This window comes from Salmo salar, chromosome ssa11, assembly GCF_905237065.1.
Source record: "Salmo salar chromosome ssa11, Ssal_v3.1, whole genome shotgun sequence".
Lineage (NCBI taxonomy): Eukaryota > Metazoa > Chordata > Actinopteri > Salmoniformes > Salmonidae > Salmo > Salmo salar.
In genome coordinates this window covers 23445368-23517456 of record NC_059452.1, presented here as the reverse complement: position 1 = coordinate 23517456, position 72089 = coordinate 23445368, and the positions used below count along the sequence as shown (strand labels likewise).

Here is a 72089-nt window from a genome sequence, read left to right as displayed (position 1 = left end):
GCCAGCCACATGCTGGAGGCAGCTTTGGAGCAAATGGAGGCAGCCTTGGAGTAAATGGATGTCATTATCGCTGGTAAGTTTCCATTTTATTAAGACCTCCTCAAAGACAACCCGGCTTGCAATTACTGCTCTCTTTAGACTGGTATTTGATATTGTTTTGAGGGTTTAATTGAGATTTAAATAGATTAACTTAGAGTAGGAATGTTACAATGTATTCAGTTCTTTCTAAGCATAATCAAAAAAATTGTGTACTTTAGATTTTACATGAAATGAGGAAAGGAAAGTTCCTCTTGTGATTTTGAAGTTTGAGATACTGGGATTGAGTTTGTTCCAACTACAGCATATTTACTGGGGGGAACTCTGCAGGTTTTGATTAGATGGTCCTTGTCAGTAGGCTACTGTACATCAACCTTTCTGCTTGTCTTTGAAGCTGCCTCTCTTCTTCCCCCACCTGATCTATTCCATTCATACTCTATAATTTTTATTACATTTACATTTTGGTCATTTAGCAGACACGCTTATCCAGAGCAACTTACAGTCAGTGCATTCAACTAAGGTCCATAAAACCACATATCACAGTAATAGAATGTAAAAACGCTCCTCAATAAAGCAGCTGTCAGCAAAATCGGTGCTAGCAAGAAAGACAAATACAACAGTAAGGTTTGGTTTATATTTTCTTCATCCTTGTCTGTAGTTGTCCTCCTCACTCTTTAACTAGCTCTCTCTCCATGTTGTTACAGGGTGATACATTTCAGTCACCACTGTTTGTCACAATCACAGCAGTATATCAGATGACTCTGTTGGGGTTCCTGTAAGGAGCACAGGACTCACGGCTCTAATAATGGAGATAGCATAGTATTAATGACGCCCAGCACACTGCTCTAAGACTGAGAAAACAGTGACATCACCCATAGAGATGGTAATACAGGCTAGCATAATGCTAATAATGCTAATTCTATCAATTCCTGGAATAGGGCTACAACTAAGGTGACATGAGATCATGAATATATATCTGTGCAGACTAGTGCAATATTTAAAAGACCATCAGAGCACAGCACTTTGACACACTGCCTTTACTCATAGAGGTGGTCAATACAACATACAATGTTCTTACAATATCTCTACAGAGAACACTTTCAAAGCTGACAGCATTCAGGCACTGTAGAAGCTAGTGTTCTAGTGGGAGTGTGCCCTCCAGTGGTCTGGATAGGTAGCAGTTGGATGTTTTCAATTATTTCACACAGTATGTTGATGTATTCAGTGACTCGCATTGGAAATTCAAACCTACATGTGACATTCATCAGCACATAATACTTTCACTCAGCAATCCTGACAGCCTGTTTGTGGAGCGGTCACATACAATATTTTCAACACCGAACAGTTTATAGTAATCCGATTTCAGAAAATCAAATAGTCTAAATGGATTGCTTGACTCTGGGATAGCTAGCGTTAAGGCTCTGATGGCTGTATCACCACTAAGATCTTTGCCCTAACCATAACCATAACTCTAACCTAAATGATTTAATTTTATTGGGAGGAGGGTTCTGCGAAACCTTCTTGAAGTTTGGGGCCCAGGGTTACCCTTCCCAGGGATAGGACGCTGCCCTCATTCCTGCCCTGACCCCAGCCATTATCCCTGACATCAAGGTGCTGCAGCTGGTAGAGGATCTCAGGGTAGCCCGTTCTGCGAGACCTTCTTGAAGTTTGGGGCCCAGGGTTACCCTTCCCAGGGATAGGACGCTGCCCTCATTCCTGCCCTGACCCCAGCCATTATCCCCGACATCAAGGTGCTGCAGCTGGTAGAGGATCTCAGGGTAGCCCTGGAGGGCCAGGTGGACCAGGAGTCCATGAGGAGACAGGTCCCCATAGACACAGCACACACCCTATTAGAGTGGCTGGAGAAGGGGGGGGGTGAGTACCTTCAACACAGCTTAAACTCACTTTACACACTAAACTGGCCAGTGTGGTGTATTTTTTTCAGGAAACCTTGTTTCTGGGTTCCATTGTACAACACATGGCTACAATGATTAAATCCGTTCTGCAGTAACGGCAGCTATTGAATCAAGCTCATTTCCACCAGCCAGGAGGGTGGCAGGTAGCCTAGCATTGGGCCAGTAACTGAAAGGAGGCTTGAGCAAGGCAGATAACAACCGTTCCTGGGTGCTGCTGTCATGGACGTTAATTAAGGCAGCCCCCCACGCCTCTCTGATTCAGAGGGGTTGGGTTAAATGCGGAAGACACATTTCAGTTAAATACATTCAGTTGTACAACTGACTAGGTATCCCCCTTTCCCACATAGAGAGCCTATGATTTCTGAGAACTCTACCTGCAAATAATGTAATGCACTGTAGGAGGCCAGACAAAATTTCTGTGTGAACAACTATAGATCATGTACAGTATTTAAAGGGTACATGAAGGCATAAGGTCTGTTTTGTGGTGGTCTTTATTCAGGGGGGGATGCCCCCTCCCATCCCCTCTCCACCCAGGAGTAGGAGCCAGAACAGTGGTCTCTGATCTGCCACTGGTAATGAAATCCAGAGGTAGCTGCTGCTGCTCAGACTGGGAGCAGTTAGTTCCCCTCCTCCATCCCTTCCTCCTCTTTCTTCTCCTTATCCACTCCTTCCTGCTTGCATTTTGATGTTGATTTTATTTGCACATAAACTTTATCACATACTTACTATGTACATTCAGGGTAAGGAAAGGAACATCTAATACTCTCCCCACCTAACTCCACTTCAACTCCTCTATCCCCCTCCCTCCCTCCCATTCCTATTCCCCCCTTCTTCAAATCAAATCAAATGTATTTATATTGCCCTTCTTACATCAGCTGATATCTCAAAGTGCTGTACAGAAACCCAGCCTAAAACCCCAATCAGCAAGCAATGCAGGTGTAGAAGCACGGTGGCTAGGAAAAACTCCATAGAAAAGCTAGAACCTAGGAAGAAACCTAGAGAGGAACCAGGCTATGAGGGGTGACCAGTCCTCTTCTGGCTGTGCCAGGTGGAGATTATAACAGAACATAGCCAAGATGTTCAAATGTTCATAGATGACAGTTGAAACTGGAGCAGCAACACGGCCAGGTGGACTGGGGACAGCAAGGAGTCATCATGTCAGGTAGTCCTGAGGCATGGTCCTAGGGCTCAGGTCCTCCGAGAGAGAGAAAGAAAGAAAGAAAGAGAGAAAGAGAGAATTAGAGAGAGCATACTTAAATTCACACAGGACACCGGATAAGACAGGAGAAATACTCCAGATATAACCTGTTGAGGACTTGATCCCGGTATTGGGATTTATTGTCAAGAGACCATGGCGGGAAATTCAAAACTGCATGAATCTAATAATTTCAATTTCTCAAACAATCAACTATTTTTCACCATTTGAAAGATAAACATCTCCTAAATCCAACCACATTGTCCGATTTCAAAGAGGCTTTACGGCGAAAGCATAAAGTTAGGTTATGTTAGGAGAGTACATTGAAAATAGCTGTGTGTAATGTTTTGTCAATTCAAAGACAGGCGTCACCAAAAGCAGATAACCAACTAAAATTATGCACTAACCTTTGACAATCTTCATCAGATGACACTCCTAGGACATTATGTTATACAATACATGCATTTTTTGTTCCATCAAGTTCATATTTATATCCAAAAATAGCATTTTACAGTTGCGGTGAAATTCAGAATTTTTTTCTCCCTCAAATGTAAATTACAATTTACAAAATTACTATTCGAAAACATTGGTATATTATAATATTGTCATTCAAAGAATTATAGATTAACATCTCGTAAATGCTACCGCATTGCCAGATTTCAAAATAACTTTACTGGGAAATCACACTTTGCAATAAAGGGGGTGCTATGCTAAGAACATGCTAAGAACAATAGGCTAGGATAAACAGGTTAGCACCATCTAATATCAATAATACTATTGTAAATAAAACCTTACCTTTGATTAGCTTCATCAGAAGGCACTTACAGGAATCCCAGGTCCACAACAAATGTGGTTTCTTTCAACAAAGTTCATAATTTATGTCCAAATAACTCCAAGTTGTTCCATGTTGTTAGGCTCCTCAAAATGTAGGGCGGGGGGGGGGAGTCACGACGAAAAGTAAAGAAAAAATCTATTTACGTTCGTTCAAACATGTCAAACGTTGTTTAGCATCAATCTTTAGGGCCATTTTTAACGTGAAACATCAGTAATATTTCAACCCGACCTCTCCTGTGTCTTGAAAAACGTTTCTGAAAAATGTCTCGCCTCACATGCACAATAATGAAGTGAAGATATCCCAGGGACGTCAACTTCCCTGCATTCTAATTCGGTCTCTGTTCATCATAGACAAGATCGTTGACATCTAGTGGAAGCCGTAGGAAGTGCAAAATGAATCCTTTGTCACTGTGTGATCTATTAGCAATGACTCGAAAATAGTACAGCCACAAAATTCTCATTTCCTGGTTGTATTTTTCTCAGGTTTTTGCCTGCCATATGAGTTTTTTTATACTTACAGACACCATTCAAACTGTTTTAGAAAATTCAGAGTGTTTTCTATCCAAATCTGTTAATAATATGCATATCCTAGCTTCTGAGTTGGTGTAGGAGGCAGTTAAAAATGGGCACATATTTTTTTCAAAATTCTCAATACTGCCCCCTAGCCCAGACTGACCCTAGCCCCCCGACACATAAACTACTGCAGCATAAATACTGGAGGCTGAGACAGGAGGGGTCAGGAGACACTGTGGCCCCATCCGACGATTCCCCCGGACAGGGCCAAACAGGAAGGTTATAACCCCACCCACTTTGCCAAAGCACAGCCCCCACACCACTAGAGGGATATCTTCAACCACCAACTTACCATCCTGAGACAAGGCCGAGTATAGCCCACAAAGATCTCCCCCACGGCACAACCCAAGGGGGGCGCCAACCCAGACAGGAAGACCACGTCAGTGACTCAACCCACTCAAGTGACGCACCCCTCCTAGGGACGGCATGGAAGAACACCAATAAGCCAGTGACCCAGCCCCTGTAATAGGGTTAGAGCAGAGAATCCCAGTGGACAGAGGGGAACCGGCCAGGCAGAGACAGCAAGGGCGGTTCGTTGCTCCAGAGCCTTTCCGTTCACCTTCACACTCCTGGGCCAGACTACACTCAATCATAGGACCCACTGAAGAGATGAGTCTTCAGTAAAGACTTAAAGGTTGAGACCGAGTCTGCATCTCTCACATGGGTAGGCAGACCATTCCATAAAAATGGAGCTCCATAGGAGAAAGCCCTGCCTCCACCTGTTTGCTTAGAAATTCTAGGGACAATTAGGAGGCCTGCGTCTTGTGACCGTAGCGTACGTATAGGTATGTACGGCAGGACCAAATCAGAAAGATAGGTAGGAGCAAGCCCATGTAATGCTTTGTAGGTTAGAAGTAAAATCTTGAAATCAGCCCTTGCCTTAACAGGAAGCCAGTGTAGGGAGGCTAGCACTGGAGTAATATGATCAAATTTTGGGGTTCTAGTCAGGATTCTAGCAGCCGTATTTAGCACTAACTGAAGTTTATTTAGTGCTTTATCCGGGTAGCCGGAAAGTAGAGCATTGCAGTAGTCCAACCTAGAAGTAACAAAAGCATGGATTAATTTTTCTGCATCATTTGTGGACAGAAAGTTTCAGATTTTTGCAATGTTACGTAGATGGAAAAAAAGCTGCCCTTGAAACAGTCTTGATATGTTCTTCAAAAGAGAGATCAGGGTCCAGAGTAACGCAGAGGTCCTTCACAGTTTTATTTGAGACGACTGTACAACCATCAAGATTAATTGTCAGATATAACAGAAGATCTCTTTGTTTCTTGGGACCTAGAACAAGCATCTCTGTTTTGTCCGAGTTTAAAAGTAGAAAGTTTGCAGCCATCCACTTCCTTATGTCTGAAACACAGGTTTCTCGAGGGCAATTTTGGGGCTTCACCATGTTTCATTGAAATGTACAGCTGTGTGTCATCCGCATAGCAGTGAAATTTAACATTATGTTTTCGAATGACATCCCCAAGAGGTAAAATATATAGTGAAAACAATAGTGGTCCTAAAACGGAACCTTGAGGAACACCGAAATATACAGTTGATTTTTCAGAGGACAGACCATTCACAGAGACAAACTGATATCTTTCCGACAGATAAGATCTAAACCAGGCCAGAACTTGTCCGTGTAGACCCATTTGGGTTTCCAATTTCTCCAAAAGATTGTGGTGATCGATGGTATCAAATGCAGCACTAAGATCTAGGAGCACGAGGACAGATGCAGAGCCTCGGTTTGACATCATTAAAAGGTAATTTACCACCTTCACAAGTGCAGTTTCAGTGCTATGATGGGGTCTAAAACCAGACTGAAGCATTTCGTATACATTGTTTGTCTTCAGGAAGGCAGTAAGTTGCTGCGCAACAGCTTTTCTAACATTTTTGAGAGGAATGGAAGATTCGATATAGGCTGATAGTTTTTTATATTTTCTGGGTCAAGGTTTGGCTTTTTCAAGAGAGGCTTTATTACTGCCACTTTTAGTGAGTTTGGTACACATCCGGTGGATAGAGAGATGTTTATTATGTTCAACATAGGAGGGCCAAGCACAGGAAGCAGCTCTTTCAGTAGTTTAGTTGGAATAGGGTCCAGTATGCAGCTTGAAGGTTTAGAGGCCATGATTATTTTCATCAGTGTGTCAAGAGATATAGTACTAAAACATTTTAGTGTCTCCCTTGATCCTAGATCCTGGCAGAGTTGTGAAGACTCAGGACAACGGAGCTTTGGAGGAATACGCAGATTTAAAGAGGAGTCCGTAATTTGCTTTCTAATGATCATGATCTTTTCCTCAAAGAAGTTCATGAATTTATTACCGCTGAAGTGAAAGCCATCCTCTCTTGGGGAATGCTGCTTTTTAGTTAGCTTTGCGACAGTATCAATAATACATTTCGGATTGTTCTTATTTTCCTCAATTAAGTTGGAAAAATAGGATGATCGAGCAGCAGTGAGGGCTCTTCGATACTGCACGGTACTGTCTTTCCAAGCTAGTCGGAAGATTTCTAGTTTGGTGTGGCGCCATTTCCGTTCCAATTTTCTGGATGCTTGCTTCAGAGCTTGTGTATTTTCTGTATACCAGGGAGCTAGTTTCTTATGAGAAATGTTTTTAGTTTTTAGGGGTGCAACTGCATCTAGGGTATTGCGCAAAGTTAAATTGAGTTCCTCAGTTAGGTGGTTAACCTCTTACATCTAGACGTTCCGCTAGCGGAACACCTGCTCCAATATCCAATGATAGGCGTGGCGCGAATTACAAATTCCTCAAAAATACAAAAACTTCAATTTTTCAAACATATGACTATTTCACAGCATTTTAAAGACAAGACTCTCCTTTATCTAACCACACTGTCCGATTTCAAAAAGGCTTTACAGCGAAAGCAAAACATTACATTATGTCAGCAGAGTACCAAGCCAGAAATAATCAGACACCCATTTTTCAAGCTAGCATATGTCACATAAACCCAGAAGACAGCTAAATGCAGCACTAACCTTTGATGATCTTCATCAGATGACACACCTAGGACATTATGTTATACAATACATGCATGTTTTGTTCCATCAAGTTCATATTTATATCAAAAAACAGCTTTTTACATTAGCATGTGACGTTCAGAACTAGCATACCCCCCGCAAACTTCCGGAGGAATTTGCTAACAATTTACTAAATTACTCACGATAAACGTTCACAAAAAGCATAACAATTATTTAAAGAATTATAGATACAGAACTCCTCTATGCACTCGATATGTCCGATTTTAAAATAGCTTTTTGGTGAAAGCACATTTTGCAATATTCTAAGTACATAGCCCGGCATCACAGGGCTAGCTATTTAGACACCCGGCAAGTTTAGCACTCACCAATATCAGATTTACTATTATAAAAGTTTGATTACCTTTTGTTGTCTTCGTCAGAATGCACTCCCAGGACTGCTACTTCAATAACAAATGTTGGTTTGGTCCAAGATAATCCATCGTTATATCCAAATTGTGGCGTTTTGTTCGTGCGTTCCAGACACTATCTGAAAGGGTAAATAAGGGTCGCGCGCATGGCGCAATTCGTGACAAAAAAAATCTAAATATTCCATTACCGTACTTCGAAGCATGTCAACCGCTGTTTAAAATCCATTTTTATGCCATTTTTCTCGTAAAAAAGCGATAATATTCCGACCGGGAATGTCCATTTAGCTAAACAGAGGAATTTAAACAAAGCTTTCGGTCGACGCGGGCACGAGCCTGAGTCTCACAGTACTGTAACCAGCCACTACCCAAACGCGTTACTTTTTTTCAGCCAGAGCCTGCAAAGCCACGATTCAGCTTTTTACCCCCTTCTGAGACCCTATGGCAGCCGTAGGAAGTGTCACGGGACAGCTAAGATCCTCACTCTTCAATAAACAGAGACAAGAAGAACGACACCTTGTCAGACAGGCCACTTCCTGCATGAAACCTTGTCAGGTTTTTGCCTGCCAAATGAGTTCTGTTATACTCACAGACACCATTCAAACAGTTTTAGAAACATTAGGGTGTTTTCTATCCATATGTAATAAGTATATGCATATTCTAGTTACTGGGTAGGAGTGGAAACCAGATTAAATCGGGTACATTTTTTATCCAGCCGTGAAAATACTGCCCCCTAGCCATAACAGGTTAACTGATTTTTGTCCTCTGATGTCCTTGGGTAAGCAGAGGGAGTCTGGAAGGGCATCAAGGAATCTTTGGGTTGTCTGAGAATTTATAGCACGACTTTTGATGGTCCTTGTTTGATGGTCCTTTGGGGTCTGAGCAGATTATTTGTTGCGATTGCAAACGTAATAAAATGGTGGTCCGATAGTCCAGGATTATGAGGAACAACATTAAGATCCACAACATTTATTCCACGGGACAAAACTAGGTCCAGAGTATGACTGTGGCAGTGAGTAGGTCCAGAGACATGTTGGACAAAACCCACTGAGTCGATGATGGCTCCGAAAGCCTTTTGGAGTGGGTCTGTGGACTTTTCCATGTGAATATTAAAGTCACCAAAAATTTGAATATTATCTGCTGTGACTACAATGTCCGATAGGAATTCAGGGAACTTAGTGAGGAACGCTGTATATGGCCCAGGAGGCCTGTAAACAGTAGCTATAAAAAGTGATTGAGTAGGCTGCATAGACTTCATGACTAGAAGCTCAAAAGACGAAAACGTCGTTGTTGTTTTTTTTTGTAAATTGAAATTTGCTATCGTAAATGTTAGCAACACCTCCGCCTTTGCGGGATGCACGGGGGATATGGTCACTAGTGTAACCAGGAGGTGAGGCCTCATTTAACACAGTAAATTCATCAGGCTTAAGCCATGTTTCAGTCAGGCCAATCACATCAAGATTATGATCAGTGATTAGTTCATTGACTATAACTGCCTTTGAAGTGAGGGATCTAACATTAAGTAGCCCTATTTTGAGATGTGAGGTATCACGATCTCTTTCAATAATGGCAGGAATGGAGGAGGTCTTTATTCTAGTGAGATTGCTAAGGCGAACACCGCCATGTTTAGTTTTGCCCAACCTAGGTCGAGGCACAGACACGGTCTCAATGGGGATAGCTGAGCTGACTACACTGACTGTGCTAGTGGCAGACTCCACTAAGCTGGCAGGCTGGCTAACAGCCTGCTGCCTGGCCTGCACCCTATTTCATTGTGGAGCTAGAGGAGTTAGAGCCCTGTCTATGTTCGTAGATAAGATGAGAGCACCCCTCCAGCTAGGATGGAGTCCGTCACTCCTCAACAGGCCAGGCTTGGTCCTGTTTGTGGGTGAGTCCCAGAAAGAGGGACAATTATCTACAAATTCTATCTTTTGGGAGGGGCAGAAAACAGTTTTCAACCAGCGATTGAGTTGTGAGACTCTGCTGTAGAGCTCATCACTCCCCCTAACTGGGAGGGGGACAGAGACAATTACTCGATGCCGACACATCTTTCTAGCTGATTTACACGCTGAAGCTATGTTGCGCTTGGTGACTTTCATCCTAACATCGTTGGTGCCGACGTGGATAACAATATCTCTATACTCTCTACACTCGCCAATTTTAGCTTTAGCCAGCACCATCTTCAGATTAGCCTTAACGTTGGTAGCCCTGCCCCCTGGTAAACAGTGTATGATCACTGGATGATTCGTTTTAAGTCTAATACTGCGGGTAATGGAGTCGCCAATGACTAGGGTTTTCAATTTGTCAGAGCTAACGGTGGGAAAATTCGGCATCTCAGACCCCGGAACGGGAGGAGTAGAGACCAGAGAAGGCTCGGTCTCTGACTCCGACTCGCTGCTTAATGGGGAGAACCGGTTGAAAGTTTCTGTCGGCTGAATGAGCGACACCGGTTGAGCATTCCGTCAGCATTTCCCTCCAGAAGCCATGAGAAAGTTGTGCGGCTGCGGGGACCGTGCGAGGGGATTTATACTAACGTTACTATCTGTACTTACTGGTGGCACAGACGCTGGTTCATCCTTTCCTACACTGAAATTACCCTTGCCTAACGATTGCGTCTGAAGCTGGGCTTGCAGCACAGCTATCCTCGCCGTAAGGCGATCGTTCTCCTGTATATTATGAGTACAGCGACTGCAATTAGAAGGCATCATGTTAATGTTACTTAGCTTCGGCTGTTGGAGGTCCTGACGAACCATGTCCAGATAAAATGTCCGGAGTGAAAAAGTTGAATGAAAAAAAGTTGAGTGAGGGAAAAACTAAAAATATAAACGGTAATTAAAAAGTAAAAACCGTAAAGTTGTCAGGTAGCAAAGTTAGGTTGGCAACAAAATCGCACAGCAGCACGTAAACAAGTCTGCAAGTTGTGACCGGAAATTACGTAAAAAACCTCCCTCTTCTTCCTCCTCACCTACCCTCCATCCCTCTCTTCACGCCTATTTAATCTCCTATTTCTCTTCCTCCTCCCCCTCCTCTCTGTCTACCTACCATTCCTGGTCTGTACCACATCTGTGACAAGCATGTGTAGCAGAATGCTCCCTCTCTCCGGTGCCCCTTTATAGAGATCACAAAAGTAGCTACATCGAGGGGTACTTCAGAGAGAGAGGGGGGGTAGAGCCAAAAATAACAAAGTGATAATGTTTGTGTATGAGACGGAGAGGTAGAGGCATAAAAAGAGAGAGACAGACAGAAAGCGAGAGAAAGAGAGAGAGAGTGTTTGTGTGTGTATGTATGTGTGTGTGTGTGTGTGTGTGTGTGTGTGTGTGTGTGTGTGTGTGTGTGTGTGCACCAGCCTCGGGCCCCCCTCCCTGCATCACTTCCCAGGAAAGGCACCCCTTAGAGCCCCTGGACCGCCTACCTAAGTCTCAGGCTTCCTGTGAGGCCTGTTTCCTCTGTGGCCAGGAGTGCGGGCAGAATGTGAGGGTGGCACATGCACGGGTCGGCATGGGAAAAGCCCGCGGTGCCATGTATTTCCCCTTCATCAACCTGCTGCCGTGCCCTCCTGGTGCCCAGGGAGTGAGGAACGGCCAGGTGCACTGCTGTCCTCCATGCCACGCCATCCTGGAGGAGATCTGGGGGGCGTACCGCCTCAGCCTAAGTGAGGACCTCATCACCTCTGTCACCTCCTTCCTGGGGAGGTACCACGCAGCGCTGGCCACGGGGGAAGCCGGACTGGCCCATTCCCAAAAGGGGGTGTCCTCCTCTTCCTCTGGTCATGGTGGGTCTGTATCAGTGTGTTACCTGTGTGGGGCAGAGCTAGGGGTTGGGGGGGAGTTCCAACTCCATGTCAACCCTCCCGGGCGCTGTGGAGAGAGAGAGCCCTTCTTTCCCTTCCTCACCATCCACCCCCCCGCTCCCCGCGCCAAACCTGCCGACGCCACCGGCCTGGTGTCAGCCTGTGCCCTCTGCTATCACGACCTGCATGCCCAGTGGGCTCAACATGAGAGCCAGGGTTCTGCCACCTCCAGCTCTACAGCCCCAGGCCCAGCCTCCTCCACCCCCCAGCCGGCCAGCTCTCCCTGGGCCAGACAGTACAGCTGCGAGGCCTTTGTGTGCTTCTTCTGCAGACAGGAGCAGAGGCGTCAGGGGGGGCTGTGTGCGGTCACAGTGGCCAGGCTGCCCGTGTTCCTGTACGCCCCGCGCGGACGCCGCACCCTCCTGGTGGATGATGGGAGAAAGCTGGTGATTGGCTCGTGTGTGGAATGTAAGTCCATGGTGCTGGCGGGACAGAGCATGCAGCAGGAGAGAGTCAGGGACGGGGAGGGACAGAGAGACGGGAGGACAGAGACAGAGTCACCTCCCGCTACATCACGCCCCAGACACAAGGTAAGACACAGGTTTTGGTCTTTTCACTTCAAAGCTCCACAAGAGCAGTTTGTATGCGATCCGCAACACCATGCTTCTCGGCTGAGCCACAGGGGTTTCCAGGAAGTGTGCAGATGGTTGATGCTCAAAGTTGACTATTGTGGGTGCGTTGTATATTTAGTGGTGTAGTATACATCATTTTCAGTAGATTGTGTGCTTGTTCATGTCTGTTAGCTATTGGTTTGTGTAACCTAACTTGACGTTTGTGGATTATTTCAGTTGCTTAAGTGTGCCTGTGCCTATCTGTGTGTGTAGGTGGGGTTTATTATGGACCAGTGTTCACTGCTGTTATTGCTATTCTCCCCTATTATGGGAAAGCTGCTCTGAAACAGGGAGAAGTGAGAGTTGGTGTGTTCTCGAGTGTTATGGTTGTGTGTGTGTGTATGCGCACACCCGTGTGTGTGTGTGTGTGTGTGTGTGTGTGTGTGTGTGTGTGTGTGTGTGTGTGTGTGTGTGTGCGTGTGTGTGTGTGTGCATGAGAGACAGAGAGAGAAAGAGAATAAGAGAGAGAGAGGGGAGGAGAAAAGGGAGAAGAAAGGGAGGGAGAGGAGTCAGCTGGCGTTGTCTGAGTCGTAGAGCTGCAGTCTGATATTAGTGACTAGCCACTTCTCAGCCTGCCTCTATCTGGGCTCCAAACCACACTGCCAGGGTCCGACCCAGACACAGCACACCATAGGGTCCCCACTACAGTCTCTCTGCAGCAAGAGAGGGGGAAGGAGGGGAAGAGGAAGAAGATAGAAGGATTCAGGGAGATTAACAGTGATATAGTATCTTTCTTTCTGAGCTCTACTTTATTAATCACTTTCTTCTCTCTCTCTCTCTCTCTCTCTCTCTCTCTCTCTCTCTCTCTCTCACACACACACTCTCTCTCTGTCTCTCTCTCTCTCTCTCTGTCGCTCTCTGTCTCTCTCTCTCTGTGTGTGTGTGGAGCCTCATTGCCTTGCCAGGATAAGTTGCCGTGTAGAGTTTGAGGAAGGAAATAGTCAAAGCTACAATGGGCCAACAGAATGGAGTATAACATAGATTTCTATAAGCATTTTGCCTGGCTGAAAAAGGTAAGAGACTTTTATGCATTTACCCTGCTTATACATCTGTACTGCATCTGTATTGAGGAATCTGGTTATTGTTATTGTCACAGACAGTGAAATACCTTGCATACTGGAGATGCACATGGAGAAAGACGTGTTGTGGAGTTGCTCATTGTAACACAGTTAGAAACATTGATACAGACTCACCTGTTTTGACCGTAAGCTGGAAAGTTGTGCGTCATACTGCCCTAAAAAGCAAAAAGGCAGTAACTGCTCATAGCGTGAAACTGAGAAAAATGGCTTTTATTTACCTTGGTTTCACAGTAACTTTATGCAGTTACTGCTAGCATGACCCCCATTTTCTCCAAAACACAATTCAATAGAGGCAGGATACTGGTCCACATGATTAAGCATGTATTTAATGTTGCAAAAATGACATGAACTAATTTTCGACTAAATGAGCAGTTACTGCCTTTTTGCTTGGTAGGGCAGCATAGTACTCACCTTTTCTGTTGTCTGTAATTTCTACACCTTCACAGAACAAGGCCGGTATAGGGAAAAGCCTGGGAATTGTTGAAGAACAACAGGTAGCATTCAATAAAACATGGTAACCAGCTTTCTGGAAAACACTTTGAACTCTCATTTCCCATTGACATTTTAGTCATTAAGCAGACGTTCTTATCTACTTACAGTAGTGAGAGCATACATTTCCATACCTTGTTTATTATCTTGTTCGTACTGGTCCCCCATGGGAATCCAACCCTGGCATCTACCAACTGAGCCACACGGGACCCAACTCTCCCTGTGTTTCTTTACTGAACAGGAATAATATAATATTTTACTTATATAAGTTTAGTTCATTTTTATTTTTACAGGGACCGTGCACATTAATCAACGATTCAGTAAAAGTGCCGGTTTTAGCCAGCCGGCTAATTTTCAACCGCAGTCCCTGGGCAGGTTCTTAAAACAATTACAATACAGACAAACAATGAGCAGTGAGTACATGCAGAGCAACATAGAACAATACCACAAAAGGCAACAAAACAAAATATATAAAAGCAACAGTGTTTCCACACCTCACATGCTACAGACAACATGGAAAGCGGCAATACACAGCTGGGGATTATGTTCACAAGTCTGATTGGCCTTTAACCATTTCTTTTTTTTTGTGAAGGTGGGATAGGTGGTGGAGTTATGTGTGTCTGATGGCAGTGGGTTCCAGACATGGGAAGCTCTCACAGAGAAAACAGATTGACTAAAGCTGCTTTTCCTTAAGGGAACTATATCCATAACTCTGCAGTCGATTATGATTGGATGAGCTTCTACATAGCCTTCATACATGGTATGATAACAGGAAAACTTGATTTCCGTATGGTTCAATTAGCTATATGGCTAATCTGTCAATCCATCTGTTGAGGAACTTTTACTGAATTTCAGTGAAGAATGTGTAGGCTAATCTGAGTCTGTGGCTGAATGGATGTTATCTAGGATAGGAGGAAAACATTTAAACGAGTCACTAAATGGGAACCAGATCTGGTATGGTGAGCTTGTGCACCAGGCTTAACCTGTTTTACGGTCCCTGCGCCCAATCAGCAATCAAGGTCCCAGTGACCAATCACCAATTAGGGGCAGGAAACATGTGTTGGGAGAAGTGCATACTGGGATGCGTGAAAGATAAACACCAGACAGGTCAAGAGGTCATAGTACCTGAGGAGAATAGATGAATGGATGGGCAACATGTGTTTTCACTTCAGACTTTGTCCTTTCTCTAGGAGGTCCAGTACAGGAAGCCCCTGAAATAGACCTGGTAGGACTAGACTGGATTTAGTTACGATCAGCCCATTCCTGAATTCTCCTTCATCATCTTGTTGTCATTAGGGAGACTTGATTAACTCTTTGCTGGCTGGTACCATCTGGACCTCGTTGTTACGGGTTAACTTGGACACAAAATGGCCTGATAGATGACTATATACGAAGTCTCTTTCTTTCTCTTTTACCAAACTGACTTGCTTATTTGGACTTGTTTACAGGATGTTTATGTTGCGCAGAAATGTGTTATTTGCAGCACTTGAAATAGCTGAAGAGAGAAGGCATTTGCAAATTCTATTGTTCAAAAGATATATGGCTATATGCATACTTTGTCTTCTTTTTCCTATGACTCTGGAAGGAAGTTAAACTCCAGCCACATGCTGTGGATTCTGAATCTTCAACAGTTAGATCTGAAGAGTATTCTTACATAGTCTATTCTTACATAGTCCTCACAGTCGCTGTGCCACAAACGTTCCATGGTTGTGGTTTTAAAAAGTCTGGATTTCTCAGAAATTTGCTCTAATTTTGTTTCATTCTTTATATGAACGGCTAAGCCATTATTTAGGAAGGCCCGAGGTCTTGCACACTTGGTCGAGAAGCAAATATCAAATTCTTAGAATACTAAAAGGTTCAACATCATTTGGTGAAAGCTTAAGAAGCATAAACCTCTTACAGAATTTCACACTCACGACCTTCTCATTCCACGGCCACAATAGGTTATTTAAAATGTGATACCAGTGCTGTGTGTGTGTGTGTGTGTGTGTGTGTGTGTGTGTGTGTGTGTGTGTGTGTGTGTGTGTGTGTGTGTGTGTGTGTGTGTGTGTGTGTGTGTGTGTGTGTGTGTGTGTGTGTGTGTGTGTGTGTGTGTGTGTGTTCTTGTTGTTCTCTCCGGAGTCTGAGCTTTCATTTCAGAGAGCCCTGGTTCATGGTAGAGCTGACACTGTGGGTAGCTCCTCTCACTTCACAGTTGTATTTGTACTGACCACAAATTGACCAGTAACTGACCGCTCCTCTGTAGGTAAACCAGCGGTCCCCCGTGAACGGCGAGACTTACCAAGAACGGTTGACACGCTTAGAGGGAGACAAAGAGTCCCTTGTCCTCCAGGTAAGATTACCTTATGGCATAAACAATGCATGCATGTGTCTGTTTTGCATTTGTGTGTTTGTATGGGAGAGAATAGTGTGTTTCGCTGCACATTGGCATATATAAAAGAGTTGTGTAATGGATATACCCTTCACCTACAGAAATTATTATTTAAATTCAGCTGAAGTTGAATCCCCCGAGTTGAATATGAGCCTACTGATATACATGAGGATACGTTACACTGCATTGGCCCCCTTATGTATCAGTCATAAGAGAGGGAGGAAGAGAGAGAGAGATGGAGGGGGAGAGAGAAAGAGACAGAGAGAGTTGAATATGAGCCTACTGCAATACAAGAGGATACATTACACTGCATTGGCCCCTTGGTGCCCTCTATAAAATATAAACAGTAGTAGCTCTATCATGTATCAGTCATAAGAAAGGAAGGGAGAGAGAAAGAGGGAGAGGAAGTGAGAAAGAGGGAGGGAGGGAGATAGAAAGAGAGGGTCGCAGAGAGAGAGGCAGAGAGATGTAGAGAGAGAGGGAGATATATATATGAGAGAGAGGGGGGGTGCTAATCCAGTGGTTTGCCTTAATTGCAGTGTAGTTGTGTTGTTTTGTTGTCAACAAGGGTTAGGTACAAGGGCGGTACTTCGTGTGTGTGTGTGTGTGTGTGTGTGTGTGTGTGTGTGTGTGTGTGTGTACACTAGTTCTCAGTGCTGTTGTGTAAGGGCTTTTCTGCAGTCAGGTCCAGACTTGCTGGCTACAACACACCTCTGTTTGTTGGCAGATGTGATGTCTTGTTGTTGTGTATAGGTCTCATGTACACACTAACGCATTCCTCCACTAAACCACCTGATTGGCTGGTTGAGCCCTGCCTTTTGTAACTGATTGGCTCTTTCGCTAGTTTGTTTTCTCAACAGCTTTATCTATATCATGAGTAGTGCAGAGCCGGCCTGATGGGCTGAACTGAGAAAAACTCCTGTCCTTCATTCAGCTTTGGAAATATTTGCACTGTTTAATCTGGCAGTGTGAAGTGTATATCAATTAAGGAGCTGATAAGTTGTGAAATGGATGGCAGGCAAAGAGAGGTGATTTTAATGACTTTGAGAAAGTGCATGTGGATGTTGGGGTCAGATAACTTCCCAGGTCTGAAGGAGTAAAGGGTGGAGCCAGGAAGGGGGGAAGAAGGGAGGGAGGGAGAAAGAGAGTGTGGGAATGAAGGATGAACAGAGGTCAAGTGGGTTGACAACATTGAAAGGAGGGGACAGAAATGTTGAAGTATTGAGTTTCTCCTCCATTCCCCCCCCCCACACACACACACACACACACACACACACACACACACACACACACACACACACACACAGGTGAGCGTTCTGACGGACCAGGTGGAAGCTCAGGGAGTAAAGATCTGTGATCTGGAAAGCTCCCTGGAGGAACACCAACACAAGCTAAACTCTACAGAAGAGATGCTGCAGCAGGTAAGGACCTCACACACTGGTCCTCTTCCATTCATACAAACCTTTGAACTTCAACCTTATTCACAGTCTCAGTTTAGACTGGCTTCGGTATGATATCAACTTCCTCGTTTTGTGTGGTTATCAGGTTCACTTCCGTATCTTCCCGTTTCTATTGAAATTGGGATCTGAAAGTCTGCATCACAGCAGCACAACTATTATGCCTTCTCCATTAGACTGACAACATGACATTTGCTTTATGTATAACTAGAATACTTTAAAATAATGCATGTGTGAGCAGGGGACATCCAAAGCTTTCATCTACTACTTTGTATTTTAAGACTAGCACACATCCATGGAAAAAAATACTCCTCATACAATAGTCTTATATTCAGTTCACTAGCAGACTAGATTTAAACATGCTCTGTCTCCTGCTCTGGTAGGTTTGGTCATGGTGCTCCGCTCTAGGGCTGGTCTGTCTGGGCAGGTGTGCACAGGATCGGGAGTGTAGTCGGTCACACCCCTTACCACCCAGATGAGGTCAGACACATCGCCTCAGGCTGAGAGAGAGCGAGAGAGCGAGAAAAGGGGGAGTGCTCTGTCATCAGTAGAGGTGGTGTGTCCATGTCTTCCACTCCTGTGTGGTGAAGTAGAGTTCAAACTCAGTCAGAATCAAGGATCCTCTTTACAACTAAGCTAAAATAACTTCATGACAACAACATGCATGAAAAGGATTATCGTCAGTCCATACAAACTGGAAACTGAGGTAGGACAAACTTAGCATACTAGTAAGTGTTTTTGCTACAGTTTAACCTCTCTGGGCTAGGCGGGACGAATTCGTCCCACCTACGCAACAGCCAGTTGAATCCCGTGGCGCGATTTTCAAATACCTTAGGAATACTATTACTTCAATTTCTCAAACATATGACTATTTTACAGCATTTTAAAGACAAGACTCTCGTTAATCTAACCACACTGTCCGATTTCAAAAAGGCTTTACAACGAAAGCAAAACATTAGATTATGTCAGCAGAGTACCCAGCCAGAAATAATCAGACACCCATTTTTCAAGCTAGCATATAATGTCACAAAAACCCAAACCACAGCTAAATGCAGCACTAACCTTTGATGATCTTCATCAGATGACAACCCTAGGACATTATGTTATACAATACATGCATGTTTTGTTCAATCAAGTTCATATTTATATCAAAAACCAGCTTTTTACATTAGCATGTGACGTTCAGAACTAGCATACCCCCGCAAACTTCCGGGGAATTTACTAACAATTTACTAAATTACTCACGATAAACGTTCACAAAAAGCATAACAATTATTTTAAGAATTATAGATACAGAACTCCTCTATGCACTCGATATGTCCGATTTTAAAATAGCTTTTTGGTGAAAGCACATTTTGCAATATTCTAAGTACATAGCCCAGCCCTCACGGGCTAGCTATTTAGACACCCAGCAAGTTTAGCCTTCACCAAAATCAGATTTACTATTACAAAAGTTTGATTACCTTTGTTGTCTTCGTCAGAATGCACTCCCAGGACTGCTACTTCAATAACAAATGTTGGTTTGGTCCAAAATAATCCATCGTTATATCCAAATAGCGGCGTTTTGTTCGTGCGTTCCAGGCACTATCCGAAATGGTAAATCAGGGTCGCGAGCATGGCGCAATTCGTGACAAAAAAAATCGAAATATTCCATTACCGTACTTCGAAGCATGTCAACTGCTGTTTAAAATCCATTTTTATGCCATTTTTCTCGTAAAAAAGCGATAATATTCCGACCGGGAATCTCCTTTTAGGTAAACAGAGGAAAGAAAACAAAGCTTTCGGTCGACGCGGGCCCGCGCCTGAGTCTCACAGTACTGTAACCAGCCACTACCCAAACGCGCTACTTTGTTTCAGCCAGAGCCTGCAAAGCCACGATTCAGCTTTTTGCCGCCTTCTGAGAGCCCATTGGAGCCGTAGGAAGTGTCACGTAACAGCAGAGATCCTTTGTTTTGGATAGAGATGACAAAGAAGGCCAAGAAATGGTCAGACAGGGTACTTCCTGTACAGAATCTTCTCAGGTTTTGACCTGCCATTTGAGTTCTGTTATACTCACAGACACCATTCAAACAGTTTTAGAAACTTTGGAGTGTTTTCTATCCAAAGCCAATAATTACATGTATATTCTAGTTACTGGGCAGGAGTAGTAACCAGATTAAATCGGGTACGTTTTTTATCCAGCCGTGTCAATACTGCCCCCTAGCCCTAACAGGATATCATTCTTCCAAGGAGAGGCTTTCAACTGCTCCAAAGTTCCCCTGAAAAAATTCTGTATACTAGGCAGTCTTTGTTAGACTGTCTTTAAATGCCTTCAATGCATTTCATTTGGTAGCCATTGCAAAATTCGATTCTGTTGCAAAAAGTTTATTAAACAGAAGCAAAATATATGAAATGGGGAGGGACCTACCTGCATTTGTCCAAAAGAAACGTTTGTTTTGCTCCGTTTGTTTCCATTCAAGGATCCAACCCTTTTTTACAATGTTCACCTAAAATGACATACCTAGCTCAGGACCTGAAGCAAGGATACGCATACTTTGAAGTTTGTGGAAATGTGAAAATGTAGGAGAACAGCTATAGATCTGGTAAAAATATATTACAAAGAAAAAAACATGAGTTAATTTTTTTTTTATTGTACCATCTTTGAAATGCAAGAGAAAGGCCATTGTTATTCTAGCCGAGGCGCAATTTAGATTTTGGCCACTAGATGGCAGCAGTGTATGTGCAAACTTTTAGACTGATCCAATGAACCGTTGCATATCTGTTCAAAATGATGTATGGAGACTGCCCAAATGTGCCTAATTGGTTTATTAATACATTTAAGTTCATAATTGTGCACTCTCCTCAAACAATAGCATGGTATTATTTCACTGTAATAGCTAATGTAAATTGGCCAGTGCAGTTAGATTAACGATTTGTTTTGCTACTTACAACCTCATGCTAATCACATTAGCCTACATTAGCTCAACCGTCCCACAGGGGAGACACCAATCCCGTAGAGGTTAAACGGTAAACCGTTTCCATAATGAATACACCCCAGGTTAACTCTGTACAGCAGGGTTGTTCTGAAGGGCCGGGTTTGTTTCCTTGAGACGTGGTCATTATGAGGCTTTGGACCTGAGCCGCAAAATCTCTTACTAGTGACACAGCTCTAATATTTTCCATGTGCACTCTCCCAGAAACCTCTCAGAAAACAAACCCTTTTCTCTTCAAAAAAAGCTACATTTTTAAATGCCCATGGTTGGACTGCCTCAGTGCTTCGGATATTTTCTTTGGACCTTTCTTAGGCTGTGTTTACACAGGCAGCCCAATTCTGATATTTTTTTAACTAATTGGTCTTTTGACCAATCACATCAGATCTTTTCACATCAGCGCTGTTTCAGAGCTGCTCTGATTGGTCAAAATACCAATTAGTGAAAAAAATATCAGAATTGGGCAGCCTCTGAGACTTTGCACCTGCCTGAACTCAACCTAATTAGCTATTGAGTGAAATAGGGACTTTCAAAGCAGACAGTTTTTCTGATAAAGAAGGATAATTAGTGGACCAAGCAAGGTCCTAATCAGCATCATGTTTGATTTATAGCAATCCTCATTTAAATAGGAAGGCACGTGCTGAGCCTCTACAGTATTTCTAGTTGTTGTTGTATGGGAACTGTGCAGGGTTCTGTGGGCTCTTTCACGCTCTTCTCTGCATGCGTTGTACTCGTGTGTCTGCCTGTGAGAGGGGCAGTAAAAATAGTGCCCAGAGGCTGTGTATATTTAGCCGTGTAGACAGCGTCTGACTTTGAGAGAACTGAACAGAGCTAGACGGTAGCTTCTTTAGTGTCCAGTGTAAAAGTTCTGTTTGGGCTTGGTGTGGTTGTACTAGTGTATCTAATGGTGTATGTCTGTGTCCATTTGCATGATTGGTGTTAACACGTGTCTCTCCTGGTGGCAGGAGCTCCTTAGCAGGACGTCACTGGAGAGTCAGAAGTTGGATCTGATGGGAGAGGTGTCTTACCTGAAACTGAAGCTGGTGGACATGGAGGAGAAACAGATTCATGGAGTAGAGAGGAAACATAAAGCAGAGGTAAGGACACAGACGCAAAAATGGGGGGTGATGAGTATAATCCTAAATTTATGTATGACTGAGGCGGTTAGAGTTGAGTCCCTGAGACAGACTACTGTAGCAAGTCTGATTTATTTTTTAGAATGAGTTTTTAAACATGTATAGGGAAGCTGAATTATTTTACTACTCTAAGGGGGTTTGTTTCACATCCCTTGTGATGCTTCTATTTAGTGAAGTGAGATTTGCTCGGAAATGACAGGAGTGCATGTACAAGTCCTGATACAACAGTGCTGCTGACTTTATGACAAACATACTCCAAAGACAGAGTAAAATGTACTCCACCCTCTTCCTGGACTACCTAGGAATGAAACTACTCTCCATGGAGTCATGGCTCTGTGTTTTAGTTCAATCTGAAATGTATGTTTGCTTAAGCCCATATGGTATGTTGGGTTACCTACACCCATCACCACATGAAGGTAAGGTCCAAAATGTTTTTCCTCAGAACTACTGCAAAACCTGATGCATTACTGTATGTAGTTACTGTCAAAACATGGCTTGTCAAAGAGCCTTTGTGCCCCAGAACACATCCAGTACTATGTGAAGCTGTGATGGAATGATGGATGACTGGGTAAACCTGAGGGTGAGTAGGCTTTAACTCGGTGACAGGTTTAACGTTTTAGTCTAAAGTCCTGTTAATCATGACTGGCCTATTGTATGAGCTGCAGAGGCAGGGGGTTAGTGTCAAATGAGGAAACCCCACCCCTTTCAAGACCGGGTAGCATAACAATTTAGACAGGAAATGATCCATACCTGTGGTTTATAATGTAGAGGATATTCAGTACATTTAGTAATATAAGGACATGTGTTGCAATAGTCTTTCTGCTCTGGTCATGTACACACTGCCTTCCCTATGACAGCTGACTGGAGAGAATGAGACCTCTGTTTTGAACATTCCACTGATGTGCCATGTGTGACCATTCAAGCATATCGTGTGTGAATATGCGCATGCGCACATTGACACTCATTTTGGAGGCCTCCCTGCTGTGGAGCGGAGTCACTAAGTTCATGGTTATATATAGCTGTGGACAGCTCTCCATATCTGTCATATCCTCTACTGGACACCATGTGATACTTCCACAGTCCAGGTATAGGTCTATGGTTGTTTATGCTCTAAGTATGAGAACATGCCCTGCTCTAATGGACTAGACTTCCTTTCATGTGACAGTAGCATACACACGTGTGAGATTGGGTACCTCTTGTTCTCACTCCAGTAGGTCAAAAGCATATTTACCCTGGCCAGACAAGACTATTTCACAGGCCCAGGGTGTTTAGATCTCGCAGCGCTTTGTTTCTCATTGTGGTTCACTCAGACGTATCAACCCAATCACTGCATGGCTTTAAACATTCCATCTGTTACTTTAACTAAATTAGTGTAGAAAATGTTGTAGTATCATTGAACACCACACACTTTTTTTTTTTTTTTATTTTTTTTTCCCTCTTTGGTTTCATTTTCCTTATTTCTCTCTTCCCTTTGTCAGAGTGTTGTGAACTTGATTAGTGAGCTGCAGGAGCAGATGTGTAGGTTTCAGCAGGAAATCAATTGCAGGATCTGGGAGAAAACAGGCCAGGCTGACAGTAGCCCACAGGAGGCCTGCGACACTGGGTCCACGGAGGCCCAAAACCCAGACCAGGGGCTCGCCTGTGAGGGTAGCCCAGAGGAGGTACATGACAGTGGGCTGGAGGGGCCTCCTGACGTGATCCCAGGCGTGGAGAATTGCTCCAGTACTTCTGAGAAGCAGTGCTGCTGTGGAGAGAGTGTAGGCAGAGAATGTCTGCATGACCTTTGACCCTAAGCATGTAGTCGTCCCATCACTGTGTATGGAATGATCCCAAGGCTCTGACACTTAGCTCTATGCTTGCACTAAGGAACCCCTCACCAAAACTTACACATGCATAGTTCATGAGACCCAATGCAATCCCATGACTTGTGTAGATAAGGGGGTTGATGCATGTACTGCATCATTTAAGAGGCATTTCAATGTGGTGTTGTGTAAGTAGTTAGCAGATAGAACTCATGGACTAATTGAGTCTCCAGACCATTAAAACAATCCATTATCTGATGTACATTTGTGACAATGACATGTACAAGTTGTATATCCTTTTATCAATGTCCCCAGGTCATACTTCAAGAGCTCAGACTTTTCAAGGAGAAAGTAGGCCATCTTGAAGACCAGAAGTCCCAGTATGAGAGGAGACTCAAAGCAACAAAGGTTAAACACGTTAGCCTACCTCATCTCCTGTTATGTCTAGACTGTACTAGTAGTGCCCAGATTCTTCTGCTAACTACAGCTTTCCTAAACCATGTCCAATCTGCTTTTCTGCCCAGTTAGATGAGTCTTACAGACAAGTCATTCACAAAAGGCTATTTTCTTAACAAATCTGCAGACCATTGTCTTTGTAGAAATGGATTTAAATGGTGACAGTTCCTTGGTTTCTCTTTGCGGTATTACAATACCTTGGTTAACACACCCCATTGCCATACCTCGATGGCTCTCTCAACCTGGCTATTTTGCTCACTCTTTCACTCCCCTGCACTCTACCCCTCAATTTCTCATTTTCCTGAACTACTTCATTGAGCAATTTATTTATTTTTTACTTTCACTCGCTTCATCTGTCCATCTGCTTTTTGTTCACACTATGCATTTTAACTTCAATCACTGCTAGTGTATCAAAGCCTTCCTAAATTGTATTTATTTGCTATACATGGTCATGTTGCGTTACTGTGAACTTTAGTGTGCCCTATGTAAAACGTATAGCCTGCTCTGGAAAGTTGAACCAGCCAAATCATGTAAATGTCTGCTTTAGATTTCAGGTGTATTTTGCTGTATCTGCTAAACAGTTTACACCACCAATAAACTTAGTCTCCAACAGTTTTATGTGGAGGTTTGTTATGAGTGTTGACTTAGTTTGTCTTTTTGAGTGTGTTTTTAGCTTACGCATGCTCCTGATCTTACCCTGTCCCCCTATCCCACACAGGCACAGATATCAGACCTCCAGCAGCTCCTGCTCAGTAAGAATGCTGAGATAGACAGCCTGCACGCACAGCTCCTGGCCAGACCACTGTCCACTGAGACCTCCGAGAGAGGTAAGCAGTTTGGAAGAAGTGCATAACTTTATTACAGGGTTTGTTATTCTATAATGAAGGAGCTGTATGGCCTTTCTTGGTGACTAGTCAACAGGTTGTCTGTCATGGATCAATAACATGCTGCGACTGAGTGGTGTCTAACAATGGTTCTCTTTCCACTTTGCATTTCCACTGTTAGAGGATATGTATAGGAGAAGGCTCAACAATAAGCGTAAGCCTTAACACTATTTTAACAACTTTAAAACACTACTTCAACATCTTGTCCCTTACCTGAATGCACTCATTTCACTCTTTCATACCCTGTTGTGGGGCTCCAAAGAAATCATACCCAGGAATGGACCTTGGCTTCCTCTGTCTGGTAACATTATGAGCTCATGTTTCTTCAACTGAGTAGATTATTGAACCCCTGATCAGAATACATCATTTCCACTGGGAAGGTACTCTTGATTTGTTTCTTAATGTCAGCCAGCTGGTGTCCAGTAACAACCTTGATATGGCATTGTGCTCTTGCTACTAGAAGTAGAGTTAAGTGACTAAGTTTCATTTTCAGAAATCTTTTCCATTGCCCATGGCTGCCTGTCAACTTTCTCTACTTAATTTCTGCTTTATTGTATGGACCCTTAGCTCATACTGTTTTTTTGTTGGGTTTTTTTTCCCACTGGCTAGGTGAGATGTTTTCCTTCTGAGAAAAGCTCTGCTCCATCGATTTTACATATCCCAACTATATACCTAAATGGGGTAGAAAATGAAAGATTGCAAATACATTGTCATATTATGGTACTGCATACATAAGGTACATGATGGCAACTACACTGACTCCTCTTTCGACAGACCAGGAGCTCCAAAGGTTAAAGACGGGAATGGAGGCACTGCTGGTTGCCAATGATGACAAGGTGCGTAGGCGGCTGTCGACGGTTACTATTAATGCATGTTTGTCTCTTGGTCCAGTAGTGAGATCATTTGCTATACATCACAAAATAAAACATTGAACTGTGATCCCATTGCTTTGTATAGTGTATACAGTTGGGTGCCATTGGCATACACAGCACGACCATCACTGTTTGAATGGCAGGAGCTGCTGGAAGGCTGATGGCGTACATCACTAGCACCACCCACCGCCATTTACAGCACTGAGCTTTTGTACTCTTAGTTGTGGCCACGGGTGGAATCTTGGATCTTTGAACAAAAAGGCCTCGTGTGCTCGCTCTCTCCGCAGCCATCCATTTTAGGCAAAGCCACAATTAATGAGTCTTGGATATGCCAGACCTAATTTTGGAGTTTGGTCCATTAAGAGAAAATAGACCAGGCCAGGGGCACTGGCACCACTTCAAAACACACGCATGCACTCAGTTACCACTACTGATTTCCAGCTGTGCCCATGTCACACTCACATTTCTCAACTCTTATGTTAAAAGCATATGGAGAAAGCCAATTAGTGCCTTGCTAAAGTATTCAGACCCTTTGGATTAGTTCAACTTTTGTTAGTGGGATTAATGGATGTCAACAATCTAGAGAATATGCTAATGTGATTGTTACTTTTTTTAAAGTATTCATCCCCTTTTTGTTTAGGTAAGCCTAAATTAGTTCAGGAGTAAAATATGGCTTAACATATCAAATTACCTGGACTCACACTGAAATAGTCATTCTAAAATCCAGTTAACCCCTAATGCTTTCTCTGTCCCCCATACACAGATTTAAGGTCCCACAATCAAGTGTTGCATTTCAAGCACAACCACAGAGCTTTGCAAAAGCCTCAAAGAGCAGTGATGGGTAACAACCAATCTGACAATGAAAGTCTAACTTCTTATGGGTATGTGGGACGCTACCGTCCCACCTGGCCAACATCTGGTGACCTTGCAGAGTGCCAAATTCAAAAACAAACTCATAATTTAAATTCATAAAACATGTATAAGCGTTATACATCGGCTTAAAGATTAACTTCTTGTTAATCCAACCGCGGTGTCAGATTTCAAAAAGGCTTTACGTCGACAGCATACCATGCGATAATCTGAGGACAGCGCCCAGCACACACTAGTTACCAGCCAAGTATTGGAGTTACAAAAGTCAGAAGTAGCGATAAAATTAATCACTTACCTTTGCTCTTCATATGGTTGCACTCACAAGACTCCCAGTTTCACAAATGTTTGTTTTGTTCGATAAAGTCCTTTATATCCAAAAACCTCAATTTTGTTCAGTAATCCAATGACTCAAAGGCAGTCACAACAGGCAGACAAAATCCAATAGTATCAGTAAAGTTCGTAGAAACATGTCAGGTTTTTAGTCATAATAATCAATAATATTTCAACCGGACAATAGCTTTTTCAATATAAAAGAAAAACAAAGGTGCGCTCTCGGTCGAGCGCAGCAAACAGGTCTGGGGACTTTCCACTATCCACTTACTCAGCTGTCTTATTCCCTCATTTTTCATAACACAAGCCTGAAACAATTTAGTGGAAGCCATAGAACGTGCAATATGAGTCCTAAGTCATGGATACTGTATAGGCATTCAATATAAAACTACAAATTTAAGAAATCCCACTTTCTGGATGGATTTCTCAGGTTTTTGCCTGCCATATCAATTCTGTTATACTCAGACTTTGTTTTAACAGTTTTGGAAACTTTAGTTTTCTATCCAAATCTACCAATTATATGCATATCCTAGCTTCTGTGCCTGAGTAACAGGCAGTTTACTTTGGGCATCTGGAGATGAAAATAGTGCCCCCTACCCTAGTGAGGTTTAAGCATGATCTGGTTGATAATTATGTATTAAACCACCCAGACACATCAAAGATGGTCTTTCTGAGCTGCTGGACAGGAATGACACTGGAATGAGGCAATTGGTGGGTTTTTTTTTTTTTTTTTTTTTTTAAATGGCTACGGAGTTCAATGGCTGTGCTGGGAGAGCTGAGGCTGTATCAACAACATTGTGGTGTCGCCACAGTCATCTAAATGACAGTGACAAGCATACGAATGTATGCAACAAGGCACTAAAGTAATACTGCAAAAATGCAAAGAAATACACTTTTTGGCCTAAATGTAGAGCCTTAGATTTGCCCGTAACACATCACAGTAACTTCATCATTTTCAATAATAGTGGTGACTGCATAATGGTATGGGTATGCTTGACATTGGCAAATACTTACTTTTTTCAGGAAAAGCCTCAAATTGCTGTTTAGCCATGAACCTCTATCAAGATGTTGGAATCAATGTTTGAATGTATTTTATTAGGATCCCTGTTAGCTGTTGCAAAAGCAGCAGTTACTCTTCCTGGGGTCCACACAGAACATGGAACATTATAATACTGAACATTAATAGACAAGAACAGCTCAAGTACAAAACTACTTTTTTAACACACACGTAGCCTACATATGAACACAAACTCTCAGTCAAATGGGGGAGAGTTGTTGTGCAATGAGTTGATTAACCTGAATATTTTTTTTTTAAACAAGGTTTGCCGATTTTGAGCGACATGAGATGGAATGAAGTTCCATGCAATAATGGCTCTATGTAATAGTCTGTTTTCTTGAATTTGTTCTGGGTTTAGGGACTGAAAAGACCCCTAGTGACGTGTATGCTTCAGAGCTGTGTGTAAGTTCACTATGCAAACAATTTGGGATTTTAACACTACTGTTTCTTAAACCTGTTTTTGCTTTATCATTAATTGGGTTTTGTGTGTAGATTGAAGGGGGGGGGGGACTTTCATCATTTTTAGAATAAGGATGTCACAAAATGTGGGAAAAGTTAAGGGGTCTGAATACTTTCCAAAGGCACTGTATATACAGCAACACCTCCCCCGTGAGCATGTCTGTCTCTTCTATACATGTTATTTCCTTGTTTTGCTACTGCTGAATCAAATGAATTGAGTCTCAGAAATGGCTAATATATGAATGTTAGCAAGTTATTGATTTTATTAACCTTATTTCTAATGCTACATCTCTATGGGCTAATTTCAGCCCTTTCCTGGGTAGCTTATCAGAGACATACTGAAAATGGCAAACAAAGCAAGAGGGAAAAAATATTTACATTCAGCAGTCCATGAATCGATTGGTGTGTGTTTGTTGCGGGGTTGAAGCTACAAACCCATAGGCTTGGTTCTCTCATCCCTTCCAGGCTTCTGGGAGGGAGAGTGGACAATGAGCCTGTCATAGGGGATTTAAGCAATGTCCCCACGCACTCTGGCAGCTTTCATGGCTAGGATAAGTTATTTCCTTTTCTGGCGCACAGCTTCAGGATAGACCCGGTTGAGGAAGATATACGTTCTTATCAAGTTCCTGGCTCTTTCCAGAACCTCTACTTTGTTCTTGAACCTCAGGAACTTGACTACTATCAGCCTGTCACCTGGGTCGGTGGTGGGTTTTCCAGTCCTGTGGGCGCACTCTACCTCAAACTGGTCCATCTTCAATTTCTCAGATCATTTCCCTCACTTTGTCCTCTGACTCCGTCCAGGTCTCATGGAGATTCTGCAATTCTGCCCACAACCATGTTGTTCCGCCTTGATAGTCTGCTTTATCCATCATTATTGTCATGGATTCACACACGGAACTGATGTCCTCTCTCAATGACTTAGACTGTTCATCTTACCGTTCTCCTGTTTCTACTCATCGTGCTGACCCTGGGAGAACTGCAAACTGTTCTTCAGTTAGTTGAATCCACCAGTATTTTGACAAAACACTTAAAGCTATTTTCTTGTAACAACTGCTTGTAGAACCTTGTCATGGTAGCTAGCAACAGGTTACACTGTTACTCCTCGCAGTTCCAGACAGGGCAGGTCACAGGGAAGATTGATAATGACAAACAGCAGGGATCTAGACAGCCACAAACCCGGGACGATCTGCGGTCCCAGCCACAATGGGATACCGCTTCGCGGGCTGCATTCAACCCCGCTAACTTGATAGGCAGCTAGGTAAATGGATCCTCAGACCTGGCCTAAGTTGGCAAGATCACTGGACAGAGACTAGCAGTCCCAGCAACTGTCACGGGATCCAAACTAAAAAGTTAGCTAGCTACTAAGAAACTTTTCAAAACACAACCGAGCTCTCCCTCATTTCATGTTAAACAGGAAGTGATGATAGTTATTAAAAAATAATAGGCAAATATTGCACAATCCAGCTGTGCAAAGCTCTTAGACTTACCCAAGAAGACTCATGGCTGTAATTGATGCCAAAGGTGTTTCTAACATGTTTTGACTCTTGGAGCTGAATACTTGAATATTTGAGTTACTACATTTTTTTTTCTCCACTTTGGCATTTAGTGTTTTGTGTAGATTGACAATTAAATCAATTTTAATACCACTTTCAGGTACAATGTGAAGAAATACTTTTGCAAGTCACTGTATGGATTCATCTCCCTGTTACAGGACCAGCGTATTGAGGAGCTCACGCTGCTCTTAGTCCAGTGCAGACAGTTCAGAGACGTTGTGACCCCAAGACAAGGTAACAATCTTCCCTACCATACATATAGTACTACTCTAGTTACAGATTTTTTTTATATATATGCATTTTAATTAAAGCCACAAAGGGTAAAACATTCGTTACATTCAAATGTATAATGAACCAGAGAAAGCAGAACATTTCCATTACTCATGATGGTATGAAGCAATGACACTTTCTTTGATAGCTTCACCCACTATCCTCTCAGTATCCAATGAGAGGACTCTGTCGAGCAGTAGTGAGGAAGAGGAGCATGGAGTGGTGATGAGGACAGTTCCTCCCAGTGCACTCCCTGAGAACACAAAGACTGAGGTGGGTCAGAGGAAGGGGAATGTTCAGATGGGGGGGACATTGTTCTCTCAGCCCCAAGCATACACTGACAATTACTCCAGTTTTCAGTATCAGCATAATAGGTTGAAAGTGCCTTTGCATTAAAACTTGATTGATCCTGCCCAATATGGTTCAGAAGTCTCATTTTCCCACAAGTCTTCTGACTATTGAACTAGAGGCTATGGCGCTAGTCATATTCCTCGTTCCCTGTCCTTATCTCCATCTCTCCTCTGGTCCAGATGTCCTTCAGCAGTTCGTCCCCCCAGCTCGTGTCCCACCTGCCAACCCAGAAGGAGAGAGAACTCTGGTGAGACTCTGGGAATGGAACACCTCTTACGGGACTTCACACACATGGCATAAGGGACTGCACTAATCAATATTTCATTGGGAATGATCAGATAATGTATTTTTATCAGGCCGCATCCCAGACTTTTATCAAGCAGTATGGACAACCTACAGAATGGATCTTCACCAAAGGTAGTGGAGACATTTTCACCTGTCAACATTTACTGCCCAGAGTAGGAAAATCTGACTAGAAAGCGCTTTACACTTTTCTTCCCAATCTGTATCACAGCACTAACTCGTCAACTAATGACTGTTCTTCACCTTTCCTACCTCTAGCATGTAGTGGTGATTCCTGTAGAGTTTGAAGTGTCTAATGAGGTATTATTACTGTGAGCAAAACTCTTCACTTTTCATATCTAACCATTACTGTTCTTTCTTGTTTGGGTTACACTTCTGACCCATGATTGTTTTGTATCTTGTCAATCAGAATTTTACAGAAAAAAATCTGAATTAAAAGTAAAATAAAACATTATTGGTCTAACTGTTTCATTTATCTGTGTTTCTTCTCCAGAATGGGCCTGTAGATAACAGGTGCCAGACCTTGCCGGTGAAGGCCTCCCTCCCAGAGCATAATGGAGAGTGCAGTGAGAGACAGAGCCAAAGGTCTCCAGAGGGGAGTGAAGATGGAGACTCAAGTAAGCCTGAAGAAGCCCCCCCCCCCCCCCCGACACACACTGTCCATAAGTGCTTCAGACACCTTCACCTCAGAATATACTGTAGGTTTCACTGTGCCTTGTGTTGTATGGTGGACAGACCTGCTCAGAGAAAACAACATATGTGCTTAGGTCTGGCCCCTTCTACACAACAGAGCACAAAGCCCCTGATATCGGATCAGACCAAGACCTGGTCCTCCCTTTGAGACAGGGCAAATACACAGGTCTCTGATTAGTGGCACTGTGATCAAAGCTAATAGCGGAGAGGCTGGAGCAAAGGTTTTCAGGGATATTCCTGACTGCCTGACATATACCATGGTTACAGCCCCACCCTCTTTCTGATCGACCACACTGAACCCAACCCAATCCTCTCTCACAGACCACGCTTACCTCAATTCCACCTTCTCTTTCTAAATGACCAAGGTCCACACAACCCCACCCTCTCTCACGGACCACACTTACCCCAACTCCACCCTGGGCTTTGGAGTGGCAGAAATCAAGCCCATGAGTATATGATCCTCCCACAAAATGAATCTATTTTGGCCTCCCAGCTGTAACTGGTGCCATATTATGGATGCAGTGGTGGGATTTTGTGCTGTGCACAAACAGGCCCAGCAGCTGGAACCCCTTTCTATGTGCTCTCACTCCTGTTGGGTGGTTGGTTAGAGCCAAAGGCCTCCAATACAAACATGAGAAAGCAAAGCTCTACCAATCCCCTAGTGGGCTTATCAATGAGTGTTACTGGGGTCTGACACACAACTAAAAAGACAGACAAAATACTTTACAATTTACATATAAAACATGTTAATGCTTTTAAGTGCGTGCGCATCAATCAGTTACACATTCATGTCAGTACATACACACAAGTAGGTCACATGGGGGAGACATTGTCCCGTGAGGTGTTGCTTTACCTGTTTTTTTTTTTTTAAACCAGGTTTGCTGTTCACTTGCACTATATAAGATGGGAGTCATGCACTCATGGCTCTGTATAATACTGTACGGTTCCTTGAATTTGTTCTGTACCTGGGGACTGTGTTAATACCCCTGGTGGCATGTCTGGTGGGGTAAGTGTGTGTGTCAGTGCTGTGTGTAAGTTGACTGCATACAATTTGGAATTTCCAATACATTCATGTTTCTTTATATTTCAGGGATATGTACACATAAGGGTGTCCATGGCACTAGCTATGAGTTAATTAACATGTTTGTGCTAGTCATCTCTCCACAGGCTATTGGCAATAAACAGAATTCAGTCATTAAGATTGAAGGTTCACCGCATGTATGAAACTTACTTGCACAAAGAACATCAGCTAATTGTTTTGCGGTCCTGGAAAGAAATTACTTTTTTGAACCAGTTGATTGCTTTTATTTTCAAAAGCAACTCTAATGAAAGCTAAACCAGAACCTTCACCCAGATGTAAACGTCCGATTGAAATGATTCAATGATAGATACACAACTAGAAAATAAAGAATACTTTAGTTCTTTCCCCCCTTCTTACAGGAAAGACAGAGCAAATGGATGACACCGCATCCTCTGACCTTTCACCCCAGTCTTCAGTGGTGGAGTCAGGTCAACAGACTATTGGCTCACCAGAGCACCTGAAGAACAATAACAGTATCAGAAAGCTCTGGGGAAAGTGAGTGGGTATATATTTTTTTATAAAATAGAAACAGTAAATTGAGCATATGTACCTCACCTAAAATGGCAAGCTTTGGGATGTGAATGACACCCAAGTCTTGTATGTTATGTACAGTATGTCTATGAAATCAAATACTGTCCTCTCTTCCAGGATCAAGCGGACACAGTCAGGGGGTCTGCAGGGAGAGGACCTGGAACCAAACCAGTTTAGGAGAGGGGGGCTGCGTGCCACAGCGGGGCCAAGACTGACCCGGACCCCTGAGTCTGGCAGCTCTGTTTGGTAAGACTGGGTTGGGGATGACCTTAAATTAGCAAACAGTTGCTTATCAACAGATGGCTTGTTGATAGTATGCCCATATGCAGAGCGTCTACAGAAATTCCGGACTATCCAAATAAAGTGTGCCAATATGTGACCGACCGCCTCAGTTTTGTCTTATGTAGCAACATTTGAACTTTTTTTACATTAGATAAAAATAGCATAACTGGTTGCTTTTTAACACCAATATATCCATGCATTTAATATGTATCAATCTAGCAAACCAGGCAACTAAAAGGAACTTTCTAAACAATGTTTTTGCTTAGTTTCTAGCTTGTTAGAAGGTATAACCGGTACAGTGAAATGGGTACTTGCATAGTGGAGTCTTTTGTTTAGACATGTAGCTAGCTAAACAATGAACCATAATCCCAACTCGTAATATTACTACCCTGCATGAACCTACAGGTAGTTAAAGCTAACAAACTAGCTAGGTTCAATGTTAGCTAGCTAGCTAACATTAGTCTATAACTAGCAATGTAAATAGCTCTGAGATACAAATAACATTACTACACAGATCATGCATGTAATGTTAGCTAACTAGCCAGCTAACGTTATCAGCAATGAAAAATATCTGAAAATGTAGCTAGCTAGACTCTCTTATCCGTATAAACGCTTCTCCCTCTTTGTTACAAATGCCATGGTTGCCCTTAGTTTGAAAATGTAATCCAGACAAATTTATACTACAGCCTTCTGTGTTCTCTTTGACTCCCTCTGCATTTGCAATCAAACGCCTGCATTTTCTCCATCTCCTTAGCTATCATACTCTGCTTCCACCAGGCATTCCACTGATTTCAAAACTCTCCTGCCAGAAAGTGAAGAGCCATAGCAACACTGCAGGTCTTCGTGATATCTTTCAAAAAAGCCACTTTAGAAAGGATTCTTAACCTCTTACATCTAGACGTTCCGCTAGCGGACACCTGCTCCAATATCCAATGATAGGCGTAGCGCAAATTACAAATTCCTCAAACTTAAATTTTTCAAACATATGACTATTTTACAGCATTTTAAAGACAAGACTCTCCTTTATCTAACCACACTGTCTGATTTCAAAAAGGCTTTACAGCGAAAGCAAAACATTAGATTATGTCAGCAGAGTACCCAGCCAGAAATAATCAGACACCCATTTTTCAAGCTAGCATATAATGTCACAAAAAACAAAACCACAGCTAAATGCAGCACTAACCTTTGATCTTCATCAGATGACACACCTAGGACATTATGTTATACAATACATGCATGTTTTGTTCAACCAAGTTCATATTTATATCAAAAACCAGCTTTTTACATTAGCATGTGACGTTCAGAACTAGCATACCTCTGGTGAATTGACTAAATTACTCACGATAAACGTTCACAAAAAACATAATTATTTTAAGAATTATAGATACAGAACTCCTTTGTGCAATTGAGGTGTCCGATTTTTAAAATAGCTTTTCGGTGAAAGCACATTTTGCAATATTCTGAGTAGATAGCCCAGCCATCACGGCTAGCTATTTAGACACCGACCAAGTTTAGCCCTGACCAAACTCCGATTTACTATTAGAAAAGTTTGATTACCTTTGGTGTTCTTCGTCAGAATGCACTCCCAGGACTGCTACTTAATAACAAATGTTGGTTTGGTTCAAAATAATCCATTGTTATATCCAAATAGCGGCGTTTTGTTCGTGCGTTCAAGACACTATCCGAAGTGTAAATAAGGGTCACGAGCATGGCGCATTTCGTGACAAAAGATTTCTAAATATTCCATTACCGTACTTCGAAGCTGTTTAAAATCCATTTTTATGCCATGTTTCTCGTTAAAAAAAGCAATAATATTCTGACCGGGAATCTGCGTTTAGGTAAACAGAGGAAAGAAAATAAAGCATGGGGTCGACTCGGGCACGAGCCTGAGTCTCACAGTACTGTGACCAGTCACTATCCAAACGCGCTACTTTTTTTCAGCCAGAGCCTGCAAAGCCACGATTCAGCTTTTTGCCACCTTCTGAGAGCCCATGGGAGCCGTAGGAAGTGTCACGTAACAGCAGAGATCCCCTGTATTGGATAGAGATAATCAAGAAGGGCAAGAAATTGTCAGACAGGGCACTTCCTGCATGGAATCTTCTCAGGTTTTGGCCTTGCAAATGAGTTCTGTTATACTCAGACGCCATTCAAACAGTTTTAGAAACTTTGGAGTGTTTTCTATCCAAAGCTAATAATTATATGCATATTCTAGTTTCTGGGCAGGAGTAATAATCAGATTAAATCGGGTACGTTTTTTATCCGGCCGTGAAAATACTGCCCCCTAGCCATAACAGGTTAACATACTTAGCAGCTCATGTTATAGACTGGTCTGCCATGTAGCATGCTTCTGTCTGAACTTTTCTCTCAGCATGTCCAGCCTAACCATTATCTCTGCCAATCATGGCTAGCGGCAGGTAGGAGCGTTGGGCCATTAACCAAAAGGTTGCTGGATCGAATCCCCGAGCTGACAAGGTAAAAATCCCGACGCGCTGAATACGTTGATGTCGATTAAGGCAGCCCTCCGCACCTCTCATTCAGAGGGGTTGGGTTAAATGCAGAAAACAGATTTCAGTTGTACAACTGACTAGTTATCCCCCTTTACTGTGTTTTTCCGTGGTTAAACCAACTAGGCTCGTAATTTAACAAAAACAATTTTCATTTACAGACGGCATACAAGTTTTTAAAGGAACATGAAAGTTCGTATGTTCTAGAATACATTTCTGAAGAAAACAAAGCTTTGATTAATTATGTAATTTAATAAACAATTGTCTCCGGTATAGTATTGACGTGCGACATATGCCTACTTTACTGAAATGAGTCACACGTTTGCTACTGCACCTGTTTCAATATAGGGTATACTGTTCACATCGTATAGCTGTTGAGTAGGCCAAATACAATACATGTAGACAGAAGCAAAACAAGGTTTTTCATCAGTGTTCTCGCTGTCACAAATTCTTAATCTAATTTCTCTCATTCTGTCTATCAGGGATATGAACACTCCATTCAGCCAGTGGACCAGGGAGCAAGTGTGTGGTTGGCTGGAGGACTATGGTCTGGGTCAGTACGTCAACCTGACCCGGCAGTGGGTCGACAACGGACAGACGCTCCTGTCTGCAAGGCCACAGGACTTTGAGAAGGTCATTGAGGGCGAGAGGGTTGCTACCCTGATGAACTTAAAAACATACAAAATTGTTGCTTGTATGGTGCCTATATTAGGACAGCCTCAGGGTACCAAGTAGGTTGTGTCAGTCACTCAGAACTTTTCAGTCTCAGCAGGATTCCATATGGACACTGCGTTGTCGTAACACTGCAGGAATCAGGATCATGTTCTGAACTTATAAACAGTCATTGATTAGCTTTGGGAAACCACAGTAAAACCTTGCATGTGTTTGGGAACCTTATTTTAATGTAAGTGTTTCTGTGTCCACAGGAAATGGGTATCAAACACCCGCTACACAGGAAGAAACTACAGCTGGCTCTAAGGGGGTTCAGTACTAAAGCCCTGGAAAAGTCCTCTGAACTAGACCACATCTGGGTTACACGTACGTACTCTTAAAATCTACTATATTCAGACATTGCCAGAAGTGTGGTATTTGAGGTGCACAATGAGTCAACTGCATTGTCTGTAGGATATTTTGCTGGAAAATGTTCCTTGTTTAAAAGGAAGTTAAAATGGTTAACTCTGGTCATGTGCAGGATGGTTGGATGACATAGGCCTTCCTCAGTACAAGGACCATTTCCACGAGGGACGAGTGGATGGCAGGATGCTCCAGTATCTCACCGTGGTAAAGCTAAACAATTAGATTTTTTAAAAGTGAATCCTTCAAAAAAAATGTACATGCTCTCAAGTGATATCATCACCATTAATATACAATTACTATGAAAGGGATCCCATAGAGTGAATACACCCTAGCTTTCCAACTGAAGTACAGTATCTAAACTGTTTTCCAGAATGACCTGCTTTTCCTGAAGGTGACCAGTCAGCTCCATCACCTCAGTATAAAGTGTGCTATCCACGTCCTCCACGTCAACAAGTTCAACCCCCACTGCCTCCGACGCAGGCCTGGAGAGGAGGTGAGAGGGTAGGGGACCCTGAGGAGGGAAATGAGGGGAGAAGCAAAAGATGGACGAGAGGAAAAGTTGGCATGATTGCTGAGAAATGAGTTAATATTTGTATAATGACAAGATTTTACTGCTCAGTGGAGGAACTCTCTCATTTCTCTCTCTCCCTGGTCAGAGAAACCCCTCTCCCTCAGAAGTGATCCAATGGTCCAACCATCGTGTGATGGAGTGGCTTCGGGCAGTGGACCTGGCTGAGTATGCACCCAACCTACGGGGCAGTGGGGTCCATGGAGGTCTCATTGTGAGTGGACTGCACCTCAGAACCATGCATGCGTTCCAATTCCCCAAACTTTTCTGAAGTGTGCAGTTGCACACCCCCTGTCATCTGCAGGAACACACTTTGGAAGAAGACTGGAGAATCGTGATTCAGCACTTAAAAATGATTTTGTTCCTACCTGAGTGAGCTCCAGCCCTGTCCTCTACCCCGGTACTTTAGATTCTGGAGCCGCGGTTCAGCTCTGAGACCCTGGCCATGCTGCTGAACATCCCCCCTCAGAAGACCCTGCTCCGCCGCCACCTGGCCACCGCCTTCACCTCCCTGGTGGGGACGCAGGCCACTCTGGAGAAACGGGAGTATGCCAACGCCACCGGCCATGCACCCCTCACTACCACCGCCAAAGTCCGGGTACGACTGCTGTGTGTCCATGGAAGAAGGCCCGTGATTACTGTAAAATGTGCTGTGAATACTGTGTACATGTAATGAAATCTGCTTAATTTGCTGTTGAGAGTTTTAGAAATAATCCACAGTAGTTATTGTTCAATGTACATATTGTGTACAGAGGACCCTAGCTTAAGCCCTTTTCTTCCTGTATTATTTCAGCCCAAGAAGCTTGGTTTCACCCACTTCAGTCACCTGAGGAAGAGAAGTCCAGATAATTTGGTGGACTACATCTGCCCTATAGACAGTGGGGGCCTTTCGGCCATGAAGGGGGTTTCCCATCGGCCGTACACAGGGGTCCGAGGCCTCAGCCCCATCCTGGACAGAGAGCCAGAGAGGCGGGAGCAGGTGGGGCCCAAAAGCTGACACTGACGCTCCCCTCAGCCAATGACTGCAAATCTTATGGCTTTTCACCCCACATGCCGACGTAAACACATGCTCTCCCTGAATCAAGGTGCTGATTCTGTGATTCTGTGGAAATTCTAAAGCAGTGATTTTTTTTTTTTTCGCCAAATGGTGATTCACTGGACAAGCTACAGTGTGTGCATATAATGAATATCATCAGGATGTGCTAATTGGGTATTTGCTGGACATGCTGTATGATAATTAGCTGGATGTGCTAATTACTTATTTGCTGGAGATGCATATTAAGTAACTGACCTGGATATGTTGAAATCATGACTGACCTGACAGGCTAAATGAGGATTCATAATGCTATGGTTGTATAATGGTTCCCTTTGGAAGCTGCTCTCTGCATTCCTGGAAAAATGAGATGGATTGAATTTTCCTGTCTTCTGCCATTGCTTCAGAACAGGACCCTTATGATGTTACTGACCGTTGTAGCCTTCCTCCTTACCTTGCTGGATTTAGCTTAGCTATTAGCTTGGCTGCCTTGAGTTATGGTACAAATTAATACCACTTCTATAAGCTTCTTTGATTTATTTTGTGTTATATTTAATAACTGGCAAAATCATAATACAAGGTGCTCTCATGATAATTCAGGTTTGCACACAATACTCTACTCAATTGGCCTATAATTATATTGAAAATAAAGAATAATTTGCAGGTGATTGTGTTTTGTATGCTGAATGTTTGATAGTTTAGTTCATTTTAATCCTAAATGCATTATTTAATGTGGTGGAAGGTGGTTGAGGCCACACTAGCCAATACTGACTCTGAAGCAAAGTGCTCTTGCTGGCTCCACTATAACACACATCATGGATTATAGACAACGCTACAGCGGCTTCAAATAATTATTCCGTCAATGCACACCTGAATTTACAGCATTGCTACATCTGTAGTATACAATAGTATCATCTGACTGGTAAGCCATGAATGCTAAAGTTTTCAGGTTGCTGATTAATGTTCCATCAGGCATCCACTGAGGACAGTTCTGTCTCTAGCTCAGACACTGAGGACAACATGGTGAGTTTCAGCATTGTTTTTCAGAGAACTGAAGATATGTTCTGTATCATACAGTATGTAAATTTCCCCCATGGTGTTTCAGTGACGCTATGGCTCAAGTTACAATGCTGCAGTAGGTGGAGTATAACTCAGTATGTTGGACTACTGTTACGTACCATGCTCCATGTTATTGCAACATTATGGTCTTCGTTGTATCCTCAGGTCCATCATTAAAGTTATGCTTTAACTTCTGTATAGTCTACCTATGTGTTATTCCAGTGTGAAGAGAGAACGCTGTGAACAGATCATGCTTTGGAACTTGTGAGAAGCAGAAACCAAACTAGCAGAAATTCCCAGAAAGCCCTGTGTACTCACCCTCGTGAAATCTGAAGATCCTTCATATGTCAAAGGCAGATGTATCCAACAGTTGGATTGGAAGAACAAAACATGAATGACCAGTTCAGACACTATTAGAGTACCAACACCTTGAAAAGTACAAACAGGAAGACAACATGTTATCTTTATTAGGAAATAAGTGCGGAAAAGAAACAGTTTCAACAGGGCAATTTACATTAGGGCTTTTCTTGCATTTCACCATTAGCAGTTGGAATGTCACATGATTACCCAGCTTCAGACAATCACTTCACTCCTTTGCTTGTCCACGACTGATTTTGTAGACATGGCAGCGAAAGTTATTCTTTGACAGAGATATAATTGCTCACATTGAACAGACAAAGAATAGTTCATGACTGTCTGAAAGAGGAGGGGGGAAGTACGTCAGGTGATCTTTTTGACTGGTCTAGCACTGCACTCTACTGGTTTAAAAAGGCAAGGACATGTCTCAAGATTGGATTCCCTTATTTGAGTTTTATAGAACTGAATAACAAAACAGGAATAACCCTGTTAGACAAGTATTTTAAATCAAAGGCTCAGCATGAAGGTAAACCATTTTTTCCAATGTTTCCCCCTTTTAATTCTCATTGTATATTATATTGTATTCTCTATCAAGTGTTTGACCTCGTTTCCTAGTTAGTATGTACATAACTCGAAGACCTATGCAGTTCTGTGTAGATGCATAGTGCCATGCGTATGTGCAGTCTAGTTTACTAGTGCAGCATCAATCGTCAACATAATGCATTACCACTTCAGTGTAAGTGGATATGGAGCGAAATACCTATAATGCATGTTATGGATTAATTGCTGTACATGTCTTTGGTGCATTTTCTTTCTCTCTCTCTCTCAGCAGTTTACATTGGTTTCATTGACCATCAAGGATATATTAAAGCGTCTCAAAATAATATTCCTCACATTTCCAGTTTACCTGAACCAGACTAGGGTTATATGACAATACATGTGAGTACCCTGTATACTGGCTACATGACCAACCTAGCTGATCATAATACCATGGTCTCATCTTTGTATCTGTGCCATGATACTGTCTGTGACAGCATGGACAGTGCCACTGAGGCAATCTCCATTTTGAAGTAGTCCATTTTCTTCTTTATGATTGGCTGATCCCTCCTGATGATCTGGTTGGACTTGACTCCAACAGTGTTACAAGGAAGGATCAGCCGATGAAGTTGGAAGTCCCACCCAGTTGACTATGTCAGAGCGCAAGAGGCGAAGTAACAGGGATAACTGGGCCTAAAATCTGTGTTCTCCAGCAGGTGGTGTTTTTTTTTTTTTTTTTTCCAGCTCACCAAGCGAGAAGTTTTTGTTTGTAGGTCAATGAGAGGCTTATTTGCTATGTGTGGCTTATTTGATCGAATAGAAGCTTCACAATGCTTAGGTTGTTACGAGTGTATTGATATAAGTAGGACGTGACATCCTGACAACTTTTGAGAAAAAAACACTTTGGCCTAGATTCAAGTCAGTATGTGACATCCATCCATGTCTGAGGACGTTGGGAGATGCGAAACCGGCCACTGGGGGCAACAGTGAGCGCTGTTAACTTAAAATATGTTTCAGAGTATGGTGGATGGGTGTAAGCATCTGCCTCTGATTTTGAAGGATGCATGTTCAAAACCAGCAATAGAAAGTTTTTTTTTAGATTTTTGTTTTAAGCCTATCCCAAACCTTAACCCTTACCTTAACCATTCAGCGTTAATGCCTAAACTTAAAAATCATGAAACTAAATAACGATTTCTGTCATCCTGACTTAGGTTTAAGTTACATCTTGCTTTCCAGTGTTTAAACTTGTGAACAAAGGATTTATGTTAATGCGACTCCGTGCAGCCAATGACAATGTCTGCTTTTGGTATAATGTTGGGAGCCACTTGTGGATTTGACAGCTCTAACACAGTCCCACCTCAGACACATCAAAACAACCCTTATGCACAGGGGCGCAACTATGGTTTTAGAAGCGGGGGGGACGTTTATTATTATTTTTTAAAGATTGTAATCCAGTCAGAAACACTCCAAACAGCTTACCCGACGCTCATAGGCGTCTGCATGTTCCTAAAGCACACAGTTGCCTAATTTTTGTATCACATTCCAATGATAAAACTGGGTTTGGACAAAAATGCAATTTCAGAATTTGTGAAAGTTACGCCCCTGGCTATGCGGATGTCAGCAAAAGCGGATCTAATTGAATAGAGCCCTTTATATTGGAGCGCCCTTTATATTGGAGCGCATCTCCCCTCTTATTGGCTAGAATGGTCCCACCTGATCTTGCCTCGTCCTGACTGCCTTCCATTTTTTAAGACATGTTTTTTTCATTTTTAGCGCGGCCACTTTAGAATCTGGTCAATATAATGGAGAATCTGTGACTACATTAAAATGGTGGAAGCCCTCGATGCCGCTATCCATGCCTTTTGGGCATTAGATGCCTCTAACATTCTCTATGGATGCAACCTGTTGTCAATGTTTCTAGCCCCGTTAATACTGGGTGCTAACATGCATCCTTTGTCCTGATTGTACCCACATTTGTAGACAGGCGTAGACCACATGGAGGTTGTCAGGCATGCATTGTGTCTGGATATTTTACAAGTGTAGATGAAACTGGACAGACAAACCATTATTTTAATGTTAGCGCAAAGGATTCTGTTTCAGTGGTTGTCCTGCAGTCTGACAGCTGAGGACAGTGGTCATGTCCCCTCTGGAGCCATCTAATCCTAAAGCCACCTCCCATCTAGAGCCCTCTGCTCCTGCAATCTACAGCCACCTCCCCTCTGGAGCACTCTCCTCTTGCAGTCTACAGAAACCTCCCCTTTGGAGCACTCTTCTCTTGCAGTACAGAAACCTCCCCTTTGGAGCACTCTCCTCCTGCAGTCTACAGAAACCTCCCCTTTGAAGCCCTCTCCTCCTGCAGTCACCTCCCATCTGGAGCCATCTCCTCCAGCAGTCAACTCCCCTCTGGAACCCTCTCCTCCAGCAGTCAGCTCAGCTCTTGAGCCATGTCCTTCTGCAGTCATCTCCCTTCTGGAGCACTCTACTCCTGCAGCACAGCCTCAACTAGACCAAAAACAATAATTAGTGAATCTTTTACCTCTGCATATCATTAGTTCCCTAACGAAGGACATCCAGATCAATGATTGGAAATGACAAGATCATAAATAAATTAGTCCCACCGATACGTGTGCCACACCAATCAATGGCCCATGTTAAATGCTTATTAGAGGAGGAGGGATGGAGTGGGTGTGGAGGATGGGATGGGTTGGAGGGGACAGGGATAAGGCTGAGGCTGGAGGGGAGATGGGATATATATATAAAGATATTGGTCTGTGGGTTAAACTGTAGGACATTGTATGTGATTGGCCTTATTCCTGTGGTAGTTTCAGAAAGGTTTGGCAATGGCAGAACTGTAAATATCATGTTGGACTGTGAAGATTAGACTGATGTTCCACACCAGCAGGTGTCAGTGTTGTCTGTAGAATAGGTTGCCGTGACAAAGCCTACTAACACCACTTATAACACACTGTCGTTGATTGCTCCTTTTCTACAATTTTGTATTGTGCTGTCAGGCCATTATAATCTCTCAACTAAGAGAAATGAGTGTGTCAATTAATTTCGACTGAAAGTGCCTATTGTCATCTAACAAAGGTTGGACCTGGCTGGAAGTAAACACTTTTTAAAGTCGATTTGCAGAATGATAATGAGAACTCTTGTCTTTCATTGTTCCTTTCCCCACGTACTTTATAATGGTAAAGTTTCCAGTCCTGCTGGTGTTAGTCAGGGCGTCAGCGGGGTCATGGTAATACTAATACTATCTCTGTTATAGCCCCTCATCTCAATGTAACACATTTGTCAGGACATACACGATGACAACACCCCCCAAATGTCTCTCTGACGGGCAGGAGGTGAACAGGGGTATAATGCCAACACAGAGGACATGATTGGATGTCACTGCACCGGTCAAGCACAAAGGCTCATCTTGCGTGGTCCGATGGACACTTATTTAACAGGACATCACAGTCAGGATGGCCATTGGTCAGATGCCCTAATGGGAGTCAGGATGGTCAAGACAGATGCCCTAATGGGATCAGACACAGTTTTTCAACTGTGGACAAAAGAGCATTCCGTGTGGAAACAACCTTAAAGCTGGGGGGTATGCCTTTGAACTGCCCTGTAAGTGTTAGCAGTAAGTAGAAAGACCCTTCCTCTCCTCCTTTTTGGCCTGTTTCCCTCCTGTAATGTTTGGGTGTGTGTGCTTGTGTAGAGGGAAGGCCTTGTTTATAATGGTGCATCTTAGCTAATTTCGGTAATGTGATCCAGCTCCCATTGGCTGACAGTTTAATGACTATTATTTGTGTCACCATCTCTCATAAAGCATTGGCTGTAAATGGCAGTGTGCAGGAAACTAGGGTATGAATGACAGCACGCTTTGCTATATGATATCTATTGTTTTAATTAAGTGAAAGCGATTGTGACATTTATTGGATTCCAAGTTACTTGTTAATGGCAGTCAGGAAAAAGTCTGAGTAAATTATCATGGCTTATATTACATAAATAATTTGTAAACCCTTTGCTAATGACTACACATTATTCTCCCACTGTGCCTGTCCATTCACTTGAAATGTATCACTTTGGAGCGGTAAGGCATTTAAATAATGACCATCTTGACAAAGTCCTACTCCGCTTGTAAGTGTGCCTGCTTGCTTGCTTTTGTGTGTTGTTGGTGATTTTTTAAAATCAAACCTGTCTTCTTTCTGTAAAGAGCAAACTTGCATTCTCTATCAAGAGTGTTAGAAGTCACAGTAACAACCAAATCTGAAAGCACCTCCCTTCATCATCCTGTCGATGTGTCTGTCTGTTTGATCATTGAGCTCCCTCAGATGTCTGGAGCGGAGCGTGATCATGTTGTTGTATGATGTCACTGGTCGTTCTTGTCAACAGGCTTGCCACCAGCTTGCCAGTTTGGGGAACATATTCCTTGGCAGGGTGGCACATACGTCACACACTGGTCGTTGGGCGAGCCGAGGTCGGATCTGTCTCCCGCACACCAGAGTTTTCTGACAGGCCTGCCACAACGATGAGTGCGTAATGCGGACGTGGCCAAGCAGCCTGCAAGCCAAGCCTGACATGCCGTCAAAAGGAGCAGCCAGACGTCCGCATAAGCCTCCTTCTGCCTCGTCAAACCTCACAGCCTATCTTGTCCTATCCGGCTGTGCTGTATCAAGACCTCTGTGTCTCCATCCAACCTGCCTGTCTGTCTGTCGCAACCTTCACTGTATCAAATGGAGCAGTCCTATCTGTCTGTCGCTCTGTCTTATACTGTGTGTTTCTCTAGCATTAAAGCTGCAATATGTACCTTTTTGGGCGACCAGACCACATTCACATAGAAATCTGAGTTATAGATCTGTCATTATCATTGAAAGCAAGTCTAAGAAGCCATAGATCTGTTCTGTCGCTATTTCCATGCATCCCGTTCTTAAGTTTAGTTTTTGCATCTTTTACTTTCAGTTTTGTTCACCAGCTTCAAACAGCTGAAAATACTATATTTTTGGTTATGAGAAAGATGGTACAGTGATTCTCTAACCTATACATACATATTTTTTCACATAAACTGAAATTAGGCAAACTAATTTGGCTGAACAATTTCTGCATAGTACATCTGTCATGTTAATTTCAATTCCCAGTTAAAATATACCAAGTGAATTCCTTTTATGTTGTCTTATTCTTCAAAATGGAGTTATATTTCAGGATGTTTCGAATGAGCAATTGGAAGCATGGGAAATCTTTCAGAATGTGCCTTTTCAGTGATTCTCCAACCTCTGCCTGTCCATCTGTCCTTCCCTCTCCCAGTGGTCTGAGCTGGACAGACAAACAGACAGCCCAACTAACGTCCCAAAACAAGCTTGATGGGGTATGATTCAGAGGACTAACTGAGATCTGTTATGATCGGCCGCCCGCGGCACCCGAGGGCCTTTTTACAGGCTCCCGAGACAACTCCCTGTCATGTGTGCTTAGGAGCTGAAAAAGGACTGGCCTTTTCGCTGCCTGAAAAATGTGGTGAGAACATGTTGAGACAGGGGAGAGATCAGTCACGGAGAGATGAGAGAATTATAGAGACATTTAAGGAGTCCTTCAACACACAAGAGATCGAGCATCATGTCATTGCTCTCCGAGGTCATTTAGCAAACGCTGCACACAGACCTTTAGGAATAGGATAGATGTATCTCTCCCACTCGTGGAATCTAATGGAACAACAACCACAGCCTACTGTACAGACAACATCATTGAGGTTTGATTGATTCACTCAGACGAAGGAGTTGAATACAGAAATGGTATACTTCCTCTACTGTTGCTTTAATTTTTTCAAATAGGAGGTTATTTCAGAGGCCTTTTTCTTCATGTAACAATGGGAGATTATAGCCAATATTGGTGTTAATTAAAAAGTATGACAAATGTTCTCTCTAAACTCTGTGATCATCTATGATAAATGTACTAAATTACTATCCATCCATGTGGCTTTTGAGTCCAGTATGTATTACATGAAGCAACATAACTTGATTTTGCTTTACATTCCCCAACCCGGGAGCATGCAGCCGTGCCTTTCAGCACCTTGGACTTGCCTTTCAGCGCCTCTCTTCTCTCTCCTCCACATCATAAACATGACACCCTGGGAGCACCAGCTGCAGGTCCACCACCATAAAGAGTCTTTATGTGTCCGGCAATGCAGTTATCATTCATTCATAGGCTGGGGTCATGGGGAGTCTGAGGAACCTGGGGCCCTCTGTGTCTTCAAACTGGGGAGGAATAGAGAGGAAGGGGAGGAGGAGAGCGGTGTTGGAGAGACAGAAGAAGAAGAGATTTTGTATACAGGATAGCGAGACAGAGATGTGTAGAAAGAGGAACACACATGAGCTGTAGTATAGAAGGAGAGAGCAGGAGAAGAAAAATAGACATGAAAACGTTTAGGGAGAGGGAGAGATGGAGGAAAGATTTTGAGGTCAAACATTTGCACAGTGTGTTATGGTGACCTCTCGCTTGGCTGTTTTCTCAGCCTTGTTCCTGTGAACCGGGCCAGAGTGCTGTGTAGAGAAGGGCACCGCCTGGGTTATTAAATAGATCTGTCAAGGCCTGCTAACTGTTAGAGGGGAGCACAGACAACAACATGTGCCACAACAACAGAGCTGGCCAGATTCACACATGTACAGTATTTAAGGATGCAGAATTAAATCAATGTCCATGTATTTTGGAAACAAAGACTTAGGGCTACATTTCCATTTTTGTAATGCAAAAGCATTATAGAAAGACCTAACAATACCGTAAAAATTCGAATGATCTCGCAGTATGAATTCATTTGAAACTTTTCTTCAACAATGTGTGATATGAAGAGACAATTCTTTAACTAGAGTGAAGTAAATTGAGCAACATATAAATAGTTGCCTCTTCATAACGCACATTGTGGATGAAAAGCTTCCAATTAAATAACGCTGCCAGTTTATAATGAGGTTTATGGTAATTTTGGGACTTTGCACAATGCTTTTGCACTACTTCCATGTCGCCTTTAAATTATAAAAACTATAAACGGCTGCCCGCTAGTACGCTTTGGTCATTTTAGAAACTCTAATACAGTGTTTAGTTTTTTGAAATGACAGGAAAGAGAGAGCGAGAGAGAGAGAGACAGCGAAAGACAGGGAAAGAGAAATGATGCCTCTTGTTGTGAGACTCTGTCCATCTCGATGTAGCGTTGGAGGTTGTTGCAGCTGCCAAAAACATCCTAAAAGTGCTGAAACTCCAAAGAGATCCCATGTTGGTGGGAAACTAGCAGTTTCGTAACCCCAGGCCAGCGTTAGTGGTGATCAAGAGTGACATCAATCATCAGAGACCTTCAAGTCCAATGAGAACACCTGTCTGACTCTCAGGGTGAAACTGGACAGAGGGATGCCACAGCAAATTATGTTTCATATGTGCTTTCCTATGTAATAGTGCACTGACCGACACAAATTACTAGGACACACAAATAGAAACAAGTTGTATTGTAGACAATATACCAAACTATATTTGGAGTATTTTTTATATTGTTATTTTTTATGGAGTTTGTGTACGAAATTGGGTCACTGGACTAGGCCTGCACATAACGATAGTAGGCATAGCCTACACTCTTAGAAAAATATGTTCCATAAAGGTTCTTCGGCTGTCCCCATAGGAGAACCCTTTTTAGTTCGAGGTACAACCCTTTTTGGTTCCATGTAGAGCCATCTGTGGAAAAGGTTCTACATGGAAACCAAAAGGGTTCTACATTGAACCAAAAGGGTTCTACCTGGAACCAAAAAGGGTTCTTAAAAGGTTTATCCTATGTACATACAAAAAGCTGTAGTATCTTTGTCAGACCACTCAAGCCATGCGTAGGGTGGCATTGAGGTTCAGAGTTATTTGTTGGATTTCCTGGCCAATGTTCAATGCCCTCTGAGCAAGCTTTCGCATGTAGAGTCAGTGAGCTGTTCAGAGAGTGAGAGAGATCAGATTCATACAAGCCTATGGTCTTATATACTGTAGCTACTTTAAGACAGACCCAGCATGATTAGACTACCAGAGTCACAGTCAACGGGCTGTAGAGAGGGATTATTTCACTCCCAGTGATATCCATGTAGAGAAGTGTGATGGATGCTATTATGGATGAAGTAGACCTATATCAGATTTTGAAAAGTGAGTGAGTCATTAATTAGGGGTGAAGCTAGTAGTGGACGAACTGAATGGAGGATAAATTAAGAACACGGCTGTATCAAACATGGTCGGTTTAATATCTTTGTAACAAACAGTGTGTACTCAAAGTCGCTGCTGGCAGCTTGGCAATAAAAATCTATGTTTAGTTTGCGTAAATTATGTAGGAACTGTTCCTTTTATATTGATCAGCATAGGCTACTTTCTATTTGAGGCCTTCTCTTGAAAAGTGTTAAGAAGGTTGATTGTGAATCTTGGATGCGATGATGTGTACTGTCCAATATGAGAGGAGACATGGAGCAGAGGGCTGATACAGTGGATGTAACGTGAACACAACACTTAGACAATATTGTGAAAGGAAATAGAGGAAGAAAACAACAACAAACTAACCGTGTTCCACAAAATTACACACAAAAAACAGTCTCTGATGAATTGGCACTTAATTACCACTTGATTAGCATAATTATGCATGTTAATAGCATCTCAAATGAATTGCAGTTGTCAGAAGGGAGGAAGCATCTGTAGTGGTGGCTGACTGATACATATTTCTTCCCCATCCAGCAGCGTTGTGTTACTCTTCCCCCTAAAGTGTTTCCCATTAATCACTACACAGTCGTTTTCCTTTGGAGTGAAATTTAGAGTTTTGGGATAATTGGCCCATTATGGGACGCTCGTCACATCTGTAATAGAGGGCTAACGAGACCCCTGGTGCGCTGGCATTCAGAGAGGAGGATGGCAGAGTTAGGGCATCGCGAGTGGCATGGCGGGTGGAGGTGGAGCACGCACTCGTTCTCTTGGTGAATGCCGACATTTTTCATTTCTGACACTTTATTTGTAAAACTTTGCTATCTAAAAACGGATTGATCAAGGCCTTATTATGTGTAATGATTTTATGAAATATCTTACAAATTATGCTACACTGTCTTAGCGAAGAACAAATAAGGTTATTCATTTTTTGGAGCTGTATTGGGGTTGTCTGATTATATCTGCTAGGTGAATTAGAATGTTTATCAATAGCTGTGTTCCTTGTTGGAGGATTGGCTAACACTGGGCCAACACAAGAGACAGAGGTTGATATCAGGGTCTTGTGACTGATCAATATGGAGTCTTGAACTCCGAAAAACCTTCCTGTGTTTGGTAATGAGCAGAATGGCAAACAGGCCACTGGGGCCAGGTTACAAACTGAGACGGCAGCTTGAACAAGGGAAGTGAAAGGGGGGGGGGGGATAGACAAGAGATGAGAGGGAAATGAGAGCCAGAGGAGGGGAGTGAGAGTAGAGTGAGAGATAGATTTCAACATGTGCCAGGGTATTCTTACTGCCAAGAGAATCAGGAAAAAAAGAGCTACGATTTCTACACAGAAAATTGTCCACATAGATATAATCAAAAACAGTGTAGTAGCACCACTGATCCAGAGAGAGGCTCCTTAGACCTTCCTATCCCTCACTTCTCCTCAGGCTGACTCACTCTGGAGACTGACTGGAACATCATCAGTACGGTTTCAGTATAAGTTACACTGTCATTGACACGATATTATTCAACCAGTCCTAATTTCTCTTTGAAATTCAACAGCAATATCGATCAGATGAAATTGTAATGAACAAAACAGACAAGCATGAATAGTCTTAAAAAAGGTATGTTTCCCTAGTTAGGTCATACAGAGTCTTCCCCTTCAGTCAGTGTGCAGTGTTTCGCCAAAGTGTGTACTTTTGTTGAGTGTTTATGGATGCCTAGTGGGTGCGCGTGTGTGTGCGTACATTTGTTTGTGTGTGTGGGAGTACGTTCGCGTGTCTGTATGTGTATGTGTGTGCATCCGTGCTCGTGTGTAGGCTACTGTATGAGTATCTGGGGAAAGGGAAAGGGGATACTTAGTCAGTTGTACAACTGAATGCATTCAACTGAAATGTGTCTTCCGCATTTAACCCAACACCTCTGAATCAGAGAGGTCATGGGGGGCCACCTTAATCATCGTCCACGTCATCGGCGCCCAGGGATGCGTGTAATGGGATGTTCCAGTGCGGACCACTGGCTTGGTATCCTTCTGTCAAACAAATATTATACAGACTACCTCCAAAGCCAGTGAACATCAACAGGGTTGGTCTTGTATTTATATATCTTAGATGGGCCCTCCACTGCATATGCATTAGCCTGCTCCTGTAATTAGGGTTTGAAAGGTGGCTGAGATGTATGTGTATGCCTTCTTTCCTTAATAAATGCTGTGTTGAAGTGATTTAAGGACTGCTCCATTCCACTGCTTTTTACAATGAAAACAAGCTTGTCCCTGCAGTAGAAATGACAAGACAGGGTGTTTTAGGTAAGCCTCCACTCTTTACTTTGGCGAGTAATGCAAGAACGCTAACTGTCCGTTTTAATGGAAATTAAATGTGTTGGCATAATTTCTCTTTCACGTGCTCTTTGCTCTGCTGCCATACACGTAACATATGTGCACCCCTACAGACACGCACAAACACCCCTTCATTAGTGTTTCCTCTCACAACATAATCATCTTAAATGTTCTGTTTCTGTTTAGATGTTCTGAGTAAAAGTGTTACCGGGGGAGCAAAAGTACTTTTAAGAGTACTTAAAAAATTAGCAAATACCTCCATCTGTCCTGTGTTAAGTAAGCCTTCACCTCTCAAAGGCAATGACATGCATGACATGAACACACTCTGGCAACCTCTCTCACACACACACACACACAGACAGAGAGCTAGAGAGAGATAATCCAGCGGTTTGCCTTAATGAGAAGAGGCCCCTTATTTGATAATAACGTACAGTATTTCAACAGCCAGTAGTCCTCTCTCTCTGAGAACGCAAAGCATTAACAGAATGGAACACAGTATTTAGAGATACAAACACTGTATTGCAAAAATATAATGTGAAACATACAAAGGTGATTACTAAGCAAAGAAACTTACACTGAGTGTACAAAACATTACAAACACCTGAACTTTCCACGATATAGGCTGACCTGGTGAATCCAGCTAAAAGCTATGATCCCATATAGATGTCACCTGTTAAATCCACTTCAATCAGTGTAGATTAAGTGGAGGAGGCAGGTTAAATAAGAATTTTTAAGCCTTGAGACAGTTGAGACATGGATTGTGTATGTGTGCCATTCATGGGAGACCCTCCCAGAAGGACAGCCGTCTCTGCAGCACTCCACCAATCAGGCCTTTATGATAGAGTGGCCAGACAGAAGCCACTCCTCAGTAAAAGGCACATGACAGCCGTTTGGAGTTTGCCAAAAGTCACCTAAAGGACTCTCAGACCATGACAAAGAAGATTCTCTGGTCTGATGAAACCAAGATTGAACTCTTTGGTCTGAATGCCAAGCGTCACGTCTGGAGGAAACCTGGCACCATCCCTATGGTGAATCATGGTGGTGGCAGCATCATGATGTGGGGATGTTTTTCAGTGGCAGGGACTGTGACACTAGTCAGGATCGAGGGAAAGATGAAGGGAGCAAAGTACAGAGGGATCCTTGATGAAAACATGCTCCAGAGCGCTCAGGACCTCAGACTGGGGTGAAAGTTCACCCTCCAACAGGACAACAACCCTAAACACACAGCCAAGAGAATGCAGGATGGCTTCAGGACAAGTCTCTGAATGTCCTTGAGTGGCCCAGCCAGAGCCCGGACTTGAACCCGATCAAACATCTCCAGAAAGACCTGAAAATAGCTGTGCAGCGACGCTCCCCATCCTACTTGACAGAGCTTGAGAGGATCTGCAGAGATGAATCGGAGAAACTCACCAAATACAGGTGTGCCAAGCTTGTAGCGTCATACCCAAGAAGACTCAAGGCTGTAATCACTGCCGAAGGTGCTTCAACAAAGTACTGAGTAAAGGGTCTGAATACTTATGTAAATGTGAAGTCAGGCGCAGGAGAGCAGAGATGAGTGAACAACGCACTTTACTAGAGAAATAGCACACAGTAAACATACCAATGTGCGAACAATAACGGTTGCCACAAAACACGGGTGAAAACAGCACCCGGAAAAAAACTGCCGGAAACGTACCGACCTGAACAATAAACAATCACACACAAAGACATGGGGGAAACAGAGAGTTAAATACATGACCAGTAATTGGGAAATGAAAACCAGGTGTGTGGGAAACAAAGAGAAAACCAATGGAAAATGAAAAGTGGATCGGCGATGGCTAGAAGACCGGCGACGTCGACCGCCGAGCGCCGCCCGAGCAAGGAGAGGAACCGACTTCGGCGGAAGTCATGACAGTACCCCCCCTTGACGTGCGGCTCCAGCTGCATGCCGACGCCGGCCTCGGGGACGACCGGGAGGGCGAGGCGCAGAACGATCTGGACGGAGACGGTGGAACTCCCGCAGCATTGAAGGGTTCAACACGTCCTCCACCGGAACCCAGCATCTCTCCTCCGGATCGTACCCCTCCCACTCCACGAGGTACTGAAGGCCCCTCGCCCGACGCCTCGAATCCAGTATAGAGCGAACAGAGTATGCCGGGGCCCCCTCGATATCCAGAGGGGGCGGAGGAACCTCCCGCACCTCAGACTCCTGGAGCGGGCCAACCACCACCGGCCTGAGGAGAGACACATGGAACGAGGGGTTAATACGGTAATTAGGGGGAAGCTGTAACCTAAAACAAACCTCGTTCGTGCGAACACCGGGGCCTCACTGCGGTGACGGTCTGCGCTGGATTTCTGCCGCAGCACGGCCCGCTGAAGGTGAACATGAGCGGCGTCCCATGTCTCCTCCGTGAGCCTGAACCAGTCGTCCACCGCAGGAGCCTCGATCTGGCTCTGATGCCAAGGCGCCAGGACCGGCTGGTACCCCAGTACGCACTGGAAGGGGGAGAGGTTAGTGGAGGAGTGGCGGAGCAAGTTCTGGGCCATCTCTGCCCAGGGCACGAACACCGCCCACTCCCCCAGCCAGTCCTGGCAATAAGACCTCAGAAACCGACCCACATCCTGGTTCACTCTCTCAACCTGCCCGTTACTCTCGTGGTGAAAACCAAAGGTAAGGCTGACCGAGACCCCCAGACATTCCATGAATGCCCTCCAGACCCTCGACGTGAACTGTGGACCCAAATCAGACACTATATCCTCAGGCACCCCGTAGTGCCGGGAGACTGTGTAAACAAGGCCTCCGCAGTCTGTTGGGCCGTAGGGAGACTGGGCAAGGGGAGGAGATGACAGGATCCACAACGACCAGGATTGTGGTGTTACCCTGTGAGGGAGCAAGATCGGTCAGGAAATCCACCTACAGGTGCGACCACGGCCGTTGTGGAACGGGTAAGGGTTGTAACTTACCTCTGGGCAGGTACCTAGGAGCCGAACGATACCAGGATGAGCAGAGGAGGGTGACGTGTGGGCCCAATAGATCAGCCGGTCGCGGACAGCAGACGGAACATACATACGCCCAGCTGGACACTGGAGGGGAGCGGATTCTGTACGTAATGCCTGCTCAATGTCTGCGTCCAGCTCCCACACAACCGGCGCTACCAGGCGCCAGGACAGTGCATCTGCTTTCACATTTTGGGAACCTGGTCTGTAGGACAGGGTAAACACAAAACGGGTAAAAAACATGGCCCACCTTGCCTGACGAGGATTCAGTCTCCTCGCTGCCCGGATGTACTCCAGGTTGCGGTGGTCAGTCCAGATGAGAAAAGGGTGTTTAGCCCCCTCAAGCCAATGTCTCCACGCCTTCAAGGCTTTCACCACAGCCAACAACTCCCGGTCCCCCCACATCATAGTTCCGCTCCGCCGGGCTGAGCTTCTTCGAGAAGAAAGCACAGGGGCTGGAGGACCTCCGTTTCTCTCCCAGCGATCCATAGTCTGTAGGACGCGGTCCATGGTGGCGCGGAGATGATGGAGCATCGCCGCTTGCTCCAGGACACACTCCTCGACCCCAATAACAGGGGTACCTGCTCCTGCTGACTCCATGACGTTTCTTGGGTGTGTGATTCTGTCAGGCAGTGGGTGTAGCTGGTGCATGAAGTCAGGCGCAGGAGAGCAGAGATGAGTGGACAACGCACTTTACTAGAGAAATAGCACACAGTAAACATACCAATGTGCGAACAATAACGGTTGCCACAAAACACAGGTGAAAACAGCATCCGGAAAAAAACTGCCGGAAACGTACCAATCTGAACAATAAACAATCACACACAAAGACATGGGGGAAACAGAGGGTTAACCTCTATGGGCTAGGTGGGGCGCTTGCGTCCCACCTACGTAACAGCCACTGCCTGCCTGTGGCGCGATTTTCAAAACCTTAAAAATCCTATTACTTCAATTTCTCAAACATATGACTATTTTACAGCCATTTAAAGACAAGACTCTCGTTAATCTAACCACACTGTCCGATTTCAAAAAGGCTTTACAACGAAAGCAAAACATTAGATTATGTCAGCAGAGTACCAAGCCAGAAATAATCAGACACCCATTTTTCAAGCCAGCATATAATGTCACCAAAACCCAGAAGACAGCTAAATGCAGCACTCACCTTTGATGATCTTCATCAGATGACAACCCTAGGACATTATGTTATACAATACATGCATGTTTTGTTCAATCAAGTTCATATTTATATCAAAAACCAGCTTTTTACATTAGCATGTGACGTTCAGAACTAGCATACTTCCAGGGAATTCGCTAACATTTTACTAAATTACTCACGATAAACGTTCACAAAAAGCATAACAATTATTTTAAGAATTATAGATACAGACCTCCTCTATGCACTCGATATGTCCGATTTTAAAATAGCTTTTGGTGAAAGCACATTTTGCAATATTCTAAGTACATAGCCCAGGCATCACGGGCTCGCTTATTTAGACACCCGGCAAGTTTAGCACTCACCATAATCATATTTACTATTATAAAAGTTTGATTACCTTTTGTTGTCTTCGTCAGAATGCACACCCAGGACTGCTACTTCAATAACAAATGTTGGTTTGGTCCAAAATAATCCATCGTTATATCCGAATAGCGGCGTTTTGTTCGTATGCGTTCCAGACACTATCCGAAATAGTAAAGAAGTGTCGCGCGCATGGCGCAATTCGTGACAATAAAATTCTAAATATTCCATTACCGTACTTCGAAGCATGTCAACCGCTGTTTAAAATCAATTTTTACGACATTTTTCTCGTAGAAAAGCGATAATATTCCGACAGGGAATCTCCTTTTCGGCAAACAGAGGAAAAAATCCCAAAGGCGGGGGCGGTCGGGGTCACGCGCATAAGCCCAGTGTCCCTTGATCGGCCACTTGAGAAAGGCGATAATGTGTTTCAGCCTGGGGCTGGAATGACGACATTCTGTTTTTTCCCGGGCTCTGAGCGCCTATGGACGACGTGGGAAGTGTCACGTTAGAGCAGAGATCCTTAGTAAATGATAGAGATGGAAAAGAAGTTCAACAAATGGTCAGACAGGCCACTTCCTGTAAAGGAATCTCTCAGGTTTTGACCTGCCATTTGAGTTCTGTTATACTCACAGACACCATTCAAACAGTTTTAGAAAATGTAGGGTGTTTTCTATCCATATGTAATAAGTATATGCATATTCTAGTTACTGGGTAGGAGTGGTAACCAGATTAAATCGGGTATGTTTTTTATCCAGCCGTGTCAATACTGCCCCCTAGCCCTAACAGGTTAACCTCTGTGGGCTAGGTGGGACGTGACCGTCCCACTCTATTCAACAGCCAGTGGAACAGCGTGGCGCGAAATACAAAAACCTCAAAAATGCAATAATTAAAATTTTTCAAACATACAACTATTTTACACCATTTTAAAGATAAGACTCTCGTTAATCTAATCACATTGTCCGATTTCAAAAAGGCTTTACAGCAAAAGCAAAACATTAGATTATGTTAGGAGAGTGAATAGCCGAAAATAATCACACAGCCATTTTCCAAGCAAGCATATATGTCAATAAAACCCAAAACACAGCTTAATGAAGCACTAACCTTTGATGATCTTCATCAGATGACACTCCTAGGACATGATGTTATACAATACATGCATGTTTTGTTCATTCAAGTTCATATTTATATCAAAAAACAGCTTTTTACATTGGCGTGAGATGTTCAGAAAATGTATTCCCACCTAAAACTTCCGGTGAATTTACTAAATTACTCATGATAAACGTTCACAAAATACATAACAACTATTTTAAGAATTATAGATACAGAACTCCTTTATGCAATCGCTATGTCAGATTTTAAAATAGCTTTTCGGCGAAAGCACATTTTGCAATATTCTGAGTACATAGCTCAGCCATCACGGTGAGCTATTCAGACACCCGCCAAGTACGAGCACACTAAACTCAGAATTAGTATTAGAAAAATTGTATTACCTTTGCTGATCTTTGTCAGAATGCACTCCCAGGACTGCTACTTCCACAAGAATTGTTGTTTTCGTTCCAAATAATCCATAGTTATGTCCAAATACATAGCGATAATATTCCAACCGGACAATAGTGTATTCATTCAAAGAGGAAAAGAAAAAACAGCGTGGTCACGTGAATGCGCATATACAATCTCTTTGTCACCAGGCAGACCACTGAGAAACTGAGCTACTATACTCTGCCCAGAGACAGGAGATGCCTCAATCTGCTTTCTGAAGGCTTTAGAGAGCCAATGGAAGTCTTAGAAAGTGCTACGTAACCCCACAGATACTGTAGTTTCGATAGAGAATCAAAAGAAGAACTACAAATTCTCAGACAGGCCACTTCCTGCTTGGAATTTTCTCAGGTTTTTGCCTGCCATATGAGTTCTGTTATACTCACAGACACCATTCAAACAGTTTTAGAAACGTCAGAGTGTTTTCTATCCAAATCTACTAATAATATGCATATTCTCGTTTCTGGGCAAGAGTAGTAACCAGTTTAAATCAGGTACGTTTTTTATCCGGTCGTGAAAATACTGCCCCCTAGCCCAGACAGGTTAACCTTTTACGGCTAGGGGTTCCGCTAGCGCAAAATTCTAAAAAAATTATTAGAAATATTGAACTTTCATACATTCACAAGTGCAATACACCAAATTAAAGCTTAACTTCTTCTTAATCTAGCCACCATGTCAGATTTCAAAAAAGGCTTTACGGCGAAAGCAAACCATGCTATTATCTGAGGACAGCACCCCATCAAACAAACACATGACAAACATAATTGAACCCGCCAGGTGCAACACAAAACTCAGAAATAACAATATAATTCATGCTTTACCTTTGAAGATCTTCTTCTGTTGGCACTCCAATATGTCCCATAAACATCATAAATGGTCCTTTTGTTCGATAAATTCCGTCGTTATATCTCCAAAATGTCAATTTATTTGGCGCGTTTGATAAAAAAAACACCAGTTCCAACTCGCGCAACATGACTACAAAATATCTAATAAGTTACCTGTAATCTTGATCCAAACATTTCAAACAACTTTCCTAATACAACTTTATGTATTTTTTAATGTAAATAATCAATAAAATTTAAGACGGGATGAACTGTGTTCAATACCGGACGAGTGGAGCGAGCTTTCAGGTCAGTACACTAGACTCGACCCTTGTTCTGAACAGCCATACTTCTTCATTACTCAAAAGAAAAACCTCAACCCATTTCTGAAGACTGTTGACATCCAGTGGAAGTGATAGGAACTGCAAGCAAGTGCCTTAGAAATCTAGATCCACCTAGAAAATGTATTGAAAACACTGTCAACTCAACAACATAAAAAATCCTGGATGGTTTGTCCTCGGGGTTTTGCCTACCAAATAAGTTTTGTTATACTCACAGACATAATTTTAACAGTTTTAGAAACTCTAGAGTGTTTTCTATCCACATCTTATATGCATATCCTAGCTTCTGGGCCTGAGTAGCAGGCAGTTTACTTTGGGCACACTTTTCATCCAAAATTCCTGAATGCTGCCCCCAATCCTAAAAAAGTTAAATACATGACCAGTAATTGGGAAATGAAAACCAGGTGTGTGGAAAACAAAGACAAAACCAATGGAAAATGAAAAGTGTATCGGTGATCGCTAGAAGACCGGCGACGTCGACCGCCGAGCGTCGCCCGAGCAAGGAGAGGAACCGACTTCGACGGAAGTTGTGACAGGGTAATTGTGTGTAGATTAAAAAAACGATTTAATACATTTTTTAATAAGGCTGTAACCTAACAGAATGCGGAAAATGTCAAGGAGTATGAATACTTTCATGAATGCACTGTAACTGATCACATAGTTCAGCTCTGATTATGATACCGTTTGTCATATCTGCATAGGACTGCTGAAGGTTTCAACAAATCTACAGATTAGCGAATGCAATCAAAAACACAGCGTTCACTGTTCCCTACCTCTTTATCTCATTTAGCTGCCATATATCTGTATGCTCTGTCCCAGGTTTCAGAAGCTGATAAACAGATTGGAAATTTAATTAGCACCGTTCCTTAATTTTCCTTATTTCTGTCATGTAAACTCAATTGGAGAATCCATATTGTTTTCCATTGAGTTTGTAACACTTTCCCCTTCCATAAATCAGTGTTATTACAAATGTGATACTGTATAGAGCGCAACTGTTTGAAAAATACTAGATGGTATTTGGTGACACTGCTCTTCATATCCGCACTCAGGGTTTTTACTCTGGTCTCATTGCTTTTCCAGTATAGGCAGTCACATGATGCTAATTAGTCATACTTGAGACATGACATGCCCAAGAGCAAGAGAGTGGTGAAACTATCCCCTCTTTTCCTCTAATATTCATACTCTTCCAGTGTGAAAGAAAGCATGAAGAATACATCCAGTCCTCTCTGAGAGTTGAGGACATTTTGCGGACACACACTGCTGCTGCGGCTCTCCATTTCGGCCTGCGGATTTGAATCCTTTCCTCCAGCGGGAATCAATGGTGTGATGGATCACGTTGACGTCCCCTTCCCCTGAGCTAAGACGACACTATCGCTTTAGCAGACGACATTTCCTTCCGCTGCCACTCTCTCTCTCTCTGCGCGTTATTGGCACACCCAATGGAGGTGAAGATGGAGGGATGGGTGGGTGGAGGGAGCTGAGGTGTCTCAAGGTTGCAGATGGCAGCCAGGAGCATTTATGGATCGAGATGGAGGATGAGGTTTGAGACAGGCCCTGACTCCATGTCTTCTTGGGGAATTCTCCTCAGGATTATTGGACTCCCGTTTGGAACATTTCCTCAGAAATAATTCATTTTATGTTACACAGAATACATCAGTTTACAGGTTAATAAAATGCATTCCATTTGGAAAAGTATACTTAAACAAATAAAAATGGCCAATTCAGACATTTTCTTTCATTCAATGTGTATCAGATATCACAACCTCCCTAAACTTTGCGTAAACAATACTGAGTATGTCCTGACCTTTGTATCAGCTCAACCATTTCAGTCCACTATTTACCCAAAATGGTGCACAAAACTCTCCAATAAGTATAAATAGCATCTATTTGGACCAGTAACCGAAAGGTTGCTGGATCGAATCCCTGAGCCGACAAGATTAAAATCTGTCGTTCTGCCCCTGAGCAAGGCAGTTAACCACCAACAACAACTGCTCCCCGGGCCCCAATGATGTGGATGTCGTTTAAGACAGCTGGTTTTGGGTTAAATGCGGAAGACACATTTCAGTTGAATGCATTCATTTCCCTTTCTCTGACATGGAAGGGTGTATTGGATATTAACTTACAGAAGACCAGCGCTCCCTCACTCCCATGGACAGCCTGTTAGTGCCCTAATGTCCCATTTGCATTATTGATGAGCAAACCCTGTGTCACCTCAAACATAGACTATTTAAGGGGAATAATTTTATGCAAACTACATATCGACGGCCTAATGATCAATTGGTCTCTGGTTTTGTGTTAATATGCAACTGTTGCAGTGTGATATGCATCTTCAATTAGACCCAAGTTGCCCTGCTCAAACAAGCGGTATGAAACAAGCGGTGTGCCCCAATGCATTGTGGGTGATGACATTATGACACTGACAAGTCTCCATTTTGGGTCAAAGCAGCAAGCAGCAGAGGCATACACAGAGTGCAATGATTTAAAAAGTAGCTGAATTGTCTTTCACAATATTTCATTGTGTGAAGCTAAGTCAATTCTATGAAGCCTTTTTATCCTGTACTACAAACACCCCTGATAAGTGATGCTGCTTGGACACTCTTCAGGTGTAATGGTTAAACAGTACAGTTGGCAGGCAGAGAGGCATGTTTGAAAGGGTGTTGTTGGATAAACATGTCCCTCTTGTCTTACATAAGCACATTTACTGGTGTTTACTAGAGCTGAATAGAGATTAGTCTGTCTTGTTTCCCTCGTTTAAGGAGACACATGATAAGATAATGATTGAACATCTATTGATAATAAAGGAGAGCCGCACACTCTAAGAACTCAGATCCAAAAATGTAGTGTCCAACGTTTCGACAGGTAAGCTGTCTTTATCAGGGTATAACGTTGGATATTACATTTTTGGATCTGTAACAGTTGTTGCAAGGAGAGGACCAAGGTGGTACGTGTTCATCGTGTTTATTAGTTCTGAACACTGAATCAAAAACAAAGTAGAACAAAGCGCAACAGCTCTGTCAGGTGAAAAACACAAGACAGAAAACAACTACCCACAAAAACCCTGTGGGAAAAGGCTACCTAAGTATGGCTCCCAATCAGAGACAACGATAGACAGCTGTCCCTGATTGAGAACCATACCCGGCCAAAACAAAGAAATACACAAAACATAGAAAACGGAACATAGACTGTCCACCCTAGTCACACCCTGGCCTAACCAAAATAGAGAACAAAAACCTCTCTATGGCCATGGCGTGACAGGATCTGAGCTCTTAGAGTGTGCAGCGCTCCTTTATTTTCAAGTTTTCCACTCTGCTAGCCAGCACCTCGCCTAAATAGGTGTGCATTTCTTTTTCCTCTAGATTGAACATCTATTGATAACATAGAGCTATTGATACCATGTCGTTAATTTTGGTACAGTAGAGGACTTTTGTTTTGATTCAACTGAGAGTATAACATTGCTCCCTCGTCTTCTTCTAAAATAATTTCAGGAAAAGATTTGTCATAGAGTAGTATTACCGCTTAGATATTTTCCTTGGGAGTTTTGGTTATTCCATTTCACAGTAAGTAACTTACTCATTTCCCAAGCCTATACGTTCTGCATATCTTTTAATGACAAGAAAAGGTCAGGGAAGATACATTTACTGATCTGATTGATGTCCAACCGTTTCAACTACTCTTCAGGGACGCCTCATCTCTCCAAAAAGACAATAATCAATGATGAAAGCAATTCTGTTTGTTGCTCACACAATGATGCAAATGGTCTCTGCCAGTGTTGCCATTGTGTCCCTGACAAATTGGGGATCCGGTTTGTATTCCGAGAGAAAGCCTGTCTCTTACAGAATGGAGCACGGCTGGCACAACACAGAGGATTTATCTCTCTGATTGATTGAAATCATACATTGATGCTTATCCGTTCAGCAGATACTTTTGAGCAGTGAATGAGTCTAAAAATAAATTGCTCAAAATAAGATTTTTTAAACAATCTCCCCCAAAAAGATGGTAATGTTCAGTTTTGTAATATATTGTTGTTGTAGTAAATACATATTACAGTGCCACTGTTTAGTCAGAGTCTCTCAGCTGCGTCTGGTTTGTTCCATTGCCAGGGATTCGACGTCAGAGCGAGAGATTGATTATTGTTCCTCATATGGAGTGCGAGGGGACACTAGGGACATGCGTGTCTGCGCATTGTCATTTATATCTATGACCTACAAGATATATGGATGTCAACACTTCCCATCCAATCAAAGATGGATGGTGAATATAAATAATTTAGCAGTCTGGCGTGGAGTGAATACACCTGCAATGGTCTCAGTCCCTCAGCCTGCCCTAACGCCCTCGTTTTTTACAGGGGGGCCTGTTTTGTTTTGAATGTGTTGAGAGTCAAACACACACACACACACACACACACACACACACACACACACACACACACACACACACACACACACACACACACACACACACACACACACACACACACACACACACACACGGCGAGGTGAGCTTGTTCTACTGCTGCTAATCCATCTCTCCCGCTGTGGTCAGCCCCAAGTGCTCATCTTCTCCCCTTTAATTCACAGACGAGGCGTCTGTGGCAGTGCCTGACACTCTAAATTAAGAGGCCCATAAAGCAGCTCCGCTTTGGGGATCTCAATCACGGGGTGAGGGCCCATCACCACCCCTCAGCCCCCCCCCCCCAGCCTGCCGAGTCCCTTTAAAATGAATTAACACCATCTCCTCCAGGACCAGGGATCCTGGGCCAGATTGATGGCCAGGAATAAAACGTCGCTCCTCACTTTTGGCCCTGCCACATATATCAGCTGAAAGGCCCATCGTTTATCAGGCACAATACTGCTATTTAGTATGCTGACTGCTACCATTAGGATAACATATAATAATGTAAAAGGGTTTAAGAGAGGCTCCTTGGGTCAGCGAGCCAGCTGTCAGTGGGTTGGATTTAGCTCTGGTTGGCGGCGTTAGGGGGAGATGGAATGAGACTGCTCTGCACCACAGAGCCTGTGGGGTTGGGGCTTTCTGGGTTCTTAGATGAACTAACGGTCTGCATACTGAGGTAAACCCAGGTATGGACATCTATCAATCCATCCATAGGTCGGTCCATAAAACCATCCATCTAGCCATCAATTCATTCATCCATCCATCTCATATACAGTACTGCTCATTGGCAAGGGTAGGGCAAAGTGAAATATGGGTATCTGTGGTTCGGCTCAGTGATGGAGTGGAGTGAATGCTCCGGGCATAAGAGGTCTTGGCACTCAAAATGGATCTGTCAGCAAACCCCAATGGTTTTCACCAATGGAGAGGTTGAGAAAGGGGCAGAGGGCATTTTGAGTGAAGAGAAGAGGGAGATAGAGGGGGAAAAATGACAGGAATAGCAAAAGAAAGTGATATACAATGAGGAAAAGGGATGAAGAGACCGCATTAGAGAGAAAAGGAGAAAGGAAAGGGGGATCAAAAGGAAAGAATGACATAGAGGAAAGGACAAAGGAAGGGACAGTGACAGAGGAAGGGACAGAGGAAGTGACAGAGGTTCTGTCTACAGTGACAGTGTCCCCTCTGATGTTGTGTCACTCAGTTTGTTAAAGGACAGTCTTTCTCTCTCTCCTTCTCTCTCTCTCTCTCTCTCTCTATCTCTAACACAAGCAACCCCACCTGCCTGCCAATCGTGCTGGTGTTCCTCTGTAAGACAGCTGCTGTCAGAGCTGAAGGCCACTGGTACTCCCTGAGTCACCCTGAACTAAACCACTCTTACATTTCAGAACCATTATACAGTAACACACACATCACTCCTGTTACACACACACACCACACTCATTTCTTGTATCTTCAGGAGCAGCAATGATTCATTTTATGGTTCACATAAAATGACTGGTTATGGTCGTGTCGTGTGTGAGAAAATGTGAGAGTGTGTTTGTGTGCATGCATGCATGCATGCGTGCCTGTGTAGAGGAGCTAACATTCTTGTGAGTGATGATGCAGAGACTTGATGGGACAGTGACAGAGCTGGTGAAGACAGGACCAGTCAGCTCAAATACAGTTTAGGAATAGGGCCAAATACACAGGTCCTGACAGCTGTATAAAGTACTGGGGCCTCATTTATAAAATGGACTTATGATCAATTTTGATCTTAAGTATGACTTATGCAGAAAACCACGTATAAGTAGTTTTTTATAAAACCTTACTTTGACGTGGAAATGATCTTATCTCTACACAAAGTGATTTTCCTGCTGGTTATGTAGGGGAATTGCAGTTTGGGACGCATTTGCGTCCTAGCCTGTGGTGAACTTTGCATTAGCTTTATGAACAATTTGTTAGGGATGATCAATTAAAGGTGTGAGGAATTATTTGCCAGACGTAAGGTGTTTTGAATTCAAAACAGGATGCGATGTCCTATAAATAGAGTGTCAATTTTTTTTTAAGTAACCATGGCTGCTCTTGCGTTATTGGAAGACATTGAAAACCGTGCTTAATAGCCCCTAATCCGGAAAGGAAGACACGCTGTAATCATGCCATTCCCGTATCTGTCCAATCCACTCTGGGATTCCTCACTACTGGGACATTCCAGAGGGAAATGAGTGACAGGTCGGGTATATCACAGCCATCATTCAGCCGCATCCTGCCACAAGTGATCGAGGCGATTCTACACGTATTGTCCACGAGACACATTACTTTCCCATTTAAAGCCGACGAACAGGTGCGCGTCAAAGCCCGAGTTTGTCCGCTCATTTAATTTCCCAGGTGTCATAGGTGCAGTTGACTGCACGCATATTGCCTTACGCGCACCGTCTGTAGATGGATATGTATATGATAACAGGAAGAATTTCCATTCATTGAATGTTCAGATCATCTGCGATGCCCGAATGCAACTACTAAATGTATGCTCCAAGTGGTCAGGGTCTACGCACGACTCATTCATTCTGCGCCACAGCAGAGTAAGCCTGCATCTAGAAGCTGGTGAGAGTGGAGGCGGGTGGCTTCCTCCTGAGTTCTTTTTTTTCCAGTGTAGCCTATTAATCGTGCAAAATAATGTAACACAACGGTTTTACCCTATTAGGCAACAGGGGCTATACACTGAGTGGCTTCTCACTCCCTTTTGTCGATCCCCCCCTAACAGCTGAGGAAATGCGCTACAATTTTGCGCATGACAGAACAAGGTTAGTTGTGGAGCGCACCATCGGACTGCTGAAGAGCAGGAGGCATTACCTTGTTGCATCAGGTGGAAAACTCCTCTACAAGCCAGAGAAGGTAACTTCATTTAATAAAAATACTAAACTTAAATGTAGTTTTAAAATGGGTCAACTTAAAGCAACATACCATTTTATTGAAATTGCACACCCAAAGGTTCTGGCCAAATAGCTGAAAAAAGTTTTTAATTTGGCCCTATGGTTACTGAGATGTCCCCTTGAAGCTTGTTCATTTTGTAGCAATGCTAGTGTAAAAGAATGGAATTGGCTGATTCCTGTCATTTCCACTAGCATTGCAACAAAATGCAAACAGATTAAGTCGACATCTCAGTAACTGTAGTGCAAGTTTGTTTGACAAGAACATTGGGGTGTGCAATTTCAAACCTAAATATAAAATGTTGGCCTGTTTTAAGAATTAGTGGTTTCCCTCCCCAAAAGTGACACGCATAATACTGGTATGTGGTGTGCTCCACAACATAGCCCTGATGCATGGTATTGAAATGGATGTGGAGATTAGAATGGACCCTGAACAGCCTCCTAACCCACCACCCAACAGAGCACCTGCCCCGGCTGATACAGTGAGGAGGCGGCGGCAGCTCATAGAGAGATTTGTGGTAAGAAACAGAATGCCAGACAACATACAAAGCATAGGTTTTTTATTTACGTTGTGGAAAACGTTCAACAAGTGTTATGTAAATGAATCAAAACACTGAGTATTCTTCCGAGTTCAGTCACAATCTGCCCAACCAATGTGTTGAACTCGTTCTGGGTTTGCAGAACTGAGGTGGTCAACATGCGAACTGCAGATGTGGATGGACCCTTGACACCTGTGGCCAAACCTTCCCCTCACTCCTGGCAATTGCTGATTTGGGAGCCTCGCACACTTTATCCTTGGGTGGAGGGTGCACGGGCTGCAACACAGCTTCCCTTGGTGGAGGGGGCACACTCACCCGGTGCATGGGCTGCAATGCCGCTTCCCCCGTTTCTATGTGAATAAAATAAATAATGTCTTGTATATTAATTTACTGACAACCAAGTTTCACATTCTCTTAATTACTTACCGTGATCCAGTGATGTAGTCATGTGGGTTTCACACGCCAACTTCACCGTTTCCGATGTTACTGCTAAACCATGTAAAACTTGGAATTTAACCATATGAAAAATATGTGCGAGTGTATGCACTTTCCCCAATGATTGCCCCGATGCGCTGGTCCATTAGGGAGAGCTCCGGCATGCCAGGCCCCCCTCCCATTGCCTTAATGCTGTGGTTATGTATGGCTATTCTTTTTATCCCTTGCAGTTTGTCAGACCATTTCTTTTTCACATCAGCCACAGTTCTGTCTTGCTGCCCCACCTCGTTCACTGCAGCAGCGACACACTCACAAGCTACCTGTTTGGCTTTGTTTGTCAACCCGCTATTTACTCCACCAAATAATACGTGTTGCCTGTTTTCAATCTCCTCTACCATCACCGTGATCTCACCTTCCAAAAAGATTGCTTTTCTCTTTTGGTCCATGGCGAATCCTGACAAAACCCTAATTTGTGCTAGCATTCTATAAGGGGAAATATCTGATTGTAAGGCACGTTCAGGTGCCATCAATTTTAAGTTAATTTGAGATTTATAGATCACAGGTGCGAAAGTTACAAATGGGCTTCTTAGAACCTGCCTAAGCAAGGCTTTTTTATGCTCAGTATCTTTTATGAATCGATCGTAAGCACAACGTCGGAAATTATCTTACGTCTAAGTTAAAGTATAAATCTAAGAACATTTGTATAAATGAGGCCCCTGGTGTGTGTGTGTGTGTGTGCCTACATGAAAAAATACTATTGTATACTATGGTATAGAGACTGTAGTATTTACTGAAGTGTTTTGGACATGACTGTAGTATACTGTAGTTTTGACAGTTTACTATTGTCACGGTTGTCGTAAGGAGAGGACCAAAATGCAGCAGGGAAGTGTATACTCATCTTTATTACGGACAAAGAAGGAAAAACCAAAATAAACACGTATACAAAAACGAACTAGACAGTCTTGTCAGGCACACACAGCAAAACAATAAACAATCTCCCACAAACACTAAACCAAACACATACCCATATATAGGACTCTCAATCAGAGGCAACTAGAAAACACCTGCCTCCAATTGAGAGTCCAACCCCAATTAACTAGACATAGCTATACAACTAACCAGAAAGAACATAGAAATACTAACACAGAACATAACCCCAAAACCTGGAACTAACTAACCAAACACCCTGCTAAATAAACCACCACCCCGAACCACATAAACAAAATACCCTCTGCCACGTCCTGACCAAACTACAATTACAAATAATCCCTAATACTGGTCAGGACATGACAACTATAGTATAAATATGGGCGCATCACTTCATGTCTTCTTGGAATGCAACACCCAGGAACTTGGCTGTAGGAGTGGTCTGAAGTATTTGCCCTTAGAGAGTGAGGTCAACTGTTTTGTTTGTCTTTCTTGTTTTGGACAATAAGACACTGGGTTTTTAGCGGGTTCAGTTTTACTCTCCACATGTTTGACCACGATTCAATTTCATTGATGCTTCTTTGAAGCTTTTTTGGCTGCATGGGGGACGTTGAAAGAAGATGCACAGTAGCATAGGTCATCAGCATCAGATTGGGGTAATAGATATCTGAAATGTACATTACAAATAGGAGTGGGCTGAGGGCGGAGCCTTGAACCTGTAAGACATAATCATTCCCACTGCTATTTCCCGCTGATCTAAAAAAATTTTTTAAAACACAACCATCTGTTTTGGAAGCTTCAAGTTGGCATCCTGCAGCCTGTGCAGGAGCCCGTTGTGCCACATATTTTCAAATGCTTTTTTGATGTCAAAGAACACAGCAATGGTTACTTGTTTCCTGTTAAAAGCTCTGAGTGTCTTCTGCCAATCTCAGAATGTTGTCCATGTTGGAGGTGTTTTCTCAAAACCCTGCCTGGTGGATATAACCTGGAAACAGTTGTGTCCCTATAGCTGTAGGGAACACAAACATGGTTTAAACTTGGCATGTAGGTTTCTCACTTGTGGGTGGCACAAATTGTGATATGGGGGAGGGGAATGGGCAGGGTATATGCAAATATAATACTATAGCATATACTATAGTAATTACTGTAGTGTTTTGCGAACTGTAGTATTTTTACAAACATTACTGTAATATTTACCATGGTGTTTTTGCGGTCTATAGTATACTGTAGTATTAACTATAGTATTCTACAATATACTATACAATTATATAGTAAGAATTACACATTTTCAACGGATACTACAGTGTGTAGTATATTATTCTACAGTATACTACAGTGTACTGCAGAATTCTGAGGTAAGCAGTGTATTATTCTATAGTAAACTATAATATTTTTTTATTTTTGTGTGTGTGTGTGGATGTGTGTGCCAAGTAGGTGTCAAAAGTAAATGTAATTGCTAAAATATACTTAAGTATCAAAAGTAAAATTATAAATCATTTCACATTCCTTATATTAAGCAAAGCAGACGGCACCATTTTATTTTTTTAATTTTAATTTATGTATAGCCAGAGGCACAGTCCAACACTCGAACATAATTTACAAACAAAGCATTTATGTTTAGTGAGTCCGCCAGATCAGAGGCAGGGGATGGACCAGAGATGTCCTCTTGATAAGTATGTGAATTGGACCATTTTCCTGTCTTGCTAAGCATTCAAAATGTAACAAGTACTTTTGGGTGTCAGGGAAAATGTATGGAATAAAAATACATAATTTTCTTTAGAAATGTAGTGAAGTAAAAGTCGTTAAAAATATAAATAGTAAAGTACAGATACCTCAAAATGATTTAAGTAGTACTTTCAAGTATTACAGGTGTGCCAAGCTTGTAGCATCATACCCAAGAAGACTCGAGGCTGTAATCGCTGCCAAAGGTGCTTCAACAAAGTACTGAGAAAAGGGTCTGAATACTTATGTAAATGTGATATTTCAGTTGTTGTTTTTTATAAATCAGCACAACATTCTAAAAACTTGTTTTCGATTTGTCATTATGGGTTATTGTGTGTAGATTGATGAGGAAAAAAACGATGTAATCAACTTTAGAATAAGTCTGTAACCTAACAAAATGTGGAAAAAGTCAAGGAGTCTGAATACTTTCCGAAGGCACTGTATGTGTGCTTTATGAACATGGGTAACTCCTCAATCCTTATGCATGTACGTGTTATGTTGTATATTGTACCTTAAGCAAAGCATATTTACCCATACACTATGAGTGAGCCATTTGTGTGGCATGTCTGACTATCAGAAGGTAATTGGTCTGTGCTTCATAAGCATGTCTACACATGCCTGTTTCCCTTGCCTTCTCTCAGACAATGCTCCCTCTCCTTTCTCATTAAGACAGAAAAAAACAGCAAACGTCCTCAAGAGGTAACAGGGAGAGAGAGAACAATACCCATTGTGTGTGTGTGTTTGTGCGCACGTGTGCATGTGTGTATAGATGGTGTACAGATACCCTAGCGTGTGTGTGTGAACACACAGCAGGCCCGTTGCAGGGCACTGATTTGATTGATAAATCCTCGCTGACGGGGGAGGAGAAAAGAGGCTCCATATAAATGGGAAATTAGCAGTGAACGTCGTCAAAAATAATTAACTCCCCTCCGCACCGCTGTCCATTAGGCCTGACACTCTGACACGGGAGAGGAAAAAAACGCTCGTGTCAACTCTGGCAGCCGCCCGCGTTGATCAGATAAACATTTTTTTGTTTTGTTTTGACGCCTGATTACAAAATGATTAGCCGGCGTGCCTGTCTCCTCCTTACCCTTCACCTCCCCCGCTGGGTGAGTGACAGATGAGGTGATCCTCTGCTGGGGCCGTGTAAGCTGTCTACCCTCGCCTCCGTCCTCAGCACTGCTGCATGGGCTACATGACATTGAGGCCCGCTGGGTTTTAAAAACAGCTATTTATCCAGTTCAAACAAAACCTCCTTTTTATTTTATAAACCTTGATGTCACAGATGAGAAAATGTGTGACTAAAGTTGGTGTAGTTTGCTGTATTTTCAATGTGAACATGTGGGAGCTCATGTTGTTGTATTACACTCGATAAAATGTCTCCCTCAAAAGTGATATTTGTGTTGATGAGAAAATGTTTTTGTTGATGTGGTCCCCTACAGTATTCTCCATTGCGAGTTTATTACTGTGAAGAGGCTGTCCTTATTCTCCAGTTATGGATTATGTTAACCATACTGTTCTATCTAGCTGGGTGAATCATTCATCAAACACTCATGTCCCACACCAACTTTACTCCACCACAGATAAGACACTGATAGTATTCCTGGTGGGACTGTATGCTAGAGTAACAACAGTGGGCCAGAGTGTCAACCTGGATAAGACACAGACTCTGTCTGACTGCTAGAAGACGACTTTGCCTGGACATATTCCTGAATGATCATAATGTCTGATATAGGCCTACATAAAGTACATTGAAATTGGATTTACTAGATCAGCTTCGGCATGGTTTAATTTACTGAATTAAGAGTCCAACTATTTGTGCTTTGAGAGACGAGTCAAGGACCATATCACCTCCACCCTACCTGACACCCTAGACCCACTCCAATTTGCTTACCGCCCCAATAGGTCCACTGACGACGCAATCGCCATCACACTGCACACTGCCCTAACCCATTTGGACAAGAGGAATACCTATGTAAGAATGCTGTTCATCGATTACAGCTCAGCATTTAACACCATAGTACCCTCCAAACTCGTCATTAAGCTCGAGACCCTACATTACTTACATACCCTACATTACTCATCTCACATGTATATACTGTACACTATACCATCTACTGCATCTTGCCATCTTGACATAATTAAATGTATCACTAGCCACTTTAAACAATGCCACTTTATATAATGTTTTCATACCCTACATTACTCATCTCATATGTATATACTGTACTCTATACCATCTACTGTATCTTGCCTATGCCGTTCGGCCATCACTCATTCATATATTTTACGTACATATTCTTATTCATTCCTTTACACTTGTCTGTATAAGGTAGCTGTGGTGAAATTGATAGGTTAGATTACTTGTTAGATATTACTGCATGGTCGGAACTAGAAGCACAAGCATTTCGCTACACTCGCATTAACATCTGCTAACCATGTGTATGTGACACATAAAATTTGATTTGATTTGATTTAGCAGTAGAAATGTTTTCACAGATCACCCATAAGGCTTTAGGAGCTGATATTTTGATAAGGCCATGATAAGAATTTGATAAGGACAGTATATTAAATCTGTGGATTTATTGATTTACTGCATGTCTGTATACGGCTGGCACCCTTCTCTTCCTCCTCTCCTTCCTCCCCAAACCATC

General features: G+C 43.0%; 1 protein-coding gene and 1 long non-coding RNA gene across 13 annotated transcripts; both read left to right on the top strand.

Annotated features, from left to right (window-relative positions):
* Positions 1–12959: 12959 nt before the first annotated feature.
* LOC106562300 (liprin-beta-2) lies at positions 12960–40125 on the top strand. 11 transcript variants are annotated; one of them, XM_045689191.1, is made up of 23 exons: positions 12960–13406; positions 16207–16293; positions 17640–17753; positions 21724–21855; positions 23373–23651; positions 24012–24104; positions 24871–24979; positions 25158–25190; positions 25811–25872; positions 30336–30411; positions 30617–30720; positions 30978–31045; positions 31155–31215; positions 31595–31718; positions 33235–33370; positions 33524–33652; positions 36675–36825; positions 37119–37230; positions 37385–37473; positions 37640–37762; positions 37926–38051; positions 38247–38435; positions 38631–40125. In XM_045689191.1, exons 1-23 carry the CDS (start codon positions 13359–13361, stop codon positions 38832–38834), a joined length of 2649 nt encoding a protein of 882 aa, XP_045545147.1. In that variant the 5' UTR covers positions 12960–13358; the 3' UTR covers positions 38835–40125. The 11 variants fall into 11 exon arrangements, with proteins under 11 accessions (XP_045545147.1, XP_013982560.2, XP_045545149.1 ...); XM_014127085.2 differs by having other exon boundaries at positions 12961–13406; positions 30596–30720; XM_045689193.1 differs by lacking the exon at positions 25158–25190 and having other exon boundaries at positions 12961–13406.
* A 24825-nt stretch (positions 40126–64950) lies between these two features.
* On the top strand, positions 64951–68042 carry LOC106562308 (uncharacterized). Of its 2 annotated transcripts, XR_006757529.1 has the most exons (4): positions 64951–65486; positions 65647–65777; positions 66197–66330; positions 66494–68042. It is a non-coding gene; the product is annotated as an uncharacterized lncRNA (long non-coding RNA). The 2 variants fall into 2 exon arrangements; XR_001319005.2 differs by having other exon boundaries at positions 64962–65777.
* The last annotated feature ends 4047 nt before the right edge of the window (positions 68043–72089 follow it).

Bases quoted from the DNA above. Each gene is read 5' to 3' on its own strand.
- LOC106562300 (XM_014127085.2), top strand. From the start codon at position 13,359: ATGGAGTATAACATAGATTTCTATAAGCATTTTGCCTGGCTGAAAAAG. The intron at 24,980-25,157 runs GTAAGCAGTTTG...TTCCACTGTTAG, and splicing joins CACTGAGACCTCCGAGAGAG to AGGATATGTATAGGAGAAGG. The intron at 37,231-37,384 runs GTACGTACTCTT...GGTCATGTGCAG, and splicing joins AGACCACATCTGGGTTACAC to GATGGTTGGATGACATAGGC.